Below are 60,948 nucleotides of genomic sequence, written 5' to 3' on the forward strand. Positions count from 1 at the left end.
ACAAGTACAACAAGTTCAACAAGTACAAGTACCTCGGGCTGTGGGTGGACAATAAACTGGACTGGTCATGCAACACAGAGCACCTGTATAAAAAAGCCCAAAGCCGACTGTACTTCCTCAGGAGGCTGAGGTCTTTTAACATCTGCAGGAAGCTCCTGAGGATGTTTTACCAGTCAGTGGTTGCTGGAGTACTTTTCTATGCTGTGCTGTGCTGGGGGAGCAGCACAGCAAAGAAGGACTCATCCAGGCTGGAGAAACTGATCAGGAAGGCTAGCTCTGTGGTCGGCATGAAGCTGGACACTCTGGTGACAGTGGCAGAGAAAAGGACATTAAAGAAACTGATGGACATTATGAACAATGCTGGGCATCCTCTGCACACGGCCATTAACAACCAGAAGAGTCTGTTCAGTGACAGGTTGCTTCTCCCAAAGACAAGAACTAACAGACTTAAAAACTCCTTTGTCCCACACGCCATCAGACTGTTTAACTCCTCTCTGGAGGGGAGAGGGAGGGGAAACAGGAGGACAAAGGAGGGGGGAACAACTAAGCTGTAGTGCCTCTTCACCTCACTGTGCAATACCTTTTGTGCAATACTTTTGTAAATAGTCAACAGTGCAATAGACCTCAGTACTTGAAATGTGCAATTCACTTGTATTTTTATTTTTTATTCCTATTTATTCTATTTATCCCCTTCGTATATTTTATTTATATTGTCTCTGTATTTATATATATGTGTGTGTGTGTGTGTGTATATATATATATATATATATATATATATAATATTCTGTAACTCTGTAACTTCTGTCGGTGCTGTGCTTTTTTGGAAATCGAATTTCCCAGAGGAACCCACCCGAGGGATTAATAAAGTTCTATCTAATCTAATCTAATCTAAGTCCAGTAAGACTAAGACCGCAGAACGACCTGAATCGGCAGTTAGGAGAAGATCATTAAGGACTCTCAGCAGAGCTGTCTCAGTGCTATGATGTGTTTTAAAGCCAGACTGAAATTTATCACTGATGTTGTTTGCATCCAGATAGGCCTGGAGTTGCGAGAGAACTACAGCTTGCAAATGTATTCGGCCCCCTTGAACTTTTCCACATTTTGTCACATTACAGCCACAAACATGAATCAATTTTACTGGAATTCCACGTGAAAGACCAATACAAAGTGGTGTACATGTGAGAAGTGGAACGAAAATCATACATGATTCCAAACATTTTTTTACAAATAAATAACTGCCTGGGCAGGCTGGGACCACTGTATTCCCCTCCTGAGTCGCCTGACGGTTTGCCAAAATCGCTCTGAGGCAGTCCGAAAGTCTTTTTCCATGCCTCCAAACTCCTCCCACACCCAAGCCGCGTTCTGTTTGGCCTCTCACTACCTATCACTGCCTCCAATGTCATACAGGCTAGTCAAGCTCTCAGCCTGATGGTTCCACCAGTGTCCGACCTCTTATCTGCTCCTTTTCCTGACAGAGGCAGAAACAACTCCCTGCCTAGCCTTGATTATTTAATGTTATCCTACTACTGATTCCATTTATCTAGTTCGGGAAGAGTCTTTTGACCCTCAAAACACAGAGCACCAACTCGTAAAAAGCACATGTGATGTGTATAAAAGGCCCCAAAGTTCAGAGGATAATTCTTAGATCTTATGTAGGTGTTTGTATATTGTTCATTTCATATTCCACCTTCTGTTAACTGAGCTAGCCCACCGTCTGGTGACGTCATACAGTTAGTAAGGTTAGTGTCAGATGAGCGGTGGATAGGTCCAGTGGGGGGTGCACTGATTCCTGTGGGATGTGATGTGTGCGTGCATGATGAGTAAGTATTAACCTGTGTTGCATGTTTCTTTGTTGGTGTTGATACCATGATATGTCAAAGGAGCTTGCAAAGAAAAGCGTCTGGACTTCTTTAAGTTACTTGAAGACGTTTCACCTCTCATCCGAGAAGCTTCTTCAGTTCTAAGGTCAAATGGTGGAGAGTCCCAGATATAAACATAGTGGGAGTGACCCCCCACAGAGGGACAAAAGGACCCCTGATGATCCTCTAATCGCCTGAGCCAAGGTGTGAAACTGGGTGTGGGCCCCAATCAGCCAGAGTTTCGGGTGGGTTCATTGTGAAACCTGGCTCCACCTTATCATGCGAATTCCTGAGATCAGATGGCCCAGGATGTGAGTGGGCGTTAAGGCGTCTGGGAAGGGATCTCAAAACTGGATTATAGATGGCAGAGAATTGGTGTCGTAAACCCCTGCCTCTGTTCAACGATGGTCGCTCACAGTGGACATAGATGGCTTCTTTCACTCCTCTTTCAAACCATCTGTCCTCTCTGTCCAAAATGTGAACATTGGCATCCTCGAAAGAGTGTCCTTTATCCTTAAGATGCAGATGGATTGCTGAGTCTTGTCCTGTGGAGGTGGCTCTTCTATGTTGTGCCATGTGCTTGTGAAGTGGCTGTTTGGTCTCACCAATGTAGAGGTCTGGGCATTCCTCGCTGCACTGTACAGCATACACTACCATACCCACCCGAAACTCTGGCTGATTGGGGCCCACACCCAGTTTCACACCTTGTCTCAGGCGATTAGAGGATCATCAGGGGGTCCTTTTGTCCCTCTGTGGGGGGTTACTCCCACTAGGTTTATATCTGGGACTCTCCACCATTTGACCTTAGAACTGAAGAAGCTTCTCGGATGAGAGGTGAAACGTCTTCAAGTAACTTAACCCTTTACAGCCGATCGGAGCGGGCACGCTCTGTTTTGCGTAACTATTTTTAAATCCCGGTAGCACTGCAACCACGTAAGCTAGTGCAAAGTTTTTTTTGCATATGAAACCGGAGGAGTTGTACTTACATCTTATGCCATCAGCTTGTCCTAGGTCACGGTTTCCTTCCACACAAAGCTTTGCAAAAACTGCATAAAAAGCGCTTGCAGGAACAAAAACACAATATTCCAGAAACACGCTTTACCGATCCAATCAGCTGGTCATAACACTTCCTACGTTGGAATAGACGTCAGCGCGAACTTTTGCATTTTCGCCATTACCTGCCCGAAACCGGAAGGTCGGTGGTTCGATCCCAGGCTGCCTCCTGGCTGCATGCCAAATATCCTTGGGCAAGATACTAACCCCATGTTTGCCTACTGGTGGTGGTCAGAGGGCCCGGTGGCGCCAGTGTCCGGCAGCCTCGCCTCTGTCAGTGCGCCCCAGGGCAGCTGTGGCTACAATGTAGCTTGCCATCACCAGTGTGTGAATGTGTGTGTGAATGGCTGAATGTAGTGTAAAGCGCTTTGGGGTCCTTAGGGACTAGAAAAGCGCTATACAAATGCAGGCCATTTACCATTTACAATTTAGAAGCTAATGTAGTTTATAGTTGCAATGGTATAGGCTATGCATGCGATGCGTGAATTCACCCTAATTTTACACACGAATTGATGTCAGATAGTTTATCCTGGTTTAGCTTTAGTTTGCCACATGTATGGTCCTTAATGTTTCTAACTTCATGCCTCTATTATCAGAGCTTCCCTGTATGGTATATGTGGTGCTCGTGATTCCTTAATCTATGTTACAGAGTTTATAGCAGACAATTTGTTATGAGGACCGCTAAATGCAGATCGTAGTTTGACCGGAAGTATCGTGTTCTCATTTGAACTTCACAATTAGAGCATTACGGTGGTTTATAATGGGGAAGCCTTGATTTTGTACAACTACCGGAAGTAGTTCATGTGTACTGACGGTAACTTAACCTCGCACTATTGTCGTTTAGTTGGCACAGTGTAAGCAGTAGCTCTCCAGAGTCAATTATTCTGTGTTTCTCCTTTCTTCATCCATTCATTGATCTCATAGTCTCCTGCTTCTTTTTGCATTGTTTTCATGTCATCTTCTGTTAATGATGGTAGTGAATCTTCTGCCAGACCAACCATTTGTCCTTGATATCATCCTGCCTCGTTTGCTGCCAGGTCTGCAGTCTTCCTTTTGATGTCCTTTGCATTTCATCACTACCTCATCTCTGGGCAGCAATACAGCTTGTATTTGTTCTTCCAGTGGTTCTTCACTGGAGTATTGGTTGTAGTCAGAAAACTCTGTCTCACCCACTGTGGTCCATTCACATGAATTGCTCCATTTCCATATGCTGAGTCTGTATAGATGTTCACTCTTTTTCCTTTAGAGAGTTGTAGCGCTTTGGTGAAAGCCACAATCTCTGCCACCTGAGCTAAGGCTGGCTGTGTTGGTGTCCACAGACCACAGCCAATGGTTTTGTATGCTGTTGATCCTGTGGTACTCCTGAGTATCCTACTATGGTGAAAGTACTTGTTGACAATTGCTTTAAAATGTTTATTGTTGAAATTGCTGCTCTACTATCAGCCATTAAGCGCATCTTCTCACCATTGATATTGGAGGTCACCATTGGCACAGTCATAGGTGTTGTAATTAGACCTGCATAAACTCCAGGGCCCCGTCAATATGGGTTTTGGTTCAGATTCCCAGGGACCACTTTCCCATTCAGACTGGGGCATCTGTCTGTAGTTTGGTACTCTCTCATCTGTGATATGCCGCCTATCCAGGCACCTGAACACCAAATGAACATAAGACCACCTACATGGAGTGAAGTAGAGAAGGTAGTGAAGCGGGCAAGAGCAGCATCGGCCCCAGGACCTAATGGCATTTCATATAGGCTCTATAAAAACACCCCACGAGTCCTCAAATACCTGTGGAAGCTGATGAAGGTAGCATGGCAGAAAGTAGTGATTCCAAAGGCTCGGCGAAGAGCAGGAGGTATTCTGATCCCTAAGGAGAAGAACTCCTCATCTATCAGCCAGTTTCTCCAGATCAGCCTGCTGACCGTAGAGAGAAAGATCTTCTTCAGTGTCCTGGCCCAAAGACTATCTACTTTCCTGCATATAAATGTCTGGAGCATGCCAGCGTCATCTGGCACCAGATTCAAACTGCTAAGAAAGAACGAAGAGACCTTCGTGTGGTCTTTTTAGACCTTGCCAACGCCTTTGGGTCAGTTCCGCATGAGATCTTGTGGATGGCCTTCAACTATTTCAGCGTACCAAACCACATCACAGGACTGGTCAAGACCTACTTCCAGGATTTACAGTTTTGTGTGACAGCTGAGAACACCACCTCAGCCTGGCAGCACCTGAGAAGTGGAGTTATGGCAGGCTGCACGATGCACTAACTCAGGCTCCTTCCCCACCAGAGAGGTGACATTCCAATAGCTCGTCTCAGTAGCCAGGGATTGGTCTGCCATGTTCTCCCCCCCTGGTCGTCACTGTTCCTTTATCAGTGTCTAACAGTCTGTGTATGAGAGCCATGTAATGTCCATGTGTGTATGCTGACTGTGCTGGTCTGACCCCCCTTCTCTTTTCAGGGTGGAGCCTGCTGGAGTCCAATGGTTGAGACCAGGTCTAAGGAAGTGTAAGTGTGTTTTTAATGGGAATCATGAAAACAAAGCAGCACACATTCAATCATCTTCATCATTCACATCTCTGATGTCAGGAGTCATCATCAAAGTGTCAATCAATGAACAGATGATGGATCAATAACTGCAGCTGGATTGTGTTTGTTCTCTCCATCAGATTCCTGTCAACTCACAATTGACACAAACACAGTTCACACAAACCTCCAACTGTCTGACAACAACAGGAAGGTGACACATGTGAAGGAGGTTCAGTCATATCCTGATCATCCAGACAGATTTGATGTTTGTTATCAGCTGCTGTGTAGAAATGGTCTGACTGGTCGCTGTTACTGGGAGGTCGAGTGGAAAGGATGCATTTATATATCAGTGAGTTACAGAAGAATCAGAAGGAAAGGAGGCAGTTACGACTGTGGGTTTGGACGGAATGATCAGTCCTGGAGTCTGTACTGCTCTGATGATGGTCCTCAGTCTGTCTGGCACAATAACAGAGAAACGTCCATCTCCTCGTCCTCCTCCTCCTCTGTCTCTAACAGTGTAGCAGTGTATGTGGACTGTCCTGCTGGCACTCTGTCCTTCTACAGAGTCTCCTCTGACACTCTGATCCACCTCCACACCTTCAACACCACATTCACTGAAACTCTTTATCCTGGATTTTGGTCCTTGTTTCCTGGTTGCTCAGTATTTTTGTGCTGAGTTGAGTGTAAAGAGTGTCTCCTTTTAGAGAAACACTCTGACTGTTGAACAGATAGTTCAGTCTGTACATGTCTCTCTTTCACTCAGAAACACGTTTTCAGATTCATGGATTCAGTCAGTTGATGTTTGAAACTCTTCTAAATGATTCCTTGTAAACTGCTTCCTCTTCAGTCCTTTAAAGATGGAAGCTCCCGTTATTCCAGGATCCACCTGTTGTTTTTCTGTCTTTTTCCACCCAAAGCTTCACAGTGAATCTCAGTATGTTGTGTTTCTCTGAAGCTCAGTTCACAACCAGCTCCTCTGCATTTTCAACAAATCTGAGCTCATTAAAATAAATCCAAATGTTTGATTTCTCTTTCCTTCTTCTTTTTTTTTTTTTTTTTTTTTTTCCCTGTTGGGGTTTTGGATATAAAATTTTTATTCGTTATCAAGAATAGCATAAAACATAACAGCCAAACAGAAAAGAAAAGAAAGAAAAAGGAAAAAGAAAGAAAAGAGAAAAAAAAATTTACACATCCACACACACACAAAAAAAATATTTTCACTCAATTACCCACAGATATAGAAAGAGAAAAAGATAAACTCCAAGAATGAGTTGTCCTTTACACTTACTTCCTATTTAATTGAGAACATCTTAATCGCAACCACCCCCCCTCAACAGTTGGGACAAATCATTTGGCGAATAAGAAAGCAAAGGGGACCAAACATTGAGAAAGAGACCCTCATTTCCTCCTAAAATAGCAGCAGTTCTTTCGTGAGGAATAACTTTAAATAATTCTCTGTACCACAACGTCACAGAGGGAGGTTTATCCTTAACCCAATTAATGAGAATACATTTCCTAGCTACCAGCAGTAGTTTGTCACATAATTTGCGCTGCAAGTGATTCAATGTTACTTCTTTTGAGGGTAGGCCAAGAAGAAAATACCCAGGGTCCCTTTGAATCAGGTTGTTAAAAATATTACTTAGTTCTTGAGAAATGAAGCTCCAAAATCTTTTGATTAATTTACATTCCCAAAAGTAATGAAAAAAAGTGCCAGTTTCTTTTTGACATTTACTACAAAAATGGGAAATATGAGGTGCAATCTTATGCAAGACATTAGGAGTTATATAAAGGCGATGAATGATTTTGTATTGGGTTTCTCGCAAGTGGTTACAAGTAAAAGTGGAACTACTCATATTAATGGCTCCTTTCCACTCCTCTTCGGTGTATTGATTATTAAGATCTCTCTCCCATTTATAAATGGCGCTCAGTGTGTTGCTACTAAGAGTATATAGGAGAGAGTAAAAAGCTGGGATAAAATGAGTTCTGTCTTTTCGCTTAATAAGAAATGTCTCAATATCATCATATATAACTATTTCTGAAGACTGTGAAATTCTAGAATGAACGAAGTTACGAACCTGGAGAAAGCCAAAAAAATGGTCTCTAGGGATATTAAAATTTGACTGCAATTGCTCAAAGTTCATCAGAATGTTGTTTTGATACAAATCGCCAATTACCCTTAATCCCTTTTTGTGCCACTTATCGAACATGCTACAAGACATTCCTGGAACAAAATCGTTGTTTCTCACTAGAGGAGTCAAGAATGAAGTGCAATCTTCTCTACCCAACCTTTTACGCATTTCCCCCCAGACCCATATTGTATTATAAATGATTGGGTTGTTCTTAATCCCCATTTTTAATATTGTTTTTTTGTCACAGACAGCTAAGCTCCAAAGGGAATAAGGTAAAGTGGACCAAGAGTCTAGTTGAGAGTTAGAATTTAGATAAGCATGTAGCCACTCCCATAAGACACGGCTATGACATGCCCAATTATAAAAAAATTAAATTTGGTCGGCCTAAGCCTCCCCTATCTATAGGCAGTTGTAGAGTTCCAATCCTTAATCTAGGTTTCTTGCCACGCCAGATAAATTTTGAAAAGGCTTTTTCTATATCACAAGAAACTTTCTGAGTGATCAATAAAGGTAGCATTTGTGGGGGATATAATAAACGCGGGAGAATGCTCATTTTAATTAAGTTCACACGCCCCATAAGAGAAAGCGGCAGTTTTTGCCATCTATCTAAATCTTTTTTGATTTTTATTATAACTGGTGATAAGTTCAGTTTCCATAAATCTTTAAGAACTGGTGGAATGTTTAGCCCAAGGTATGTAAAGCCGCTGGGGGACCATTGAAAGGGATTAGAGAAATCTGGCAAGGAGTTAATCTGATCACCCAGTGGCATAACTTCTGATTTCCCAAAATTAATTCTGTAACCAGAGAATGAGCTGAACTCATGTATGGTAGACATAATAGCTGGTATTGATTGTTCTGGTTTTGATAAGAACAGCAGAATATCGTCAGCGTACAATGCTATCTTATGATTTGTTCCACCCACTGTTATACCATGCACATCTTGGTGCTGGCGAATAGCCTCAGCTAGAGGTTCAAGTGCTAATGCAAAGAGGAGAGGGGACAGGGGACAGCCTTGCCTCGTACCTCTTTGCAATGGAAACGCTGATGATTGTATACCATTAGTTATGACACAAGCTTTTGGAAGTTTGTAGATACTTTTAATCCATGCAATAAAACCCTCGCCTAAGCCAAATCTCTCTAATACACTAAATACATATGTCCACTCGATTCTGTCAAATGCCTTTTCGGCATCTAAAGATATAACATAGGCTTTATGATTTGTCTGATTCAAGTATTGTATAATATTTAATAGTAGATGAGAAACGGTTTTGGATAAAGCCTGTTTGATCAGGGTTTATGAGCAGTGGGAGAATGCCCTCAAGCCTCCTTACTAATAACTTGGAGAGTAATTTAGCATCGACATTAATGAGACTGATCGGTCTGTATGATTCACACCTATCTGTAGATTTATTTTTCTTTAGAATTAACAAAATATTAGCCTGTCTGAGTGTTGGGGGCAACTGTTCATTCTTAAAAGAGTCTAAAAACAGAAATGTCAGGAGTTTTCCTGTAATGCAACTCAGGTCAGAATAAATGACACTCAGACAGGTTTGCAGGTTTAACGGGTGAGAGCTCAAACAGAGACTCACACTCCGCAGCAGTTGCCACCCTTTATTTATACTCAAGCATGTTTGCGTCACAGTCACATGCAGGAAGAGATAACATATAACGATAGAGACTTGCGTCACAGACACATGAGTGGAAGAGATAACATACAACGATCACAGACACATGAGTGGAAGAGATAACATACAACGATAGAGACTTCGTGCTGAGCTTGCACAGTGTAACTTCTCTAGTACAAAGAGCAAACACATCTAGAGAACCTCAAATGAAATGTACTTCTATACATAAACATAATAAAATCTTTTAACAATATCAGTCAATGGTCCTGCAAGAAGGTGACTTAGTTTTTTATAAAACTCTGGGCAGAAACCATCAGGCCCTGGTGCTTTTCCTCCTTTAAGGGAGTTAATAGCAAGTCGCACTTCCTCCTCTGTCACAGGGTTATTTAACTCTTTCCTGTGACTTTCTGATAACGATGCAACAGGCACCTTCTCTAGAAATTCCCGCATCTTCCCATCTGTATTACTACACTCTGATGAGTATAAGTGTATATAAAACTGCTTCATAATTCGATTAATATCCATTGTTTCATAATGATTTCTCTTTCTTAATGGGATGTTTCCAAACTCTCCACATGCTCTTACTGTTTCACTCATTGTTGGAAGCTCATCATTTGAAAATGTTTAAGCCATATAAGCGGGAAATATTGGCTTAATAGTGTTGAATGCAGTTCTAAGCAGAATCTGATTGTATCATAATGCATGTGGCTTATCTAATAAACAGCAAAGGTCTTGTGTTTTTCAGATATTTTCAACAGTAATATTTTGCAGTCTGTTGGTAACAGCTTTGTTTGAATGTTTTTAGAAATGTGTAAACATTCCTATAAAACATTGATTATGTTCTGTATCGCAGTGTTTGGGTAAAGAGTTTGTCCACTGTGCTGAATCCATGAGCTCAATAATGAACATCTGCTTTTATGAAGCATTTCTTTTCTTTGTGTTTGTCATCTTTGATGTTAAATAAACTTGGTTGCTTTCTCACAGTGTTGTGTTCATATGTCACACAAATATTGCACAGACTATTTTTTATTGTATTTTTTATATGGCTGTTTTGTTTTTATTTTTTTTTTAACTGTAATCTTGTCAGTGAGCTTCTGACAGTCTGTCCTGATATGTGTTGTGGTGAAGTGACTAAAGTATGGTGGTGGTGTGTTGACAGTGTAACAGCACCACTGGCATGGCGTGAGAGTCCAGCTTCAGCCTATGTTTATGTTGGACACTAAGATCTTGTATACAGAAACACTAATAAAGAATCAATCATGAATAATTGTTGTTCAGACATTAGTTCCTAATGTTTGGAGAATCTCCATCTTAATCACAGCTCTGATAGGGCTACAGTTCAATTTCACAGTAATGAAGCTCTTTGTTTAAATTCAATGATTCATATTTAAAAGCCAATGTCTGCTAAACCTCCTGCTTCTTTATCTGTTACACCAACTCGACTGTGCAAGAATTGTTTTCATCGATTTCTTTTAACAGCTGATTTTTGGTTAAGTCGAGCTGATAAAATGTTCCCTTACATTTACTCTGTTTCTGTCCAAACAATGGACATAAGGGAGCACACTTATTCCTCCTCCAGTTTATTAAAGCTTGACCAATGAAACATGAGCCCACACACTCAGACAAGTCTGCTTCTATGAGGGCGGAGCTTGTGCAGCACAAATGGAGCTGTCACCATGGAGACAAAATCATTCCTACAGTTTAGGAAGTTCAGGGATCATCTCTCCTGTGGCTTCTGGTTCCTATATAATGCACCATTATATAGCTAACATGCTTGTCTTTAACTACTGTTGCTTCTATTATCGTATTTCTGTAAAACCTGTTCAATGTTTTGTTATTCAGCTAAGTTTAACAGATGCATGAAGCTGTTGGAAATCGTTCACAAGCCCAAGTTTTGAAGCATTTTCAAATATTGTGATTGTTAATATCACTACTTCACCGAGTTCTTTTGATTCCTCAGAGGCATCCGATAGAAGACAAAACACTGCTCAGTAGACCATTTAACACTTTATTTCTCTTTCACATTACCTCTAAAAGGGAGATGCGCCCTGCACGACATGCTGTCAGTAACTACAACTCCCCACATTCAATAATACTGACATTAGGACACATTCACTGCAGCGTTTAAGCACTAATGTTCATCAGTGTGACAATGATGCTCTATATGTGAACACAGATATTATTAAACTGATAGAAACACTGACACTGTCAGCAGAGAGATACTGACTGATGACAGCTTACTGCCCTCAGGTGGTCACAGTGAGGAACTGCATGATATTAAACCAGTGACAGGTGCCGTCCTTAATGAAGAGCATTTCCAACCAATATATATATATATATATATATGTATATATGTATATATATATATATATACCTGCACCGTCTACAGCAGGGAGGGAAACGTCCTGCTGAAGAGAAAGGTGGAGCTGAAAGTCAGAGGTCAGTGCTATAGATACAGGGCAAAGATCCGAGGTCATGTGGGCGTTTATTCTCTAAAAGCTTTTAGTTTCAGCCTATTTTCAGTTCATTCAAATAAAATAAATTCTCTGATTTCCTTTTTATCTAAAATCCAAAAATGTCAGTCTATTCATAAAACTGTGGGTTTAAATGAATAGACTTAGAAAACTGTTAAAATGGAGTTGAAATGATCAAACGTTTTGTTAGTTTAGTCCAAATCAATGTAAATGTATAAATATCAATAGTTTTAAAGCTGCTGAGATCATTCAAACACTTTGATCCTGTCATTTGGATGTTGTCACATGTCAGGGTGGAGCAGCCATAAATATCAGGCTTTTATTGTGAAAATGCTGAGTGTGATGATCCAGAGGAGCCCATGGGGTCTTTGTGGCTGGATGAAGAGTTCGCCTTGTAATCGGAAGGTTGCCGGTTCGAGCCCCGGCTTGGACAGTCCCGGTCGTTGTGTCCTTGGGCAAGACACTTCACCCGATGCCTACTGGTGGTGGTCAGAGGGCCAGTGTCCGGCAGCCTCGCCTCTGTCAGTGCGCCCCAGGGTGGCTGTGGCTACAATGTAGCTGCCATCACCAGTGTGTGAATGTGTGTGTGAATGGGTGGATGACTTAATGTGTGTAAGGCACTTTGGGGTCCTTAAGGACTAGTAAAGCGCTATACAAATACAGGCCATTTACCATTTAGACATGTGCACTGTGGTCACGCCAGCATTGAATCCATCCAAGTTACATGGTTTATTAAAATAATCAAATTACAGCATTTACATTTATGTTAGATAACTTTTAATTAAGTGCTTTAGCCCAACTTTTACATGACCTGTGTAGCATGTTAACACTATTGGAAGTAAAAATAACTTGAACTCCAATTTTGAAAGCACAAATTTCTTTTTCTTCTTTATATAAACCTCTGCCTCACACAACAAGACTATTGACTACACTACACTTTAACTACACAAGATTTACACTAAACGCCACAAATCTCTCACACCTCAAAACACCGCTGTCACTCCTAAAACTTCCCCCTTCCTAATCAGCTAAACGCCACGTTGCCATATCATTGTTTGATTGGTCGACGTGGTACATTTTTCCACCGATAGAAAGGGTGGGGGTTTTTTTGGTTTTGTTTTTGCTCACAGGCGGAGTGCTTTAGAGTGCTTTCCATATAAAACACAGTTTTTAACGTTTCTTCCCACAGTGAATAAACAACAATATTATTCAGGAAAAACAAACAAACATTGCATATATTTTTATCATAACTCTGCTTTTACGTGGCCTATCAACACAATTTAAAGACACTTTGTCCGTCAGTTGTTCCGTCTGTCCTGCTCACATCTCCAATGGTTGTACACGTTGTCATTAACGTGGCTTCACTCCACATCAGCCGCTTTGCTCGCTAAAACATCTGAGTCGCATTGTTGCTGCAGTTTACCTGCAACTGCTGTGAAGAAAAAGTCTCCATGTGTTTGTGTTTGGTCCTAATCTGCTGCCTGTCTGTTTGACATGCTGGATTTCCAGCTGATCGATGACAGATCAGAAACTGATCAGTCTATTGATCACACAATATTCCATCAATAGAATTGATTTGACTTTGATTTGTGTAACAAAGTGATTTCCACGTCTCCTTCATGATGTGACAGTGTCAGAGCTGAATGCACTTGTAGAGTATCATGTTTTTATGGCTCACATTTAAAGTGTTGCAGCTCTAATGTACAGCTGTCATATTAGAAATAGAAGCAGCTCTGATTTTAGTGCTCAAAGAAATCTATGAAGTGATGAATTCACACATGAACAGTTTTCTGCAGCGTTCCTCTCGGCCTTATTTGCAGCTCCACTCTTGTTTTTGCTCTAATAATTATTTCTCTCCATGAGCTGTTTCTCTGCCTGAAGGAGGCGCCACTCCATCGCTTCATTTAGTGCAGAACAAGAGTCACATGATGCTGCTCTGAACACCAATCACACTTTGTACAGCTCATGTTGTGTTTGTTGTCCTCTCAGTGTGTCAGGTGGAGGTGGAGGAGGGGGTGGAGTCTGTCCAGCTGCCCTTCAAAACCACACAAAACCTGCCTGGAGATGCTAAAGTGGAGTGGTGGGAGGTGAGTTCATACCACAAGCTTCTCGTGTATGAGAACGGCTCTGACCAGCCTGAAGAACAGCACCAGGATTACAGAGACCGAACGGCAATAAATGAAGACCTGCTGAAAACTGGAGACCTCAGTCTGACCCTGAAACAGCCCACAGAGAGAGACAGTGGAGAATACAGATGTGGCGTCTACAGGAAGAACATCTGGATCAGAGGGAAAACTGTGCAGCTTAAAGTCAAAGGTTTGTGTGTGTGTGTGTGTGTGTGTGTGTGTGTGTGTGTGTGTGTGTGTGTGTGTGTGTGTGTGTGTCTCTGACTGTCTTGTGTCTCCTCTGCAGGGAGAGTTCAGGTCCAGGATCAAACAGGGGACATCAGGAACAGAAGCAGCTCCATTGATCCGACTCCTCTGATGGCTGATCAATCAGTTTGATCTGTGTGTTCTTTGATTATTGATCAGTGATGTCAGAGTGGAGTCAGTGTGTTGTTGTGTGTTTGAGACTTTTAGTGTCCATGAAGGTCTCTGCTGCCGTAGATCCTCTGAACTGTGACAGAGGTCTCATTCTGGAGGAAACTCTCAGCACTTTCCAGCAGCTCCTCCATCATGGAGGACGTTCCCTCACTGTAACAGGTGGAGGAGAGAGGAGAGGAAGCACAGGTGGATCCTCTGAGGAAGAGGAGCGTCCTACAAACCACATGATCACATGACCAGAGGGGCGTGGCCTACAGTGGTAGTATTAAGGAACAGTCCACATGTTCCACTTTGACGGCTCATCTCCAACAAAGCAGACCTGTGATCACTTTGACTCAGGATGATGGATTGTTTGGATTTGTCTTTGCTTCTCTGGACATTTTTGTGTGTCTTTATATGTTGGACTGAGTCATCTGACCTGCCAAGGAACTAAACATGGGCTGTATCCCAATTCAGGGGCTGCAGCCTTGGAGGAACCGTGTCGTTTTGTATGTGCCTCTGAATTTTGTATTGTCTGAGCAAGGTTTTGGTTCCTGTTTTGTTTGTTCTTCATTATTAATGCACTATGACCCAAACTCTTTTATGGCAGGTATTTTAATTTCTCTTTGCTATTTGGGCTGACTGGGACCTGATAAATGTAAAAAGAAAGAATTACCTGATTTATTTTACATGATTTGTGTTTCTGAGAATAATGAGATCCACATATGAGGACATGAATTTTTAATTTTACAAAAATATAAAATTTTACAGTGGCGGTGTCCTTGTAAGTGAATATCAGGTTCTAGTAGAGCAAAATTTTGTATTTTGGTCTAGACAACCCAAAATGTGATGTCCACATACGTGGATGCCAGGTCCTACGAGGTTAAACATTTCAAATCCAATGTATTTATATAGCACATTTAAAAACAGAAGGTTTGCCCAAAGTGCTGTGCAGAAACAAAAAGGTAAAACTAATAAAACCACTGACACTCACTAATAATACACATAATAAACGTATCAACTCACACCAGTCTGAACGCTATCGAAAAAAGGTTTGTTTTCAAAAGCAACTTAAAAACAGGAAATGAAGATGCCTGTCTAATATTTAAAGGCAGCGTTTGGGGGCCATAATTGAAAAGGCTCATTCGCCTCTATGTTTTAGCCTAGATTTTGGGACAACCAACAGCTGGTCAGGTGATCCGAGGGTCCATGATGGAATATAAAGCTGAAGTAACTCGGAAAGGTATGATATTTAGGTACATTTACACATAAATAAGTAACATAATATTCAGTACTTACTTTTAAAAGTTTACTCTTTAGCTGTCCCGCTTCAGCCGTTTTTCACTGTTTTTTTCAAAACAAATTATCTACAACCACCGCCACGCTCTGAATTCTGGAATAGGTTGGGCTACGAAGAATACACTCACCCATCCTTCAAATTCGGGCAAATGACGGACGGATTTTTGGCTAAAATTAAGATGTTACCAATATTAGGTATGTGTTAAAATGTTTGCAATAATAAATAATTTTAACATAATGTATACAAAAACAAAAATAAAAAAGATTGTTATGGATCAGGTCTAGATTCGTACCTGCGGGGTGATTGTGGCTCAAGAGTTGGCAGTTTTTCTTGTAATCGGAAGGTTGCCCGTTCGAGCCCTGGCACTGACAGTCTCGGTCGTTGTGTCCTTGGGCAAGACACTTCACCTACTGGTGATGGCCGATGGTGCGATATGACAGCCTAGCTTTTGTCAGTCTGCTCTTAGGGCAGCTGTGGCTACAACTCTAGCTTGCATTGAGTGAATGAATAGTGGAATTGTACAGTGTTTTGAAGGTCTCAAAAAGAACTATATAAATGCATTTCATTATTATTACTGAGAACCTTCACAGACATTATTATTGTTATTATTATTATTATGTGCAGATGTTCTCTTCTTCTCCTTTTTCGTTTAATGGCGGTTTACTCCCCGGTGTACGAGGACACCGCCACTTGCTGACGGAGCAAATGAGCCCTATTGTAAACTGAACTTGCATCATTACAATTTGTGTTTGTGTATGCATGTTTAACTTTTCTTCCTATTTTACGGCGCTGTTGTTCAATCAGGGGAAACTCTCCGTTGAGAAGAAGCATGAATTGGTTTGTATACGGAGGTACCTATTGTTTAAATGTCCCGGGGAGTCAAAAAGAAGGCAGAGTTGTCAAGAAACTCTGCCTTTTCCAGCTATTTATTAATGAGTGACATATGTATATATATATATATATATATGTATATGTTGTACTATTCTTAGTTAGCGTATTGTCTGTCTTGTCTTAATGTTGGTTTATGTTGGTTTAAAATGGAGCACTGTAACAAAAAATAATTTCCCCCAGGGATCAATAAAGTATTCTGATTCTGATTCTGAAATGCTAGGAGCTAACTGGGCACTAACCGTGTCATTCAGTATATTAAATGTTGCGATGCTGGCAAAGAGTAAGATTTGTGAATGCGTGATACGGATCAGGTTTCCGGTACGGATCAGGCAGCGACAATCGGCCTTCAAATGCGACGTCCGAAAGATGCATCCCCTGAATTGAGACGCACTCTTTAAGCTCGTTTTCGGTTGGATTTACAGAGCAGCACTGCCCTCTGCTGTCTGCAGCTGCTTTTGAAACAAAGTGACATGTCTTCTTAATTACAGTCAGGAGCAGAGATAAAAGGGAAATCTCCAGATTAATGAGACATGAAATTTCAGACAATGATCATGTCTTAATAAAGTGCTGGGCCTCCACACTGCTCCAAAAATGCTTCAGAGTTCTTCAGCATCTCTGAACTTGAATGGAGGGACAAAGATCCTCCATCATCTGCTGGTTGTAAATGGCCTGTATTTGTATAACGCTTTACTTAGTCCCTAAGGACCCCAAAGTGCTTTACACACATTAAGTCATCCACCCATTCACACACACATTCACACACTGGTGATGGCAGCTACATTGTAGCCACAGCCACCCTGGGGCGCACTGACAGAGGCGAGGCTGCCGGACGCTGGCGCCACCGGGCCCTCTGACCACCACCAGAAGGCAACGGGTGAAGTGTCTTGCCCAAGGACACAACGACCGAGACTGTCGGACTGGTCGCATGAGCACCAATGCTCATACGGACATTATTAACTTTATCCACAAAGAAGTTTAGAAAGTCATCACTCTCAGATATAGAGGACAGAGGTCAAAGGTTTTCGTGCAGAGAAACCCAAAGTTCTCTAAGGCTGACCCTGTGAACTTCAAGTTTAGTTAATTTCCAAAGGTGTTCTGCTTTCCTACAGAGTCTTTTGACTTACGTTATGTCATCATTTATCCACGGATGAGCTCTTTTTGGGGAAGCCATGAAAGTTTTTAAAGGTGCCACTGAATTTAATATCTCCAAACAATGATTATTAAACACTGTGTAGCAACTTCAGCATCAGTGCAGCCTCTGATCACATGAGGATCTAATAAATCAGAAAACTTCAGGGAAACATCCTGATTTATGAACCGCTTATTGAACAAGAGATTGGATGGTGGTGTATCCTGAGGGAAGCTGAGGTTAAAAATAACACAAGAATGGTCACTCACCTGTACATCCTTAACACAGAGATCAGTTATGTCTAAGCCAAGAGAAAACACGAGGTCCAAGGTGTGGCCTTGAACGTGAGTGGGACCAGAGACATGCTGGTTAAAATTAAAAGAGTCTGAAATGGAAAAGTCAGAGGCCATGCTAAAGCCAAGGTCATCCAAATGCAGGTTGAAATTGCCGATCATCAAGAACTGAATTGAATTGAATTGAATGAATGCTTTATTGGCCATATGCAGGTTGCCCCGCAGAGGAATAGGACCCCCCCCCCCCCCCCCCCCCCCCCCCGACTTACACACACAACGAAAACATCACATGGGAATACAGTCGGAGATCGGCAGCGTTGCAGAGAAAACACTGAAAAATTACACAACAATGGGAAAGAACAAGAGGAAAAAAGGAGACCTCTTCTCACGCTGGGCAACCTATGGGAGGACAGCATGAGAACAGGAAACAAAAAAAACTCCTCTGCACAGAGAGCACATTAATGTCCACATCACAACATTAGAGCACGTGACAAGCCACAGGGGTTGGATAGGGGGGTGGGGGGTAATCCGAAGGAACACAGCAGTCGTCCTGCACAGCGCTACCATTTCAGCGCGGCACGCAGACCCGCCGTCCTCCCCCGCAGGAAACAAGCATCGAAGGCGTTTGGAAGGGAGGGGGATGAGTGCGTGCTTATCAGTGTAAGTGTATGTGTGTGCGTGTCCAGAGTCCAGCTGAGCCAGTGTCCTTCGCCCTATCAGGCTAAGTAAACAGTCTGCCAGCCAACCCAGGTGGCCTTGCATGGGATGGGAAGAATTGTCATCACACAGTCGTTATCAGGGTGTTGTTTTGGTCGGCTCCAGCCTCTGGCTTGAGCAGCTGGCGCCGTGGTGTCCATATGTTGAATATTGTTGATTTCTCCTTTATGCGAGCAGCTCCGAATTTAGCACTCTGACACTGGTCTCTCGATCTCCCGTTGGAGAGCTGCGAGCCTCCCCATGATGGTATCAAACCTCTGGTCCGTGGTGTTGTCATTCTTTTGATTCTGAGACCTCACAACTGCAGTGAGCCGTTCTGAGATGTTTTCCAACTTTCGCTCAAGGGTGTTATTGTGAGCAGGCCCCTCTCTGATGTATCCCATCATCCGCTCAGTGGTGTTATTTTGAGTCTTCACGGCAGCTGTAAGCGTCTCCAAGGTTAAGCGTCTGCGTTCGGTGTGAGAGGTTGCGCCTCGTCCCATCGCTTCAATTCCAGCGGTCAGCCTTGGGGGGGTTTGAACAGCCGGTTCCGCTCTCTTATTTCTCCGATAAGTCAGGGCCAAGCCAGCTCCAATCAGCAAGAACCCTGTTATCATGGTTCCGAATAGGTAAATATCCTCAGCGTCCTCGATCGACAGTCCCGCCAGGCACAAGATCCTCAAGGTCTGCCACCCGTCCATCGTGTATCCAGCAGGGAAAGTCCCTCCAGGGCACTCAGGCTCTCCCGAGCCCCGACTTCTCGGTAAAGGGTGTCAATAGCATTCAGAGACCAGTTGATCAAATCCATAATTCTCTTTTAGGTTTTAGAGAACGACAGTGAGAGACTGTTCGAGGGAAAGTAATGCACACGAGACAAGACAAGGACACAAGAGGCTAAGCAGGGAAGATAAGGGGAAGGAGGAGAGGGGAAAAGTGTGACCGCCTTCACCGAGAGCCAAGAGAATCTCAGAGCCAAGAGAATCACTTTCTCCAGTTTAATAATAGAGCATAAAAAGTTTGTGAAATCCTGGATAAAAAACACCAGCAGGTCCGGGAGGGCGGTAAAACACAGTATATTTGATGAACGGACCTTAAGAAGTTGTGATTCAAAGGAAGGAAAGTCTCAGAGTCCAAAGCTCTGCAGGAGAAATTGTCCCGGAAAACAGTGGCAAATCCACCACCATGACGGTCCAAACGCGGAGTCCCGATGAAGTGACAGCCGACCAGACAGAGCTCATTAAGGTGAATACATTCATTCTCCGGTATCTCGAGATATGTTGCCGGTCCAGGTAAATTTTCTGTTAGGCCCTAATGCACAGTTGGGTAGGTGGTAGCAGATCAGCATTATCCGTGTCCTGTAGGGGGACCGGTACCAAATACCGGAGACGTTCTCCACCATGGAGCCGAAGAAATCCCCTCTGTCGGGCGCATTTGCTTTTGGCCTGAACACCAGACCTACAGCCCCTTCTAGACGATCTTCTTCAGCTTGTCTTGCTCCTGGGCTTTTGCTTGGAGCCAAGAACAGGTACAGGTAGTCTGGAGAAGGCGGAGGGCAAACAAACGGCGGAGGGAAACCTTGGTAGTAGCTCTGCCAGCTGTCAAAAGTTTTTTCCATACATACTTTGATATTCAACAAAGTATGTGAACTGTAAATACGAGTAGCAAATACACCATCAGGCTATATCAGAGCTGAGATGATAAGATAAGAAACAATAAAAGGAAACAGTCGACAAACACATGGAGGAGCAACAGAGGCCAAGCTGAACACAGGCGCCATGTTGAGGCCACTCTTTGTGGAGAAGGACTCACACAGGAATCACATAGTTTCACAGATCATTTCTCTGATATTGGTGAACATTGATGAAGGAGGGATCCTGCTGCCTTCACTGTCTCTGCTTCTCTGCAGTAAAAACTGCTTCTAAAGTGGATTTTTCTTCCTGCGTGTCGTCTGCAGACCTTTAGTCATCCACAGCTTTTCTTTCTCCTCGTCTTTAAGCAACATTTCCTAACAGGACAGAGTTTATGATGTGATTCTAAGGATGGATTTCAGAGACACTGTGTGCCTGATCAGGAACGTCAGCACACACTTCATCCCAGTGATGATCTGTTAGCTCCGTCTTTAAGGCCTCACTTCTTCCTGCTGTCATGTCAGTCGTGTTGTTTCACTCACTGATTTTCTCCAATATTTTCTGTTGCTGACACTAAATCTGAGCACAGCTCACAGCTGAGTGTGTTCCAGTAAATTGTGAGCAGCACAAACACAATCAGAGTTTGTCTCTGTCAGCTTTTAGTGAGCTCACTAACAAATGAACAAAGGTCAGGCTTCAGGGCGACGCCTCAGCTTTTTAATTGCTCCTAATAAAACAGGACGTGGGGAACATGGCTGACTGCGTCATCTTTGTTTTAATTATTTTTAAATGATAAAAGAAGAGAAAGAATAAAGATGTAATTTAATTTTATTTCTACAGCATCAAATACCAAGAGGTGATTTATACTGTAAGGTAGACCCTACAATAATAATAATACATGCAGAGAAAAACCCAACAATCATATGACCCCCTATGAGCAAGACCTTTGGAGACAGTGGGAAGGAAAAACTCCCTTTAACAGGAAGACTCAGGGAGGGGCGGGGCCATCTGCTGCAACCGGCTGGCGGTTGGGTGAGGAAGACAGGACACCGACACGCTGTGGGAGAGAGAGGTTGTAAACACACTTATAGCAGCATCTGTATGTAAAGTTTTTATAACAAAAATCTGTTTCTCACAGCCAAAGCAGAAAACAAAGAACCACATGAAACAGAAGTAAGATGCAGCAAACAGGTGTGGGTTCATCACAAAGGTGGAGCCACTGACACCTGTGGCTGTGGGAAGGGCTATTAAATCCGCCCGTGATGGGCAGATGTAATCCATACGGTCACGTTGGTGTAGAGGCCCGACTTCGTGTTCATGAATGTGACCGCAGCTCCTGCTGAGCTCTTTGTCCTGAAACTCTGAGTCATGTTGTTACTTTTGTTTTCACATTTGGGGAATCCCCGCTCAGGTTTTACTTTCATTTGGTGTCTGTCCAGGTACTTTCATACCATACAGCTCGTTTAGTCAGCCAATCAGAGACCTGCAGCATGGTGGCGTGCCACGACTACAGCTCTATTCTGTTCTGTTCCACAGGCTGCACGGGGTCAGAGTGGACGTTTTGGAGCAGGTAAGTGGACGCTTTTGTCTTTCTGAAATGTTCTTTTGTTAGTTTGTCCACCTGATGAGCAGGCTGCTCCATAACTGAACATTCATACATTATGGTGTCATCAACAGTTTTTAACCAACCAAGCACGAAGCATGGATACAAACAGCAGCTGGTTGTTGTTAGGATTTTATTCAGGTTTAAATCAGACAAATAAACGACGTCTATGATGCATAAACGTTCTTCTTCCTTCAGTTTGAGGACACAGGTGTGCAAAGAGTGTTTGTTTCCCAGCAACAAAATAATCTTTAACTGAACTCTGATCAGTTTTTACTGCAAGCTTTTCAAAATACCGAAGATAAGAGTCTGTATTCATGTACCTGAGATCTGACCCACATGCTGTCGATTATTGACCACAGGAAGCACCTGAAGGACAACGTTAAAGACAGTCAAACTTCCTCTGAGGAGATGGACAGAAACGAGGAACTGGAGTAAGTCTGGAAGCAAGGAGTGAAATGAAACGAGAAGATTTTCTCTGTGTTTTGTTTCAGGATCTGTGGACAGATTAAATATTTGCTGTGCTTAAAATGTTTTTTCTATAATTCCTGTTTCAGCAAATTGTTTCAGAGGTTATCTACACACTGCAGAGCAGACAGACTGAGCAGCTGTGATGAAAGGCAAAGACTGACAAAGCTGGCAATGAGAAGCTGCACAGATGAAGTCGTCCTGCAGTGGCTGAGAAAAAACTCAGAGTCTGACGCCTTCAGCAAACTCACAGACATGTTTGACTTCCTGAAGAAACACATTGATGAGGAGGAGAAGAAGAACCACAGCGATGATGTTCACATCACCTTTGTGGCTCATAGTTCAATCAGAGACTTCATGATCCCAGCCAGCTGCTACCTGCCTCTGCCCACCATCACTGACGTGCTCCTGTATTCTCCCTGGAACTGCGTCACTTCTGGTTTAGCGTACGGTGTCGCTACAGGAAAACTGAGGCCTCAGCACAGAGTTTTTTCCTGTGAAGATAAAGAAAGCTGTACCATTCCTGATGACAAACATCGACCTGTGAACCTGCCAGATCACTGGAACTCACTGAAGAAAGCTGGAGCACAGATGGTCCCAAACATCACGCTTAGCCCCCTTTCACCAGATGATGATGATGATGGAGTGTGGAAATGCTTTGAGTCTCTCTCAGCTAAACACGGCCCACCAGGAAGGAACCGCATCGTCATCCCGTTCATCCTTCCAGGACGGGAATATGAAAGCGTCCCGTTCTCTGTGGTTACCTTGGCTCTGTCCCTGGTGCTCCTCTCCTCCAGGTTTAAAGCCACTCTTCACTTCTCTGGTTGTCTCAGAGATCGCTCTACTGGACCAAAATTTGACAGGAAGTATCTTCAGGAGCAGTACGCCTGCGCCATCGACAACAGCTGGATGAAATGTTCACCTGAAGCTTTCAGATGATGATAAATGCTGCCTGTGTTAGACATGTTTGTAGATATTTTAGGGTAAAGATGAAGATGAAATGATAAAAGTAATTTTTTCTATATTTGAGGCTCAGATTCATGATGAAGGGACTTGAATCATCATTTAGAAATGTTCCAGCTGATAATCTGATCATAATCTGCCAACATCTGTGGAGGTTATTAATATAAACACTCACCTGTTCTCTGCTCGCTGCTCACAGGTGACGTGATACTGATGTCAGGCCTTCAACCAGCACACACACAGATCATTGACATGAAGTATATAGATTATTTATGTATGTTATGTATTATGTAATATTTTGATCTGTTATTGCTTTATGTTGGGCTTTTAGATCCGTACTAGAACAATCAGTCATGAGCCACAGATTTCTAACTCAGACTCTGTCACGTTCCAAACATAGAAGTGACACAAGTCTACAAGTTGTACATCTATGTTTTCATGCAGACTCGGTAATTGTTTCTGATCTTTTGTCATTGTAAAACATCAAAATGTGAAGATGATGTTGTCTAAGTGAAGAAGAACAGGATGAAAACCTGAAGCTGCTCATTAAAAACAATGTTGTATATATGAAATTTATGGGGGACCACAAGAACCTCGCGCATCGAAATAAAGAATTCTGTGCTTAAATCATGAATTGTAGAATAAATTTGTACATTCATTTTTGAATTCCATGTTAAAAAAATAATTTTTAAAAAGTTTTTTAAAGTGGCGAATCCACTCCTCATTTCAATCCCTTTCCTGTTGATCACAGGTTAGCTCAGGGATTAACATTTGGATTAGCAGCTGGATTTGCAACTTTATTTTAAAAATCCAGCTGCAATGCAAACTAGCCTTGACATTAACTTGACATGTAAAGAGCTCTCTGACTGGTTGGACAGACACAGGCCGGCTGCCTGGATTTTTCTTCACTTCTTGTTTGTGCTGACAGCTTTGCCCTGCTTAGAAGTGTGTGTGTACAAAGGCCGCTCAGCCTCAGGATTTACACTCGGCTCAACACGTATGTGAAGAACAAAGAGACCCTGCAGCGAAACAGAACCTCTGGCTGTGTGCTTGTTTATTATTTCAGGTATAGATGATGGAATATGACCAGCCTGATGTCAGCCTGCTTCTCTGACAGCGCCTCACCTCTGTGTGCTGCCCCCTGCTGGCCCTGATCATTACTGACTGAGTCCTTGCTGCCACTTTATTAGGTACAGCTTGCTAACACAGGCTCAGACCTGCTTTGCCTTCAGAGCTGAGCCTTAAATCTTCATGGCTCAGATTCAGCGAGGTGCTCAAAACATCCCTCAAAGTCATGTGATCAGTGACGTCAGCTCCTGTTTTACTGCATTAAAGTGATCAGATGACTTCAGCACTTTGACATGGATGGTAGTGAAAGCAGGAAGTGACAAATGTAGCACAGCAGCAGCGTTTAACACGTCTGAGCATCATTTCAGTGTTTCAGTCATAAAAACACTTCCTGTCACTGTGGTGGTTACAGTGACATCATGCAGTTTGTGCTTTGACCTCCAGAGGGCGACAAATCAGCACAGACAGAGAGCTCCAATCAAACTTTGCTGCCATCAGGAATAATTCTTCAAATATAATCATCAGTGTTTGAGCAGTTATGATATAAGGGACAATCTACACATGTGTGACAATACTGAACATGTCACATGACACACCTTAGACATGATGTGATCCACTCTCAGTCTGCACTTTCATTCATGACTTCAACAGGTTGAAATTAGCTTTGAAGAAACATCTGTTTAGTGCTGAAATATTAAAATGCTGCATGAAGAAGAACAACAAAGTGATAAAAGACGTTTGTGTTTCAAACAGGAAAACCAGCAGAAATAAATCAACTAAGGAGTTGGTTGAAGATTTGTGAATTTCCAAGTTCCACCTGAATGCAACACGGACTTTTTGATGCTTCTGAGTGTCTTTAACGCCTCTCTGGGTGTTTCCTTCCTGCTCAAAGTTTCACTAAAGTTTTTGTTACTAAAGTTAAAATGCCTCTGGACCCCAGTTATCGCTCAGCTGTGTGCAGCAGCCTGTGTCACTCACTCATCCAGTCATGCACTGCGATCTCATAAGGAAACTCAGCTTTTTGATATAAAGTTTTTCTTGTTCCCGAATACAAATATTTAATAGGTATTTGCTCGAAATAAGTATTCATAAAAAACAGATTATTCGTGCTTTTCTGAATACCGTATTCGGGTTGGGCTCTACTCCTAGTTGGGATTCTTGTCCTTTGCTGATGCCTGTATTGTGCAGCCATGAGGAGCCTTAATAATGCAGCTGCATTATTTATCCACCATAACAGAGGTTAGTGTTCAGCTCTGTCACCACTCTGGCCACATGTTGCCACACTTGTACTTCCAGCTCTGAGCTGCAGCTGCTGAACACGTTACTTTTGTACTTATGTCTCCAAGCAGCATCACAGCTTTCAAAGAAGAAAAAAGCATCATTTCCTGATAATGTGTGATGAGCTTGTACAAGATGTAAAGACTGGTAGTTTGAGGAAATCACAACACCTTTCAAAAACGTATTTGCTTCTACAGAGCAGTGAGCCTTCTTGGTTTCCTTGTAGATTACAAACAGGATTGGAGTGATGAGGCACGCGGTGCTGCACGGCTGTCTGTGGGACGACCTGTACATCAGAACCACATCAGCCCAGACCGAGACATCTACCAGCACAAGTACAGAGCCTTTATCTCACATGTTTGAGCATTCGTTCACCTCCATCTGTTTGTCTGTTCTTACTCTTTACCCAGTCCACCTTAAACACAGTGGGTGTGTTGCAGGGAATGGAGCTGTTATTGTGTGGAGATCCTTGTGTACATATTGAAACCTCTCTGTGTTATCACTCAGCCAGGCTTTTCAATCGGCTGTTTGTGTTTTTTAATACGTGACCTTTGCTAAAGTTCAGTCCTGTCACACATCATTTGCACCCAAAGGTGCAAATGATGTGTGACAGGATGTAAAGATGTGTTTGTCTGTAGGACAACAGTTTAGTGATCCAGCTCAGCACTAACAGGTGAATATTCCACGGGCTGAGGTGTGATGTTAGAGGGCTGCTCGTGGTGCTTGTGCTGATCCAAGACAGGCTCAGCTGGATCTGAAGGCACATCTGTGTCAACATACTGCAGTAAGCTCACATGTGGTAAATCCACTGCATCGGCACAACCGTCACTACCAGTCGACTAATGTGACACTTGCAGACTGAGTGATGCTGGTGGTTTGTACTGAGTGTGAGACAGAGCTGACCTCTGACCTCAGGGTGGAGAAATCTGATAGAAAACTCCGACTCAGCAAAAATGTAGCCAAGGTCACATGTAAGGGCACAGCCAATGAAACAGCTGGGTGAGTTGTAACTAATAACTCAGCTGACACAGTCAGACAGCCTGTTTCTATGGCAGGTTTATTTGGCTATGTTGAAAAGGATTTTATCCTAATAACTCAGTTTAACTATCACAAGAATGAAATGGTGCAAATGTAAAATCCTTGTATTTTGAGTAACTTTATGATTGGCTGCATGTGATGTGGGGACATGTGGCAGTTATAACAAAACAAACATAACTTAGGCTGCATGTAAATGGGCTCTGTGCAGCTTTGAATCAGCTCCTGTTGGCCTCCAGCTTCTGGAAACACTTCCAAGCAGAGCTGCCGCTTTGCAAGCCCGACTGGGAACAGTTCCCAAAGCAGGTGGTCCCATCATGTCAGTGGTTGCCGTGTGGGTGAGGAAAGGACTCACAGGGAGGTGAAGGCTGCTGTTTATCATCACAAACACAGGATGACTGGCTGAGCTGAAAGGACTGAAGCGAACACACGTGCAGAGTCGAGCACATTAACATCAACAATGACGCTGAGCAGAGAGACACTGAGGGTTTAAACACTCTGGCTGATGATGATGATCAGGGACGCACAGCTGAACAGAACTAATAACACACAGGAAGCAAACATGACAGCAGGAAATGTGAACAGGTGAATAAACATGAAACAAGTGCAAACACTGGGCGAACACCAGGAACCCGACACACCAGTGACACCAGGAAGTAACTGTGCATGTCATCAGTGTGGATCCATGAAGACTGAATGACTGATTTCCTGATATGTATGGTGATCAAATCACTTCTGTATGAACTGTGTGTTTCCAGCTGGTTCCAGGTCACAGCTTTATGTTCATTAGCTATGAAACCTTGATGCTTGTTTGAAAGGACACAGATGGACCTTGTTTCCTTCTTTCCTTCCTTTTTGTGTCCTCTGTGCTTCACCTGCTGCTCTTCACTCTGTTACTTTGTGACTCTGGTTCTCCTACAGACACGTGGGTGGTGTCTCCACCTGTAGATGGAGCAGCAGCTGGTCTGCTGAGTTCCTCTGACTGTCTTTGATTTGTGCTTCCAAAGTTTAACAGGAAAGTGAAGCGAGAGAAAGAGCAGGAAGAAAAGCTCAGTTTCCTCTCTGTGTCACATCCACAGTGTCTTTAGATGATGGAGTCACAGCAGAGAGAGTTCACAGCTGCACTGTTTGTGCCCTTTAGATGTGCACTTATTCCAAATATAACATCATCATTATGAGCCTGTTATTATGTTTATTTTTCCTTTACTCTGCTTCATCCCAAAGGTGTTCTTCCACACCAAACTCCCTCATCTGTGTCTTTATGAACTTTGCTGTCTTCACTGATAATAAACGTCTGTCCTCCATCTACAGGAGCAGTCAGCTAACTAGGGATGGGTATCGAAAACCGGTTCTTGTTGAGAACCGGTTCCCACTGTTTCAATTCCTTGGAATCGGTTGCCATTTTTGCAAACGATTCCCTTATCGATTCCAGTCACCCTGAATGACGTCACCACGTTGCGGAGCGTCATTTACCTGGCAGGAAACATGGCGGCTCAAACGCTAAAAAGTTTGGTTATACTTTACAAGAACGGATGACAACAGGGCAACTTGCAATACTTGCAAAGTAGATACTTCATTTAAGGGAGGAAACACTACGAATATGCAAAAGCATTTGCTCACAAAACACACGATGACCTTAAATGAATGTCGTGAATCTCAACCCAGCAGCAGCGGTAACGTCTGCACGTCCTCTCCCGTTAATGCGGCAGGTAAATAATCAACTAACAGTGCATATTATGTTAGCGCGATCTGCCTTATTACAAACCTGCCATCACTGTGCGTTTAGGTGACCATGATGAGAGAGACAGAGTCTGGCTCAGATGCTGGCAGTTCTCACTGCAGTCCACCGGCAGCGTCTCCTTTCAGGCCAGGATAGACGAATGTCACCGAGCAGTGACTCAGTTTGTGCTAAAAGGCTTGCACCCATTTGCCACAGCAGATGATTTTCGGTAAGTGAATGTGTTTAATTGTAGACAGGGACATTACTGGATATTCTTGTGTAATTGCTACAGAATAATTTATGTTATACTTTGTTATTGCTACAGACGAATATTTATTTTATTATTTTACATTTACAATTTTTCCCCGGGGACCCTGTGACACCCCATTGAAGAGCCATAGGCTGGATCTCTTAAGATCTCACTGCTGGGTTTGTAAGGCCATGTTACTCCTAAATTTCTATCTTGTTCAAAGAGAAGATATAAAACAAAGTTCTAAGCTAATCGACCTTCGTGTTCTCCTTTTTAAAAAAAAAAAAGAATCGATAAGAGAATCGATAAAGAATCGAATCGTTAAACAGAATCGAAAATGGAATCGGAATCGTGAAAATCTTATCAATACCCATCCTTACAGCTGACTGTGACTCAGTGTGTAAGTGATGATGCTTGATATTCAGGCAAATGAAAGTGTTTGAATTTAAAATGGTTGTAACATTAGTCCATCCCATCCTTCAACAGCTCACAATACATCAAAGTCCTCTTGGAACATGTGCTCTTATTGTGAAAATCTGCCTCCCTCTCCGTCAGAGGTGGAGCCCTGACTCCTTCCTGTCTGTCAGTGTAGCAGGTTTGGACTTGTTGGTCTGAAGCTGAAGTTCAGTGAGGAGCTCAGACATGTGAGAACAAGAGGACTCACTTGTAGAACTTCTATCAGAGACTTTAAAGGTTTTTTCATGGAAATAATTCAGGACCCACAGTGGGCCCACAGACTGTGAAGCCTTTGATTTATTATTTATTGCTGCAGTCAGTGGGACATTTGGAAAATAATGATGAATGTCATGGAAACATTTTTGAACTGATTAAATCTAAATGAATGTATAAAATCAGCATCAAACAAATGATTAAAGAAGAGCAGTTATTCACTGTAGTGAGACAGGAAGTCAACGTTTTCAGTTAAAACAAGTAGAAGAAGAAACATGGAGCTGTTAAAACAATGTGTAAAAAAGCCTTTAGCGGCATGGCTGAATAATGCTGTAAACTAATGATACTTATTTATCCATGTTCACAAAAAGGACTAATGTGTTTGATTATTTGCATGTGTCACCAGCTTAGGCTTTCTTTTGAATTCACTCAAAAATCTCTACACAGTTCTTTTTTACCACTGTGTGGATTCAACTTTAGTAGTTTACTCTTTACAATAAAACATAAAAAAAAGAACGAGTAATAAAAAGATGTGTAGACAGATCAGTAGATTAAGTAGACCGATAGAAACAGCTGTTCAGCCATGTTCTAAGAAACCAACACAATTTAAAGGTTCAGTATTGTGGTTTTAAAAGTTTAATTTTCATGTATTTCATGTGTTGCTTATTATTTTTTATTTAGTTATTTAATTTAGTTATTTTTATTTATTCTACTAGTCCTTTTCAGAAAGAAGCTGTAAAATGTGACTTAAGATTTTTATGTTATTTTTTTGTGTCATACAAAACAAATTAATGTATGTAATACCATTCAATATAATATACACAGTATGTCTGAAAAACATTATGCTATATATTAAAGTTTGTATTTTCTCCAGAATGTTTGTTCGTCTTTAAAGTTCATTTCAATAAATTTGTTTTAACATTGATTTTTATTAAGTTATTTTTTTCATGTTTTCTGACTCTGAATTTTTTTTTGTCTTTACTTATCTTTTTCTAATTTACATTTTAAACATGTTAAGCTATTTTCCAACTTCTTCTGACTGAACATCAGCTTTCAAAAGGTTGCACTTTTGTTTTTAGGTTAAAAATTCTGTATTTTCCAGCTCATTCAACATTTTTAACTTTCATCAATTAATTCATTTTACTGCATACATTCAGATTTCAGCATTCACACTGCACTTTCTTCGGAAAATGCACTTTCTAGTTTTTTATTACTGCACACAAAGCTCTGCAGGCTCCTGCTTTTATAACAGACCTGCTGACTCCTTACTGCAGCAGTCGGCCTCTGCAATAATCAGATCAGGCTGTTTGCACTCTTATTTTAAATGGAGACCACGCTTCAGATGTTCAGAGCTCCTAAACTAAACATGGTAAAAAGAAAAGCATAGCTTCATATTACACTGCAATAAGAATAATAATAATGATAAAAATAATAATAACAACAACAGACATTCATTCCAACAGACACATGTACATGCACGAGTGGCTGCAAAGTGTGAAGCGAAAAGATTAAGGAAATCCAAACCTACAAAAATGAGTTTCCAGCTGTCATTTAAAACAAATAACAGAGTCAGCTGACCTGATTGACTGAGGAAAGCTGTTCCACGCTGCTCTGGGCTCTCGGCAAATGCATCTTTCACGCTCTCCCTTATCTTTGCTGCTTGGCTTCAGTGTCCTTGTCTAGTCTCGTCTAACTCTAACCCTCAGAGAGTCTCTCAGTCTTGTTCTCTAAAACCTAAATAACTATGGAGTTGATCAACTGGTCCCTTAACGAAATTGACACCCTATTCTTGATGAGAAGCCTGGGCTAGGGAGAGCCCAATTGTCCTGCAGAGATGTTTAGACAGAGAGAGAGATACATTGTTTGTTCAGTTCTGAGGTCAACGAAATCTTTAAATTTGAGAATATTTAATTTGATAAAAAGGGAATTTGATGGTTCTCTTGAAGTAGTTTTATTAATTATCCTTGTTGCTCTTTTTTGCAGAATGTATATTGGATGGGTGTTTTATACTTGTTTCCCCACACTTCCACATAGTATGTCATGTACAGGAGTATAATAGAATAACACAGAGTATATAGTGACGTTTGATTTAACGGTGTAGAGAATTTCCAGAGACTTTGGTATTTTGCCTTTGATATGAGTAATGTGGGGGGATCCAGGATAGTTTGTGATGTATTATCACACCAAAGAATTGTATTTCACATACTCTGTCTAATTCAGTGTTATTTATTGTCAGTTTACTATTGGTAGAATGTGTGCAATTCCCAAATATAATGAATTTTGTTTTACTCAGGTTCAATTTTATTATGGTCAAACCAGGTCTTCAGATTATTTAATTCATTTTCTACTTCATTCAGAATTTGTTCCAAGTTACTTCCACAGCACACTAAGTTTGTATCGTCTGCAAATAATATTATTTTCAAAGACTTTGAAATTGCACATATCTCATTAATGTACGATATGAAAAGCAGCGGCCCCAAAACTGATCCTTGGGGATCCCCAGACATAATGGTTTACAATTTAGATTTTATGGCATTTATTTGGATAAATTGTTTACATTTTTTAAGGTAACTGTTAAACCATGAGCCACCCCTCTGACCCCACTCGTACATAATTTGTTGAGTAAAAGGTTGTGATCAACTGTATCAAATGCTTTTTTTAAATATGAAAAACTCTGACAGCACATTCTTTGTTTTCAATTGCAGTTACTATATCTACTATACTATAACGATTAAGGCGTGTGTGATGGTTCTTTTGGGTCTAAATCCATACTGCTGTTCAAAATGTACATTGTATGGCTTTATCACAAAAAACAATCTATTGTAAACTATTTTTTCCAGTATCGTAGAGAACTGCGGTAGTAAAGAGGTCGGCCGATAGTTTGTGAGAAGATGTTTATCTCCAGCTTTATATATCAGATCTACCTTTGCAATTTTCATCTTATCAGGGAATAAACCATTTTGTAATGACAGATTACAAATGTAGGTAGGTAAATGGTTTCACAATACATCCAATAATATCTTTAATTAAAACCATATCAAAGCCATCACAGTCAGACATTGGTTCCTCTCGGCTTCTTAGCTTATTTTTTGTTCACAAGCATCGTATTATTGCTGCCGGATACTTGATGGTCAGTTGTGTCGTTTGCCTGGCGACTCTCGATGGAGGACATTGAACGACATCTACCCATTCGGAAGCATGATCACAGAGTTCTGGCTGATTGGAGCTGGCTCGGAGCTAGCTTAATCCAAGAACAAAGAAAGCAATTAGAGCTGTTCAAAGCCCCACAAGGCTGGCTGATATGATTGAAGATGGGCAAGCTGTGAGTACTCAGACTGTGTTTATTGAACACAATATGGATGAGATCTTGGACTTCAGTAGCATCTATCAAACCAGTCAGATTCCTGGAATCTCTGGAAAACACCCAGTCCTCATACAGACACACTTCCAGAACTGCTGCAAACCTTGATTAGTTTGTTGCTGAATGTCCGCCTGCTGGTGTTGTTTTGTTTTTTTCATTGTATTCATGAGAAGAAAAGAATTCATTTTCCTCATCATATTTACATCCTGTGGGTAAACTAATACTTTCTTTTTTGTAAATTTTTGTGTCATTATAATCTTTGAAATGTAGAACTTTCACCAGCAGATGGGGCTGAAGACCTGCTGCTAAGGGTGAAGCGTGTGATCCCAGACAAAACAAAATCCGATCACTCCAGCCATCGCTATGGGGAACGTTCCAGGTCAGATGAGCCTGAAAAAAACCTCCCAGGGTAACATCAGAATCCTGAATCCAAAACGATGAATTACAACACAGTTTGGTTTTCATGAGGCAGTTTCTCAAAAGAGAAGTAAAAGGAAGTGAAAGAGCTGCTGCTGCTATTAAAAATATATTTCATTAGTAAGAATAATTTCAAAACTTGTTCATCACCCATCATTTTGAATTCAGAAGCTGTGAAGAAGTGCTGATGAAGCAGGATGTGAAGAAACTGTAAGTGAAGGCAGTGACTCTCAGTTTTCAGTTTTATTTGTCATATGCAAGTTGGCACAGGGTCAACATCACAATGAAATGTATTTGACGAGCATAAGACAGTCACTCAGCAGAATGGTACAGTAGAAATATATATATATATATATATATATATATATATATAAATATAAATAATAAAAATAAATAGAAAAATAGTAAAGAGCAAAATATTAATAAGATGTAGTAAAGGAAAAAAGAGATTTTCAGTTAACTGACTAAATATAAATATATGTACACACTAGTGATTAAATAAAGAAAATCTTAAATAGGAATGTGTGTGTGTGTGTGTGTGTGTGGGGCGACAGATTGGATGTTGCACAGGAATGAGCAGCAGTACAAACTAAACAGTACAAAAAAGTTTTTTTGTTTTTTTTTTGTGGCAGTTATTACAGTATTGCACTTTTTAAAATATGAATATCAATAAAGTGGAGTGACCAGTGCAGATTATAGAGAGTATTTGTGAAGCTGCAGGGTAGCTTCTGAGTGCGTCCTGTGGAGTGTGTTGTGTGTGTTTAAGTGTTGTGGTTGAGATGTCGTATGGGTTGGTGGTAAAAACTGTTTTTGAGTCTTGTAGTCCGAGCAGACAGGCTCCTGTAACGTCTGCCAGATGGTAACAAGGAGAACAGCTGATGTGCGGGGTGGCTGTGGTCCTTGATGATGCTGTGAGCTTTACGGAGCCAAACTTCCTCAGCCTCCTCAGGAAGTAAAGCCGCTGGCGAGCTTTCCTGATAGCAGTGTCTGTGTGAAGGGTCCAGGAGAAGTCCTCGGTGATGTTGACTCCAAGGAATTTGAAGCTGCTGACCCTTTCGACCTTGACACTGTTTATGTGGATGGGCTGGTGTTCTCTGACTGGTCGTTTCCGGTAGTCCACTATCATTTCTCTAGTTTTGCTGATGTCAGGTTATTTTCCAGCCACCACTCGTACAGCGCCATCACCTCCTCCCTATAGGCCATCTCATCGTTGTCTGTGATGAGGCCTATGATGGTTGTGTCATCCGCAAACTTGATGATGATGTTGGACTCTTGTTTAGCAACACAGTCGTGTGTGAACAGGGAATATAGGAGGGGGCTAAGCACACAACCCTGTGGCGTACCTGTGTTTAGGATGAGTGATGAGGAGGTGTGCTTACCAACTCTCACCACCTGGGGCCTGTTGGTGAGGAAGTTTAGAATCCATCTGCAGATGGATGAGCTTTGAGGCAAGTTTTGAGGGGACGATGGTGTTAAATGCCGAGCTGTAGTCGATGAAGAGCATCCTTGCATATGTATTCCCTTTTTCCAGGTGAGTGAGGGTGGTGTGCGTTGCCAGGGCGATGGCATCCTCTGTGGCTCTGTTTGTCCGATAGGCGAACTGAAGAGGGTCCGGTGTGTCAGGGAGGGAGGAGCAGATACGACCTTTGACCAGCCGCTCCAGGCACTTCATGATGACGGATGTCAGTGCAACAGGACGGTAGTCATTCAGACAGGAGACCACTGATTTTTTGGGAACGGGAATGATGGTGGATGCTTTGAGGGACGTGGGGACCACTGACTGCCTCAGGGAGAGGTTAAAGATGTTGGTGGACACCTCTGCCAGCTGGTCGGCGCACGCTCTGAGAGGCCAGCCTGGGATGCCGTCCGGTCCCGGAGCTTTGTGAGGATTGACCTTTTTAAAGAATTTAATCTGAACACAACTCGTTTCTTTAAATGTTGAGAGGTTTTGTTAAAACTCATCATTCACTTCTTGACTCCACCAAACAGCTGCTGAGATGACAACGACTCAGGTCAAGAAATGTCATTACTTCCAGGCTGGACGACTGTAATTCATTATTATCAGGATGTCCTAAAAACTCACTGAAAAGCCTTCAGCTAATCCAAAATGCTGCAGCAAGAGTCCTGACAGGGACTAGAAAGAGAGAGCAGATTTCTCCTGTTTTGGCTTCCCTTCATTGGCTTCCTGTTAAGTCCAGAATTGAATTCAAAATCCTGCTCCTCACATACAAGGTCTTAAATAATCATGCCCCATCTTATCCTAATGACCTTGTAGTACCATTAGAGCACTTCGCTCTCGCTCTGCAGGCTTGCTTGTTGAATGGGAGGCAGAGCCTTCAGTTTTCAGGCCCCTCTTCTGTGGAACCAGAGTAACCCATTATTCAAGTGATTTCAAAAATGCCGTGTTCAGTTAAGAAGGAAGTCTGTATCTTCTATACATTTGTACTTGTATTTGTTTAATGAGTTATAGTTAGGAAGAATTCACTGTTTGTGTTATGAGCTGGCCTAAGTCCAACCTCTGAGCACAGTTCCAGTTTTCGTGTGTCTATCCCTGCTCACCTGCAGATCATTAGCAGCAATCATGTGGGTGTACTTAAGACCAGCTCAGCCCTTCACTTGCCAGATCATCAGCTACCTTATTGCTTCACTCTTTTTTGCCCTTTCTGGACCATTGCTTCACCAAAAGGCAGATCACACAAAGCTCCGATTAACAGCTCATTTGGAAGTACTGACATGTGGAGTAAGTACAGCAGCTCTGCTGTGATAATGCATGTAGGGTACATACAACTGGATATGTAAATGTAATGATGGATCAATGAAATCTATATTACAAAGTATAACCACAATTATAGTCTAAGGAGCTTGGAAAGAAAGCAAATGGAGTTTCATGAAGACGTATCACCTCTCATCTGAGAAGCTTCTTCAGTTCTAAACCCATATGGTGTAGAGCAGGGGTCCCCAATCCCAGTCCACGAGGGCCGGTGTCCCTGCAGGTTTTAGATGTGTCCTTGATCCATCACAGCTGATTTAAATGGATAAATTACCTTCTCAACATGTCTTGAAGTTCTCCAGAGGCCTGGTAATGAACTAATCATGTGATTCAGGTGTGTTGACACAGGGTGAGATCTAAAACCTGCAGGGACACCGGCCCTCGTGGACTGGGATTGGGGACCCCTGGTGTAGAGTCACAGATATTTAAAGCAAAGTGGGGTTGTCCTTTGAGATGGTCGTTAGCACACTATTGATCACGTGTCTCATCGCATGAGCTAAGGTAGTGGTTCACAAACTGGAGTGTGTGTCCCCTAGAGGGGACGCAGAGCCATTGTGGCAGGGCAGTAAGAATTAAAAAATTTAAAAAAAACCACACACATACAAACAGAACAAGACATAGAACAGAAACACAATTTTTACATCATGGACAATAGTTACCAAAGCAGAGTACAGTACAGTTGTTAAAATTAGAGTACAGATCGTGTGCAAACAGAGCAGAATACTGAAAGATGTTTAAATAGTTAAGAATATTTAGAATAATTAGAAAAGTGCAGATTGTGTATTGTACCTGTGCATTAAAAAGTAGACATGTATAGTGTGTATATATAAGCTGAAAAAAGTAATGTGCAGTTATAACAGTAGAAGTTGTTACAGCACTGATGTAATCTGTGTTTGTTGGGAGCAGTTTTGATCGTACAGTCTGACAGCTGCAGGGAGGAAGGACCTGCGGAAACGCTCCTTCATGCATCGAGGATGCAGCAGTCTGTCACTGAAGCAGCTCTGCAGTTCAGCAACATTTATATGCATGGGGTTGGAGACTCTGTCCATCAGATGTTATTTTGGCCAGAGTCCTTCTGTCTCCCACCACCTGCACTGGGTCCAGGGTGCATCCCAGAACAGCTCTGTTAAGCTCTGGCCTTCCTGATGAGTTTGTCCAACCTCTTCCTCTCAGCTGTCGATAAACTGCTGCTCCAACATACCACACTGTAAAAAATGACAGATGCCACCACAGAGTCATACAAGGTCTTTAAAAGCGCTCCCTGGACTCCAAATGACCTCAGCCGCCTCAGCAGGTAGCGTCTGCTCTGACCCTTCCTGTAAAGAGCATCAGTGTTGTGGCTCCAGTCCAGTTTATTATTCAGGTGAACACCCAGGTACCTATAAGAGTCCACTATCTCAATGTCCACTCCCTGGATGTTCACCGGTGTCAGTGTGGTGGGTCTGCGTCTCCGGATGTCCACCAACTCCTTGGTTTTCCCGGCGTTGATCAGCAGGTGGTTCTGCTGACACCAGTCAACAAAGTCCAGAGTCCACTGTCTGTACTCTGAGTCGTCCTCACCTGTGATGAGGCCGACTATCGCAGAGTTGTCAGAGAACTTCTGTAGGTGGCAGCGTGGGGAGCTGATGAAGAAGTCTGCAGTGTAGAGGGTGAGGAGGAACGGTGCCAGCACAGTTCCCTGTGGGGCCCCCGTACTGCAGACCAGCGTATCAGAGACACAGCTCTGTGTCCTCACATACTGTGGGCATTCTGTGAGGTAGTCCAGTATCCACTGGGACATGTGGTGGTCCACTCCCGATAGCTCCAACTTGTCTCTCAGAAGTCGTGGCTGGATGGTGTTGAAAGCCCTGGAGAAATCAAAGAACATGATCCTCACAGAGCTTCCAGGCTTCTCCAGGTGAGTCAGAGCTCAGTGCAGGAGGTAGATGATGGCGTCCTCCACCCCGATGCCAGGCTGGTAAGCAAACTGCAGCGGATCCAATGAAGACCTCACCAGGGGGCGCAGATGGTTAAGAACCAACCTCTCGAGGGTCTTCATCAGATGTGGCGTCAGGGCTACCGGCCTGTAGCTGCTGAGGTCCTTGGGATGGTGGGAGGTCTTTGGTACCGATACCACACAGAAGGTCTTCCACAGCTGTGGTACTTTCCCCAGTGACAGTCAGGTTGAACAGATAACCTAGGATGCCACACAGTTCATGTGCGCAGCACCTCAGGAGCCTGGAGCTGATGTCATCTGGACCTGCAACCTTACGCAATCTTGCCTTCATATATTGTCTTCAGCTTCACCTGCACAACAGCTGTCGTGCCAAGGCAGGTGTCCCCAAAATAATTGGTTTGCCCTGCGTCAGGAGCACACACTGGGCTCTCCAAATCACAGACAAACAGTATTCCCCATTTTTGATTTTTAGTTCACAAACACTTCTTAGAACGACCAACTAATCCTGAAACTTTGGAGGTTTTAGCTCTCTGTACAGGGAAGTTACAGGAGGATAAATATAATTATCAGGCAAAATGTCCTTCGTTTGTTAAAATAATCCCGTCTGATACCACGAGAGGACAATAAATATTTCATTTTCTGTTGTAACCCTTAAACTGAATGGTAATGTAACGATTATTATTATTATCATTATTGTCATAGGTTTTGGGTGGTTCTTGTGACATATTAACATCACCTCGCATGTATGTTGGGTTTTAGGCACCTGGGAAGGATCTCAAAGCTGGGTTAATTCTGCTCTAGACTTCAGGGTAACATCAGGATCCTGATTCTAAAACGATGAATTACAACACAGTTTGGTTTTCATGAGGCAGTTTCTCAAAAGAGAAGTAAAAGGAAGTGAAAGAGCTGCTGCGGCTATTAAAAATATCTTTCATTAGTAGGAATCATTTCAACACTTGTTCATGACCCATCATTTTGAAGTCAGAAGCTGTGAAGAAGTGCTGATGAAGCAGGACATGAAGAAACTCTGTAAGTGAAGGCAGTGACTCTCTGAAAGGCCGTTAAACATGACACTCTCACACATGCTCAGCAGTTTTCCTCACAGTATCCAACAGTTACAGTTTCTCAGCAGACATCAAATTAATTCTCTGTGAAGCCATTTATTTCTTTAGAAGTCTGAACACTGTACACGTTTCACAGCAGTCAGTGTGTAAACAGCTGGTACCTGAAAGTCCATCAGGAGTTTCTTTTTCTTTAGAACATTAAAGATCTGGATGAGTTCAACTCTGATGGTTTTGTGTCCTCTGAAGAAATGAATTTAATCTGAACACAACTTGTTTCTTGAAATGTTCAGAGGTTTTCTAAAAGTTCATCATTCACTTCCTGACTCCACCAAACAGCTGCTAAGATGACAACGACACAGGTCAAGAAATGTCATCATCTCAGAGTTCCTCACCTGCTTCCGTCATGTCCATCACGAAGATCCCAGTAGAAGCTGAATGCATGAAGGTCAGTTTGTGAAGTAAAATAAAAACTGAAGGCTCTGCCTCCCATTCTACTTGTGAAGATGATGTCAGATTTTTCAAAACCTTTAAATGTTACAGTGTTTCAATTTAGTTCAGTTTTATTTAAACAGTGCACGTCAAGGTGTTTTGAACATCACTACTGGGCAGTAATGCAACCTTGGTCTGCTCACCATCATGACCCGACGCACAGTCCTGGAGAGGAATTGCGACTCCCGATAATATCGTCCGTGGCTCTTCCCACTGCAGGAAGCAACAGTTTGATACCAGTTAAAGATGGGGAACATGAATACAAATCAAATCATTAAAAATAATATCAGACTTTCCCTCCTTCATACCAAAGTTGTCACTTTCCCTTAAGGAACCTAAAAAGAATCCAAATTGACCTGGACTGGTGGGGCAGGTGCTGGGTTCAAACTAGATAGTGGCTCAATGTAGTCTTAAGAAACTGATCAGACACAAATCTTAAAACCAGTCCTTTTGTTTAAACTTGCTTCATGGGTTTAGTAGTAATGTGGCAGCTGTGAAAGACAGCACAGGGGCACTAATCATGGCAGCACAGGAACAAGCTCTGAGCACAAGATCCAAGGAGGCTGGGGTCTATCACACCAGGCAAGACCCCAGGTGCAGGCTGTGTAAAGATGCCCCTGAGACAATCCAGCACATAACAGCAGGGTGCAAGATGCTAGCAGGCAGAATTATTGGGCTAGGATCCTGTGAGATTTCCAGATACAGAAGGACAAACTGGTGATGGTAACCAGCTGGACATAGTGGTGTTGGACAAGCAGAGGAAGATAGACATAGTGATGGATATAGCTGTACCAACAGCAGACTTTATATTGTATACAAACCAGAAACCCTGGATGACCAGCCAGATCCGCACACTTCTCAAAGCCCAGGATGCTGCCTTCAGGTCGGGCGACTGAGTTCTGTACAGGTCTGCTCAAGCTGATCTGAAAGAAGCTAAGACGGACCATAAAAGTAGCATAGAGTCCCACATGTTGGCTCGCTCGGCAGTAGGCAGAACAGTGGAGCCCCTGAGGGCTAACAGCTGATCCCTGCTGTAAATAATGGGAGGTCAGACCTCCATGTGCTCTCTGGACACAGCTGCCGTAAAAATGTGATAAAAAACATGATTGATCCATAAAATTCTGAGATCCACTGTGGAGTAGTACAGTCCACAATTAAAAAAAACAATAACAAGAAACACAATAACAACAAAGAAAGAGAAAAAATGACTCCGTCAGGTCGGAGCTGCTGATACTGGCTGCCAGCTCGGAGCGGCGCTGGAAGTAGAAGTACTGAGCATCTCCCTCATGGCCAGCATTGGCAGTGAAAACTGGTATTTTTTTTACAGATATTCAGATAAAAAACAAACAAACAAAAAAAACATTTCAGATTAATATCTCTGAGAAATCAAACTTCACCTTCATTTTTCATTGATATATTTAATCCATATGTAGCTACTGACAGTCCACACAGTGCTCAAATGTGTTTTTATTCATTAATATACAACAGATTTTTTTTTTTAAATTCATGTTTAGCTCAGTTGATCATCATGTGAATGCAGAGAAGCAGGAAAGGAGGAGGGCTGAAACTGCACGTCAGAGATGATTTCACAATTGTACTGATGCTGTTGTGTATAAAGACCGATCAGCAGCTTTCAGCCAGCCAAACGCTGTCTATACACACGTAAGTATACAACTGCTCACACAGCATCTGTTTGCTCTTTACGTTCCTTTAAATTTGGCAAAAAATTACCCTTCTTTACCCATCTTGAGGTAATCAATTAAAAGTCATTTCTCGGTCCAGCATGTTGTACAGTGCGTTCCCAGGCAAGTTTCTTGGGGAGGCAGAGAGCATAAAATCTTTATGAGTAGTTCAACTTACAGGTACCTTAATGTGTTTGTGGTTTAAGGAGGAAGAGATGGAGACTATGAAGACTCTGCTGAAGGTTTATCTGCTGCTGCTGATCGGACTTCCCTTCACTCTGGTAACGCTTCATATTCTCTTTTGTGTCCAGTCTGTGTGAAAATGTGCTCTCTGCAGCTTTTCAGTTTTTCACACATTTATTTCATCGTGTGGGGTCAAACTTACTTTTTAGCATAAAATACAAAAACATTCAGAACAATTCAAGTTTAATTAGCTATACATTTTTTAAAAAAAACAACTAACGATCTGTTTAGTAGCAAAATCATGTCATTTTATTATATCTCAGAAAAAACCGTAAATGTAGACAAAGTAGTAATGCTACAGCAGTTTCAGCTGCCATGCACATTCCTGATTTCAAACTTTTAAAACAGTTTTTAAATCTTTCTGTTTACTCATTAATCTTTTAACTTTGACGCAGCAACAAACAGTGGGCAAGTACATCACCGAGCTCCAGGTGTCTCTGGATGAAGCTGAAGAGGCGTGTCTTAGCAGTCAAGGTTTCATCAAAATCGATGTTGATCTGAACAAAGGAGCTGAAGGAAAATACATCTACCTTTGGTACAAAAAAGGCAGCAGCTCACCAATCACCAGGATTCAGCTTACATTCAATGGTGGCATGAGCAGGGGTCTGATCACTGCAGGTTACCAGAAGATTGACAAGAACCTCAATGCCGGAACGAGCGGAGACAACATCTACCTGTGGTACTACAGAGGTAACTCAGAGTACGATGTTCCCATTGTGAACCTTCATGTCTCTATAGATGCAAGGGAGGAAGCCCTAATGTTCGCACTTGGATGGGAGAGACTGGCCTGTGATCTGAACCGGAAAGCTAGAGGAAAATGGATCTACCTGTGGGTGAAGAGGGAGAGACCAACCTACATCTGTGACATCGCTGCCAATGCTGACTATGATGGAGACGCTGACTACTTCCGGAACGGCTACATCAGAGTGGACGAAGATACCAACAGAGGTGCAGAAGGATCCTTTGTCTTCATCTGGTACCGTCAGACCAATAACTCTCAAAGAGCCATCACAGATCTGCAGATCTCCATTAATGATATAGAGAAGATGTTGTTTCCCTATATGGGCTTTACAAGGGTAACTACTGATCTAAGCAAGGGGGCAGGAGGAAGTTACGTGTACCTGTGGTACAAGAAAGACTCCGGTCATCCCATTCGGGCGGTCTCTGTGATCGTCAACACAGCAGCTGTGGAGGTGTACAGCATTCCCAGGGTCTTCATTAGACAAAAAAACCTCAACAGTGGGAACAACGGTAATACACTGTACCTGACCTTCAGTTCGTTTTAGTAACAGAGCTGGGAATGCTCACTGGGCAGAAACCAAAGAGTCTATGGTGTTCCTGTTTAACCAGTTTGATTGTTTTTCTTTCCTTGCTGAAATGATTTGACTCCAACAATGATCATTGATCCTACAGTCAATCTGTTCGATTAGCTCTGTCTCACTGTATTCTGATGATTGTCACTGTTTCAATAAAGTCTGTTCAGAATATGAAATATCTTTGTGTCATGTGTAAAACCTCGGTGCATGTCAAGAGAATCTGAAGAAGTGAGAGAAGAGAGCAGCTCAGCAGGATCACTGCATGACTTCATTTAGCAGAAACTTCACTGTGTGGACATCACGAGTTTACTTCTCATTATTCTCTGTGTCAGGGTAACAGGACAGCTAAAGAATGATTCACAGGTACCAGCCCCAGAAACACCGCCCCGAGGCAGCCACCACCCTGAAAGGAAGAGTAGCCAATCACCGATACTCAGAACTCTGTATTACTGGAGCTGTTACTGTATGTTTTACTGATATTTTACTTTTTATTAACATGAGTATTATTGGTAGCAGTAGTTGTAGAATTAGCAGTGTCGGGTAATTTCCTATAAAAACCAGTTCAAAACAGGGTGCACGTTAAGAACAGTTACCACATGAACCATTATACACACTCCAATATATATAATGTTCTAACACATGACAAAACTTCTATTTATTTTTTTTATTTTTTTAACTTTTTATTTTGTACTTTTCCAAATTTCTAGTACATGCAAACAAAAATATGAAAAAGGAACACAAAAGAAACAAACTAAAAGGTATAAAGCACACCTAATCTGTGGGGAAAAGAAAACAAAGAATAATTTTACACCTATATATAGAGATGGGGCCAGGGAATACCCAAAGCAGGGGCGATTTTAACCCATTTGGAGGGTGCTTCAGCACCCCCAAAAATGAATCAAAGCACCCCCAAAGATTTCTTGCTTGTTTTTTATACTTTTTCGACAATATTTGCTGTTTGTGTGACATACTACTAAAATATAAAAAGCAGACAGTACTTAGTTGAGACCAATGTTCCCTCGAAGCTACGCACGTGCGCAATTGCGCACTGCTGGCATGGTCTCTGTGCACAGAAAATCTGCGTTGCGCACAAAAAAAAAAGAAAAATGACAGTACCTGAATTCAAATTAAAACTTTAACAATTCTGTTTTCCAGCGTTAGTCAGTAAGTGACTGGCTGCCGCCGTATGGGATTAGAACGAAGCCACCTTATCCCATAGTCCAGCCAATGATGCGATTCACATTCGTATATACGCAGCTAATCAACGTCGTCGACAGGCTATGGCAGCGTCCTTATGTGCCGACACCGGTGTTTTAGCAAAGCGGCCGATGTGGAGTGAAGCCACGTTAATGACAACGTGTACAACCATTGGAGATGTGAGCAGGACAGACGAACAACTGATGGAAAAAGTGTGGACTTTATACCAGTTTTTAAATTGTGTTGATCGGCCACGTAAAACCAGAGTTGTGATAAAAATATCTGCAATGTTTGGTTTTCTTCCTGAATACTGTCGTTGTTTATATTTACTGCGGGAAGAAACGGTAAAAACTGCGTTTTATAAGAAAAAAAGCTCGAAAGCCTGTGAGCAAAAACAAAACCCCGCTTTCACTTTCATATTCATGCAAAAAAGTACCATGTCGACCAATCAAAAAATGATATGGCAACGATGCATCTAGTTGTTAAGAAACGGGGGAAGTTTTAGGAGTGACGGCGGTGTTCTGAGATGTGAGAGATTTGAGACGTTTAGCGCAAATCTTGTGTAGTTAGTGTGTAGTTAGTGTGTAGTTAGTGTGTAGTGTAGTCAATAGTTTTGTTGTGTGTGTCAGAACAATGAGGCGACTGCTGAATGTTACAGCAGTGATACATCTGCTGCTGTCAGGCCTGCAGGTATCAGGCTGTTGTTCTCCTTCATCTCATAGTGGACAGAAATTATTCTTTGGAGCGGCACAAATAATTTGTGTGGCATCAGATTTGATGCAGAACAGCTGATTGTTCTGTAAATAGTTTGAAATGTTTATTTTAAAAAACGCCTTGGCTGCATTAAAAAAAAATAGCTGCAAAAAATCCTGTTGTTTGCATAACTGAGTAACTTTTTTGAAGAAGTAACTATATGATTAATTGTCCAGCACTGGTCTTTATTTACTGTATTTTGCAGACAGAGTTACAGACTCTCTGCCAGACCACAGACTCATAATACCAGTCAGAGCTTTATAAAAAAAGAAAAAGAAAAGAAAGAAAGTTGTGTTTTCAAAATTGGAGTTCAAGTTATTTTTACTTCCAACAGTCTTAACAAGGTCAATGACTAGATTTTTTTAACATTTTCATTGTAAGTGGGCTAAAGCAGTTAATTAAAGGTAGTCTAACATAAATGTAAATGCTGTAATTTGGTTTTATTTTTAATAAACTATATAACTTGGATGGATTCGATGCTGGCGTGACCACAGTGCACACGTCTGATGTCGCAGTGGTCCAAGGGACCGCTCAGGGAGTTTGCGTGTTCACTCAGACGCATGAAAAATTAGAGGGAACATTGGTTGAGACGCAACATTTGAACAACAAAAGTATAGATACTCCCAAAATGTTTTTTTCCAGCTCGCCTCTCCCCTACTCTGACTCTAGCACTGTCTGCCAGAGCGATGGTGGCTGAGACGCAGCGGAGCAGAGGTGTTAGTGCCTGGGTTAAAACAGGACATATTAGCTGCATTTAACCTTCAGTTACTCTTTAAATAGTTGGGTTGGGATCAGACCATGTTTCTTTTAAGCTGAAAAACATTACACCAGGTAACCTGCAGTGTTGAAAACTTGTTTTTTCTACGATGTTTGCTACCCTACAATCCGTCCTGCTCTCTAGTAAAACCAGCGACATTTGGCCGTCCTGTTGCTAACATTGAAATTTATACAGCCTATTTAAAATTGTCCGTAGCTGCTGTTGTTACCACTGTCCTGTTTGAAATGGATACTGACTGGATGCCCATTAACCATACAACTCCTGTGTGTGTGTGTGTGTGTGTGTGTGTGTGTGTGTGTGTGTGTGTGTGTGTGTGTGTGTGTGTGTGTGTGTGTGTGTGTGTGTGTGTGTGTGTGTGTGTGTACAGAGAGACAGCCAGGTTCATAATGGATATAGGAAACTTTTTTTTTTCAAAAAAAGGAGCCACATTCAGGTAAAAGTGTAAAATCAAATGATCCATCAATCAAGAACAATGTTCGATCAATGTTTCAATGTTTATATCTTTTATTAGATGTTCGTGTGGTTTGTTATTTGCCTTTTGGTCTAAAATACACTGAGAGAGGACTTTTTGTTAGTGATCTTAAAAGTATTTTTTTAATATTAATGTAATTTTTCATCTAATTGAATACAATCTATTTGTGTATGATTGTCAGTCCAAAGAGGGAGAGAGGAAAGAGGGAACGTGAGGAGAAAGTACAAGGTCAGGAAGAACCAGGTAAGCAAACAGACAGAGAACAGTGACGGGCAGAAACTGTTGAACTGACAAAGAGAAAAAACCTGATTTCACTCAACACAATCTGGAAGTTGTGTTCTCCCTGTATTAAAGCTGCTGTACAGAATCTGCAAAACAAACTGGGTTGAAACATTTCTGATAACATTATCATTGATCGGGGAGATTAAAATTAATGATATATTTTTATGTGATTCAGCCACAACTCTACTGAAACCTCAGCCAGTAATTCGTAGGCTAACTTTTGGACCGTCCAGTTGTCTGTATGACTGCCGCAGTACATGCATCACATTTGCTCACTATCAGAGCCAAACAGCCCTGGTGGAGTGAGCAGCTGTAAAGAGAAGCAGATGCTCTGTTTCTACAAATGTTTTAAGCTTGTTTCAAAGATTCTGTACTGCAGCTTTAAATGTTTCCCAAAAGCACACACACACTTATCAGTGTTTCTCACACTTTTTATAGTGTGGACCACCTGAGAAAGTGTCAACCCTCCCAAGTACCACTATGAAAGCATGAAACTCATAAATCTTACAACACAAAATTAGTTTCTGCAGTAAAGATTTTTTCATACATTTTATACATTCTACCACAGGCAGAGTTGCCTCCATTTTTATAGTTTTTTATTAATATTTTGTAATAATTTATTTGTAAATTGTTTTGGGAGTTTTTTTATGTATCCAAAAAATGCCCTCAGTTTACTTTTTACTCACTGTGAGCATCATTCATTATTCTCCTCCAGTAATCAAGGTTAGGATGTGTATTTTTTATTCCAATCCATTCTTCTTTAGCAGCATTTAAATAACCTTTATCAGATTTGATGGTTTTGTTACAGACTTTTCAAAAAAGTGTTTTGCTTTTCTTTCACAAATGTGGGGATTAAATTGTGTTTAAATGTACAAAACAGTGATGTCATGCTTTGTGATGAGGACCCAGGCACAGAGAGACTTGATGAATTTAAGAATCTTATGATTTAATAAAGAAATTTGCAGACTTGCACAGAGATGGTAAAATTATGATGACTGATAACGGAGATGGAGATGAAGACAACAGACGATGAGGACAGGGAGAAACAGGGGTTTAAACGCACCAAGGAGACAGTCACAGGGAACTCGGGACAACTGGAGACATTTAAGGATGCAGGGACTGACAGAGACGGGGAAGACGTCTCTGTCTTCCCCGTCTCTGTCAGTCTTTACCAGCCAGGCAAGGTAAAGTTTACCTTGCCTGTGGAACTGAAGCACAGAGAAACGCAGACTACAGGCACAACGCTAAACTCCAGGGAGGCCTAGTTGCCGCCATAGGAAGTAGGCCAAACTGGCAATAAGTGGATGACAGTGCTGGCCTAAAGAATCCTTCTGCTGATTGATCGTGGATGAGATACAGGTACGGAACCGAAAGCTCCGCCCCTGAGGTGAACCCCGTGACCACACCAACTCAGGCTGGAAAATTTCCAGACACTCCCACAGACCGAGACAGCCTCACTATGAACACATGAAGAAAGTTTATGGATGTGGTGGCTCTACAAATTCGATGACTTAATACAAAGTACTTTGCTTTATGTTGTTGTGAACTTCTGATGAAACTCTTTGTTGGTTTGAACTTCCTGTTTCTGCATTCAGAGTCCTGCGTTTTGGTCCTGCATCCACCCTGATCATGTATTTCTCTTTGATTCTGCTTCCTCTCACCTGTTTCAAACTGTCTCCATGGAAAGAGCACTGAAACACCTGAAAGACATCTGTGTAAACGAGGACATAAATGGAAGACTGGGCTGGGTGAGTGGGACGGATCTCAGTACTCACAGTTCATAAAGACATTCAGCTGCTGAACAGCAAAACATTCAAACATGGGCGATATCTGTGTTTGATGAAGCAAATGAAAGTGTTGCTTCAAGGACAGAGAGCTGATAAAGCGCTGAGGTCAGCAATGGAAATGATGAGATTTGGTTAGACTGACAGATGAAGCTTCATGTTCATTTACCTCCATGTGAAGCTTAGAAGAGAGAAACCGTTATCCAGCTGAGCTGCTGTTTATCAACCATTTCATGTTGTTGGTAGCACAGAGTTGCCCCGGTGGATACGAGGAAGAGTCAGAGTGCTGTGTGGCTGTGATGTGACAGCATCAGGTCACTAGTTTAAATATTCTTACTGTGATTTTGATTCATGAAGCGGCACAAAATCAAATATTTGGCTTGTTGCACAAACTCTTTGTCCACTGGACTCTGATCAACAACATGACAGGAGTACCAGGACCACACCTGCTCACTCCCTCATGCTCTCACTGTGTGCTGGATGGAGACAGCGAGCAGTGCTGTGCATCAGACTTTACTGTGGAAGATAAGATGTGAGCTCACAGCTGTGCATGGAGAGCACAGAGTGAGGTTTTGCATACATCAGCATTTCCAGTGAAGTGATGAAGCAGCTTTGAATGTGTGTAAATGAGTCTAAGCAGCAAACAGAGATCAGTGAGTGAATCTGCTGACACACAGCATCCAGAGCAGCAGCATCATGGAGAGGATCCTGCTGTGTGTCTGCTGCTTCTCAGGTAAGTCCAGCTGTTTGTCGTCTACAACAGCATTTATTACTCAGATCAGTCTCAGCCCCTGATAGGCCCAGAGTCTCAGATAGACTCAGAGTGTCTCTACAAACTGACCCAGTCAAACGTTTCCCCTTTCAGGCTGGTTTGTCTCCACATGCTGACCCCGTCAGTACCACTATGTTGATGATGCAAAGACTTGGACTGAAGCTCAGAGCTACTGCACACAGACTCACACAGACCTGGCCTCCATCAAGAACACTGAAGAAATGAAGCAGCTGAACAGCACAGTTTCACCTGCTGCTCACAGCTCTGAGCTCTGGATCGGTCTGTACAGTCAGATCAGCTGGAGGTGGTCAGATGGGCTCACAGGGAGTGGAGCTGACTACAGGAACTGGGACACTTCTGAATATGAACCAGATTTTTACTCTGGGGTTCAGTTCTGTGTGTCCTCTTTAAAAGGAAAATGGTGGGATTATAACTGCAGAGAAAAGCTCCAGTTTATTTGCTACAGAGGTAGAAAAAAACCTACATTTGATTTTAAACTTTTATACTTTAAACTTTGATTTCAAAGAAAAAATTCTAAAAAGTTCAACTAGACGTAGCGTTTTCAGTGGGAGAAACGTTTCATCATCATCATCATCAGCTGACTGCGGGTTTCCCAAACCTTATAAACACCTTTGCACAATGGAAAAACGAACCCAATGCATAAACAAAGGGCTTTGAGGTCAGTTTATGATCATTAATATGCAAATTGTCATGACCATTGACCAGCAATCAAAGGCCATTACATTTGGTTTCATGCTAGTTTCAGTCATTGCATAAAAGTACTTTTTAAAAGGTTAAGGAAACCTGCAGTCAGCTGAGACTGAAGAAGGCTTTTGGGTGATGATGAACCGTTTCTCTCACTGAAAACGTCCAGATGAATACAATCAACTTATTGGATTTCCTTATCTCGATGATTGAGCATGCAACAAGACAAAACGTTTCTGCATTTTAACTTTCAGGATCACGGATGAACCCTGAGTTTGATTTGGTGGATAAAGAAATGAGTTGGTCCGATGCTCAGAGGTACTGCAGGGAGAACTTCTTGGACCTGGCCACTGTCAAGAACACCGGAGAGAACCAACAAGTTCATGAAAAGGCTCAGAGTAAAAGGGTGTGGATTGGCCTGCACAGAGAGCCACACATTTACTGGTCTGACGGCACAAAGTACTCATTCTCAAACTGGGCCAGTGGGATGAACCCGTTTAGGGGTATGAGTACGATCTGTGCAGCTCTGACTCGTTCAGGAGAATGGAAGACTTTGTCCTGTGAAACAAGATTACCGTTTGTCTGCTACAGCCTCCCTACACCTGGTGAGCCTTCATTGTCTTTCCTTTAAGGATCGCAAGCAATTTTAGACACACGGTGTTGTGCAAAAGTCTTGAGCCACCTGTAATGTCTGCATTTTCTGGAGAGTAATGGGAAACAGCTGCAGAGAATTAATAAATTTCCAAAACGGAAATATAGTTTTTATAAGGTAAACCCTCAGAGAGTTCAACATCAAGGTATTTTATGCTTGAGTTATTTGCAGGTCAGGTGGCTTAACAAACCAAACAAAAAAAGACTTTTGCATGGTGATGTATATTTAAGATAACAAATACTAGATGAAAGACACTTGAAGCATATGTTACAGGTCTTCTATGGATCCTGTTTTTAAACAGAAAAGCAGACCAGGAGTCATTAACTGCGTTTGGTCTGCAGGCCTTTCCTTGTTTGAGCTACAGGAGCATTGCAACGGCCTATCGCACCCATAGCTCTCTCCCCCTTGTGACATCTTCACAACTTTAAGTGAAAAGTGCAATACCACAATGAAATTTGTCGAAATTTTGTGAGGTTTAACCTGAGATTCTAGCATTTCGGGCAAAATAAATTAATATTTAAAAATCTATTCAGGATTGTAATGAATCGATATCGCGTTATTAAAGCTAGAATCGATTTGTATCGGAAAATCGATAATTAAAAGCCACCCCTAGTCAGTATAACCCAAGGTGAAAGCCATTTTCCTTTCCTGGTGTCATGTGATAATGTTACAGGGCCAAGGTGCAAGGTCAGGGTGGGGGGTGGGGGGGGGGGGGGGGGGTGCTCAGACCATATGCCACACACTGCATCACTTGGCTGTTATCTCAGAAGGAAGCTTCTTGTGAAGATAATGCAAAACAAATCCCACAACCAGTTTGCTGCAGACAAGCAGACTAAGGACATGGGTTAGCTGTGGTCTGATGAGATCAAGATAAACTTATTTGGTTCAGATGGTGTCAAGAATGTGTGGCAGCAACCAGGTGAGGAAAAAGATAAGTGTGTCTTACCTACAGTCAAACATGGTGGTGGGAGTGCTGGTGGCACTGGGGGGCTACAGTTAATCGAGGTAATGCCAATATGTAGTGTGACATACCGAAGAAGCTGAAGCAGATCATGATCCCCTCCCTTCAGAAACTGGGCCAAAGGGCAGTATTACAAATGATAACAACCCCAAACACACATCCAAAAGTTAGTGTGGCACAAAGACCATGTTTGTGTGAGACACTGTTCAGGATGAGAGGAAGCTTAAAAACACATCTACACAAACAAAGTCAGACACGCTGCGATTAATTTTAATAAAGTTTTAAGAATGCATTCTAAAAAGGAGCTTGTCTTTTTGTCAGCCTCGTTTTGTGCGAGAGACTTGTTATTTCTCTAAACTAGATCAAATTAAAATGTGGGACATTGTCTGGACCTGTGTGATATGGAGAATGAGGGCTAAACATGCTCTGCAGTCCCAACCAGAGCATTCACTGCTGCCTGCAATCACAGCAGCAGCAGTGATGGTTTAAATGATGGTGGCTTCATTTAGCTTCTGTTTCTGTGTCTGCAGTAAAGAGGCAGGTAGTGAAGCTCACAGTACATGTGGAGGACTCTCCTGTGGATCTGAATGACTCTGCTGTGAAAGCAGAACTGCTGACAAGGGCAAGTTCCCACAGTCCACCTTTACACTCACACCGTTTATATGTATATGAATTTGCTGATTTTGAATGAAAAGAACAAACATTGTGGCTGCTGTCTGACAGGTGAAGGAGCAGCTGAAGAAGAAAGGAGTGAGTGGAGTCAGTGTGAGGTGGAGAGTGCAGCCTGATGGGAAGCTCTTGGCTGGAGATGGAAGAAGAAAGAAGACTCTGAGAGGAAAAGAAAAATGTTTCAGAAGCTTTTCTGCTTGAATCATGTGACAGCCAATCAAACTTTATTATCCACACGTCATTCTCCCAGCTGTGTCTGAGCACAGATGTGGGCTAACATCTGTTTTTAGGCTCTTCTGTCACAGTTTTTGTGGGCGTGGCCTCTTCTTTGGCTTTCATACAGATAAATGCAGACGTGTTTGTGAGCCACAGGTTTCTGCTGACACACGTTCACTTTTGGAAATCAGAGAGACAAACATGCTGTCACCATGGAAACAAGCACAGGAAATACAGCAGGCTGAAACTGTCATGGTCCTGGCTCTTTGAGTTTCTGGACTGTGTGTTTATTATTAAATGTTTTCTATGTGATTATTAGTTTGCTGATTGTTTCTATTTCATCTCCGTGTTATTCCTCAGTGTTTCAGTCTGGAGTGTTTATTTCCAGTTACTGTTGATGTTGCTTTATTTTATTCCTTCACTGTTTCCCGTCTCATCCTCCTGTGATAAGTTCTTTCATGCGTCTGTGCTGTCATGTACTTATGGTTCTCCCTTCCTGTTTTATTTTTTTGTCATTGTTTTAAATCACATGACAGAAACCAGCGACGGCCAAATAAAGCTTTATGAAGTATTGAAGCTCGTATTTAAAAAAGGGTTTGTTACTCAAAGCTTTCTAACACAGTCCTCTTTTGTGGAGTCCAGTGGACAAAATGCAAAGAACAGCTTGAATCTACAAATTAAAATGAATGCTTCATTATGATTGCCTACTCTGCAGAGCTAAGTTGGCAGCTTCTATTCAATATCATGTTACAGCTCTGATATTGGGCTACTGTTTGTTTTCTGATTAATAAATAATTATGATGAATGAACCATACTTGTTCAAACATGTGCCCTCGTGTAGTCTCACTTTGCTTTTGATTTCCTGACATTTATAAACATACCAGATACATGCATTATGTATAATAATATGCAGCACACTCATAAAATAGGTTGGAAATGTATTTGTGCTGTGAGATCCATCCTTCCAAGTAGTTACATAACTAATCAATGGACAGATACATTTATACAGTGTATGTTTTTATTTATTTTTGACCTGGGTGTAGAATTGCAAAAAAAAAAAAAAAAAAAAGTCAAATAAAAACATAACACACATAAGGTGTTTGTCCACCGCAGATTCTTCAGCATCCTTTTCATTCTCAGAAGCCTTAGGAGCTCCTGTGCAATCACACACTGTCCCAGTAGCTCACGAACATACATGCAGGGGTCCTACACTGACAATACCAGACTTTGTGAGTTTACCACACTGAAGATAGCTCCTAATAACTTTGTAACTTTGTGCCTCCAGATGCGACAGAGCTATTCAGACTGATGGATTGCCTAAAACTAGAAGACTAACCTCATCTATTCCCCTATCCGGTCATTAAGTCTGATGTCACTAGCCGTGTCTGGGCCTAAACTCCGCTGCAGGTCCATATATCAAACGATCACTGTGGCATTACTGAGAGTTGAAAAACTGTCTAAAGTCTTTCATCTTTAATAAAATGATCAGCGTTCTGCTCTACCAGGTGTAACAATTGAGTTTAACATCCAGGCATCCATGAAAATGGAATTTATGACATTTAACGGAGTTAGAAGTTAGCAGGAAGTTAGCTCACTAGCTTCTATCTAACTACAATATAGCATGTCCTGACTGCGGGGTTTTGGAAACAAATTCAAACGTACAGCTCTGCTATCACTTCCAGCATAAATGAAGACAGAAAACTAAACAGCAGTGACGTTTGTAGGGTTACTGAAGTTGGGCTAGCTAGTATATAATGATGTGCTACGTGACCGCTAGCGACACAGCTATGTTAGCATAATATAAACAAGCTAACTTTTTTCCACTCGATAAAAGTTAACGTGAGTGTTCTCGGTGGTCAGGAACAAATGTAATCACATGGCAGGATGCTGTAAAAGGACCAAACTTTAGCCAGGAGAACAACTGAGATAATCCATCCACAATACGAGGTTAGTCATTCATATACTGCTGCATGGGCTGGGCTGTAGTTACATCCTAAGGTTTTAAAAACTGAGCTTAAATAAATGATTAGTGGTAATAAAAGCCGAGGGAGGTCAACAGTGATCACTGACTGTTTTAGGAACTTTTTGAGATCAAATAGAAGAAAATACAAAACATTAAACATGTTAACAACACAAAAGCCATATTAAACGCAGACTACTTTAGGCCCGGAAGTAGGATTCATCACGTCATCACTGAACAATCGGATTCTGACACATTGGCTGCTCTGAATAAGAGGTATGGCAAACCGCATAAACTAGCTCTTATGACTGTTGATGTGATGGATTCACCAGACATTCGATGGGGAGATACTAAAGAATTTGAGATAACTGCCCTGTGAATAAGGTCTCTCATTCGCATGCTCAACACTCTTAGCACAGAATGTGAAACTAAGGTGACATCTGCGTCACATTTGGAGCTACTTCTGAGTAAATTGCCAGGTGAGATGAGATCAGAGATTCGCTGAAAGATGGGCTGCCAATGTGGAATAATGTATACCCTCTTTGACCTGTCAGGATGGCTCAAATATTAGGCCTGGTGTCAGGCAGTCTCCTCCAAGCTAAACCAGTGTGTCCACAAAAAAGTTTCACTTAGGATCTTCTGTCCCTATCACAACAAAGTGATCGTCTTTGTTGCGATAGGGACTTCATGTAAGATCTCCAGATTTGCCACCTAAACTCAGCAACAGAAGTCTTATATCTGGACAGCTCCATAGATTACACACAAGTTCTCCTTAAGGTAGTCAGCCCCCCCCCCCCCCGACATTTTTTTCCCCCAGGGGGAAGGGCCCACTCCTAAAGACCTTCTATGACTCTGTGGTGGCCTCGGCCATCTTTTATGGCGTGGTCTGCTGGGGCCGCAGCATCTCTGCAGGAGACAGGAAGAGACTGAACAGGCTGATCCGGAAGGCCAGCTCTGTTCTAGGATGCCCTCTGGACCCAGTGGAGGTGGTGAGTGACAGGAGAATGGTGGCTGAGCTGTCATCCCTGTTGGACAACATCCCCCACCCCATGCAGGAGACTCTGACAGCAGTGTGGGATGGAAAGATTTCGCAGGTCTTTCCTCCCCACTGCTGTCAGACTCCACAACAAAGACTTCAACTGATCAAACTCACACACACACACACACACACACCAAGGGACTATTTTCTGTGGTGGAGACACTGCGTTCAAAGATTCTTTCAGTCATTTTAGTCCTGACCTGCAGCAGATCAGCTACCATTCCAACCCTCCTGCAGCACCACATTTTTGCAGAGTATGGGAGCTTATGTATGAGATTTATTTGGTTAAGACCTCAGTTTATACCACTTTTGGCTCAGGGACAGTGAGAGACCAAGTCCTAAGGCCTGTCCTCACTGAAATTGAGGTCATCCTGAATTCCAAGCCCCAGGGAAATATCTCAGCAGACATTGCAGAACGTGATCCTCTGACACGCAGTTGCTAGTTGGTGGGGCAGCTGGATAGCTCACTACCCCAAGTTGTGTATCCCAAATATTGTTGGACTGCAAACTTGTTTGGACTGCAAACCCAAGGAAACTGTCAAAATTCCTCACCAGACATCAATATTTGGAATGGTGGTGATGCTGGTTGATCCTCAGTTACCTCAGATTAGGAGAGTGACCAAGGTATTTTCAGGGTCGGATGGACGAGTGAGATCAACTGAGGTAAAGATAAAGCTCTGTGTGTACACAAGACCTTTCACCCACTTAACCCTTCTGTGGTGTTCATATTTTTGTTACTCAGCCAGTGTTCACGGGTCTGGTGGACCCACTAGAGTTTTGGCTTTCCAAATTAACACTATCAAACAATTTTATGTTAAATTACTCAACAGATGTTTACTTCATCCCAATTACAAGCCATATGAACAGCAAAGATGGTTAATTTTTTCCCTTTACCTTTGTTAGATCACATTTATGAATTAATGTGCTTCTCGTTTTTATTTTATAAAATGTTGTAAAAAAAATAAATCAGTTATAATCAAGTGGAGTGACTGGAAAGACACAACACATTTACACGTGAAGCAATATGTTTCACAACTAAATGGCATCAGCTGCTCATCAATGGTGACATTAGGCCCAGGGTTGTAAAACAAGTGGAGGTGGTGCACACACTTATCCCACACTGTCCTGATGGCAGCTAGCTTGTCTCTCTGCCGTCGAGCTGGTCTGTCATCTCGGTTATCAAAACAGATAATCCTGGAAATTTTGTGGAAGTTTTCCAGAGACACTGATGCACCGAAATGTTCTTGCCGGTTTCTGCATCCCACAGGGATTCTGTGGATTCCCCTTTGGACCTGAAAACTCCAGCAAGGATAAGAACCCCAAAGTAGGCCTTTGGGGTTCTTAGATAAATTTGGTCCATCTCCTTCCACCTCTCTCCAAAAACACACCTTCCTTCTAGATTACTGCGATCCAGAATAATTTTCTGGATGGAATCTGGGATGAAAAGCTCAAATGAAGACTTGATGTCCTGCACATGAGTACCTGTCAGCCGTGTTGGCCCTGGCTTATCACAGTAACAGCTCTGCAGGGTGGCTCATTTCTTGGGCAAGAAGACCATCCAATTTCACCAGTTATTGACATCCATATTTCTTCACTTGCTGTCTGGTGGGCTTGTTCTGGTCCTGGAGCTGGCAGCAGATGGGGTGCTCATCTTTGTTTTGTTACTAATTGGTGCTCAACCTCATCCTCTTCTTCACTGTCAGACTCTGAATTTTCAGAAATGTGAAATATTCTGAAACCTCTTTGTCAACATCATCATCCGAAGCTCCTCTCGCTTCCAAAATCAATAAGGCCCTCATAGCAGATAATCTTTTGCCATCTTGATCAGTTGTGATAAAGAACCACACTGGCAAAGTCTTATTTATAGTTTTATGCCCCTAATTAGCAGGTGGGACAGGGTATGAGAAAATAAAATTTGGATCCCTCAAGAAAGAGGGTAAAATGTGTGTAAATGTCAGAGCAGACGGTGTTGGTAGTTGAATTTTCAATAATGTTGCAACTTTGTGTGGAGCAGGAGGGGAAGAAAACACTATCAGCAGCACCAGAAAGGAGGAGGACAGAGTATGGGAACACAGGACCTACACTTTCAACACTTTTATTAGACCTGGGTCCAGTGGACCCGAACACCTTGCATGTAATGTAAATGCGTGGGGGGAGGTACAGTATGAGGTCATTGAAAATTAGTTCGGATTTATGTTCTTCACAGAAAATAAGCCAAAGCCAATGAATTTCAGGTTGAAAAGATAATTAATTGTTTAATTTTTCTTTTGAAAAAAACTGAAAACAGGTCTCACAGACCCGAACACCATACAAGGGTTAATAGTGCTCCTAGAGATAACAGCTCACGAGGGTTAGGTGTGCTTGCTTACCTTCCTAAGGTAAGCTATGTTAGCTGCAGGTGTGTCTGATGTGTTGAACATGAAACAGGAAGTTTTGAGCTGAAATCAGCTCAGAATGAATCCCGATGCAGGTGTGTCACTGGAATATTTCTAACATTTTGAGTTATTTTCCAGTGTTAGAAAATCAGCACTGCTCAATGTTAGCCATTGTTAATCTTCAAAACTGACTAGGTTACTTTTAAACATATAACACTGTCAAAAGTGTTAATTTAACACTCAACAGTGTTGTATTTAACACTCAGAGGTGTGGACCCATATAGACACTCTCCAGTGTTAATTTAACACTGGAGATTTTGCTGTGTAGTGGAGATTTTTTTAGACTTCTATTAGTTTGAGTATTCATGAAAGTATAGATCCTTTTATTAACCTCTACTTATTTTTAAATATTGCTTATATGTGATGGAAATTTTGCTGTTTTCAAATGCAATGACAATAAAGTCTTTGAATATGAACTTGATTACTACCATGCCGTGTTTAGGACCACGACCACTGAAGGCCACGCCCCTCTGGTCATGTGATCATGTGGTTTGTAGGAACGCTCCTCTTCCTCAGAGGATCCACCTGTGCTTCCTCTCCTCTCTCCTCCACCTGTTACAGTGAGGGAACGTCCTCCATGATGGAGGAGCTGCTGGAAAGTGCTGAGAGTTTCCTCCAGAGTGAGACCTCTGTCACAGTTCAGAGGATCTACGGCAGCAGAGACCTTCATGGACACTAAAAGTCTCAAACACACAACAACAACATCACACTGACTCCACTCTGACATCACTGATCAATAATCAAAGAACACACAGATCAAAGTGATTGATCAGCCATCAGAGGAGTCGGATCAATGGAGCTGCTTCTGTTCCTGATGTCCCCTGTTTGATCCTGGACCTGAACTCTCCCTGCAGAGGAGACACAAGACAGTCAGAGACACACACACACACACACACACACACACACACACACACACACGCACACACACACACACACACACACGCACCCACGCAGACATACAAACCTCTGACTTTGAGCTGCACTGTTTTGTATCTCCTGGCGAAGAAGATGAAGATGTCTCCATGACTCCAGACTCCACAGCTGTATTCTCCACTGTCTCTCTCTGTGGGCTGTTTCAGGGTCAGACTGAGGTCTCCAGTTTTCAGCAGGTCTTCATTCATCTTCGTTCGGTCTCTGTAAACCTGGTGCTGTTCTTCAGGCTGGTCAGAGCCGTTCTCATACACGTGGACCTTCCTATAGTTGTCCATCCACTTCACTTTAACATCTTCAGGCAGGTGAAGTGTGGTGTTGAAGGGCAGCTGGACAGACTCCACCCCTGAATCCACCTCCACCTGGGGGACTGAGAGGACAACAAAGCACAACATGAGCTTGGATGGAGACATTTGCGTTGACTCTAACAGGCTGAATGCTGCTGCTTCACTGGGAGCTACACGAACAAACTAAGTAACATATACAGCTACAACATTGTCCATATGCCAAGACTGCTAGCAGGGTAACATGCTAACCCTGATTAGCATCTCCATTTTAATTCACAGTGTTATTGAAACACTGATGCTTTGTGGGGTTAGTTAGTAAACTGTACATGCTGCTTTCACGTGCAGCATGTACGTGCATCTATAATCATAACTGATTATAGATGAGGACCAAAGAAGGTTTTTACTGATGTTTGAGCTGACTTAGCTTAGCCTGTGTTTCAGCCACATGCTAAACAAACACATGTTCAGAAACTAGAAGACAGGCTCAGAGCTGCTGAGCCTGTTTGCAGACAGAGGAGGAGCTCCTGGTGATCCGTGTGGCACTAAAAAGCTCTGATAACGTCCATCCAGCAGCTGATAACAGGGACATTTGGTGCCATGTCAGAGCTGCACAGTCAATCATCCGTTTGGCTCTTTAGTTTGAAGAGTTCAAAGCAGCAGCAGAGAATCTAAAGTGTGTCACACAGCACCAAGTTTCCTTTGGTCACATATGAAATGTGAGTCAGAGCTTCAGCTACACAACAACACACACAGCAGCTGATTGTAACATGAGCTCATCTGAAAGCCACCAAGAAGAATCCAGAGATTTGAAAGTTGCTGCTTTGGATTGTTAGTTTGATCTGAATCAGAATCCAGTGTTTGATGGAAATCTCCTCCTGCTGCACTTCAACACATTAACACACTTTTTCTTTTTTTTTGGTTTGTTTTTTGCGCCTGTCGCTTTTGGTTCTTTAGCCATCAGAATTACTGTCTGAAGGCCAGAAAGATGCCCAATGGATTGACATTGCCAAGTGGATCATTACAGTTTTGCCATATTGGCTTATTTGATTGATCTTTATTCTTGTTATTGTTATTTTAGTTTCATTTATTAGAGACGCTACCTTCACCCTCCACATCTTCATCTCCATCATCATCTATATCTGGAAGTCCCGCAGGATCTCAGCTCAGTCATTCTTGACCCTTGTCTCCCATTTTGACCTCGGGACTTTCAGGCCATAATTGACATAAATGTTTTGGTTTGGTTATGGCGTTACATGTATCCCCTGCCTGCTAGCATCTTGCACCAGCTGTAGTGTCTTAATAAAGTCTATTTATTGATAGATAGTCACAAGCGTGTCTTAGATATTTTGGTTTTGGAACTAATTTTACCCCATTAAAGAGCACATTTATTCCACATTTTGTAAACTTCCAAGCACTTTGGGTTTTCATTAACTGATAATTATGAAAAATCCTTGTTGGCATAACCATTTAACCATACTGATTGTGACTGCTGGCCATTTCATATTTTATGTTTCTTTTTTTTTTTTTTTTTGAATAATTGCAAAATTGTCGCAATTGTCATTTTCTCACCAAGCTTCTGGCTGATGGTCTTTTAGCCCATTGCAGTCTTTTTCAGATTTATGATACTGCCCTTAAAGTCCTCGACGTTTGGGAACTACTGGTGTAGAGAATGGACATCAGCCAGGATAAGCAGCAGAGCTCTCAGTAGAAATTACTGGGAGTCATGATTCGCTTAACCACCTACTGAATCCACATAAACCCCTGACTGTGCACATTTCCCTGTTTAGAGGCAAAGTCTCCCTCTCCAATGTAGCAACAGAAAATATAGTCTTTTATGTTCCTTCTTTTTCTCTGCTCATGTTCTAATTAACTCAATCAAGCTGAGCACACTTATTAGAATAATTAAAATAAAGTTTGCATTTCCATCTGTTAATATTATTTATTATCACATTAATGTGGGACAAGGCTCAGGTTGCTTTGCATAACTGCTTGTAGCAAGAAAGTAAAAGGAGCTACTTTTACTTTCTTACTGTCAGTGTTCCTGGGTCATTGTCCCAGTGTTTTTCAGTTTTGGACTTTGTCACTGTTTAGTTTTCACGTTTTTCTCTTTTAGTATGTAAATGTTAGATTAAATAGTTAAAGTTTAGACCCAACAGTAATCCTCAGTGTGTGTGCATTATTTTCTGTTCCACTTCCTGTGTGTGATAAGTCAGATTCAGTTCAGCTGTGTTCTTACCTGTTTTTAATCATAATCCATTATCCATTATTATCCACTGAGTATTTAAGAACTCACCTTTCCTCAGTTGCTTGACTTGTCATCGTCAATCCCATGTGTGTGTTTTTAGTTCCGCCAGCCCTTCAGTCAATCAGTCCATCTCATGTTGTATCCATTCTGCCTTTATAATAAATATAAAAATATGGCTGTGGACGATGTTTATTAATAATAATAAACACCACTTTTAGTACTTTTATTAGAGTATTTTTTAAAAGCTAGCATCTGTACTTCTACTTAAGTAAAGAATGTCTGTTTATGCCACCTCTTCTTGCTGGTGTCAAAGGGTATAATGGCAAGGTGAGTTTCTACCAGAGGCATTTTAAAACA

The 60,948-nt window shown here is 42.0% G+C and overlaps 3 protein-coding genes across 5 annotated transcripts in view; all 3 read left to right on the forward strand.

Moving 5' to 3' along the window:
- The window catches only part of LOC113019571 (NACHT, LRR and PYD domains-containing protein 12-like), a 103,800-nt gene extending 97,637 nt beyond the window's left edge, over positions 1-6,163 (forward strand). The window contains exons 16-17 of the mRNA XM_026163334.1: positions 5,368-5,414; positions 5,576-6,163. Coding sequence (XP_026019119.1) covers positions 5,368-5,414; positions 5,576-6,111 — 583 coding nt within the window. The 3' untranslated portion in view covers positions 6,112-6,163. The remainder of the gene's footprint in view (positions 1-5,367; positions 5,415-5,575) is intronic.
- Positions 6,164-35,591: 29,428 nt separating this feature from the next.
- On the forward strand, positions 35,592-42,630 carry LOC113009933 (uncharacterized). 3 transcript variants are annotated; one of them, XM_026148611.1, is made up of 6 exons: positions 35,592-35,694; positions 38,599-38,689; positions 39,061-39,169; positions 40,728-40,875; positions 41,102-41,176; positions 41,534-42,630. In XM_026148611.1, the coding sequence occupies exons 5-6, from the start codon at positions 41,111-41,113 to the stop codon at positions 42,422-42,424; spliced, it is 957 nt and encodes a 318-aa protein (XP_026004396.1). In that variant the 5' UTR covers positions 35,592-35,694; positions 38,599-38,689; positions 39,061-39,169; positions 40,728-40,875; positions 41,102-41,110; the 3' UTR covers positions 42,425-42,630. The 3 variants fall into 3 exon arrangements, with proteins under 3 accessions (XP_026004396.1, XP_026004406.1, XP_026004417.1); XM_026148621.1 differs by having other exon boundaries at positions 38,602-38,689; XM_026148632.1 differs by lacking the exon at positions 38,599-38,689.
- Positions 42,631-48,771: 6,141 nt separating this feature from the next.
- LOC113010071 (lymphocyte antigen 75-like) lies at positions 48,772-51,554 on the forward strand. The gene is made up of 3 exons (XM_026148901.1): positions 48,772-48,960; positions 49,452-49,802; positions 51,341-51,554. The coding sequence occupies exons 2-3, from the start codon at positions 49,460-49,462 to the stop codon at positions 51,499-51,501; spliced, it is 504 nt and encodes a 167-aa protein (XP_026004686.1). The 5' UTR covers positions 48,772-48,960; positions 49,452-49,459; the 3' UTR covers positions 51,502-51,554.
- The last annotated feature ends 9,394 nt before the right edge of the window (positions 51,555-60,948 follow it).

This window comes from Astatotilapia calliptera, chromosome 3 (genome assembly GCF_900246225.1).
Source record: "Astatotilapia calliptera chromosome 3, fAstCal1.2, whole genome shotgun sequence".
Classification (NCBI taxonomy): Eukaryota; Metazoa; Chordata; class Actinopteri; order Cichliformes; family Cichlidae; genus Astatotilapia; species Astatotilapia calliptera.

Bases quoted from the DNA above. Each gene is read 5' to 3' on its own strand.
- LOC113009933 (XM_026148611.1), top strand. From the start codon at position 41,111: ATGGAGACTATGAAGACTCTGCTGAAGGTTTATCTGCTGCTGCTGATC. The intron at 41,177-41,533 runs GTAACGCTTCAT...ACTTTGACGCAG, and splicing joins TCGGACTTCCCTTCACTCTG to CAACAAACAGTGGGCAAGTA.
- LOC113010071 (XM_026148901.1), top strand. From the start codon at position 49,460: ATGAACCCTGAGTTTGATTTGGTGGATAAAGAAATGAGTTGGTCCGAT. The intron at 49,803-51,340 runs GTGAGCCTTCAT...CTGTGTCTGCAG, and splicing joins CTACAGCCTCCCTACACCTG to TAAAGAGGCAGGTAGTGAAG.